The 67,924-nt window shown below is 43.7% G+C and overlaps 1 protein-coding gene and 1 pseudogene across 4 annotated transcripts; both read right to left on the reverse strand.

Moving 5' to 3' along the window:
• Positions 1 to 3,875: 3,875 nt before the first annotated feature.
• LOC116365955 (sodium-dependent neutral amino acid transporter B(0)AT1-like) lies at positions 3,876 to 24,136 on the reverse strand (annotated as a pseudogene).
• A 2,240-nt stretch (positions 24,137 to 26,376) lies between these two features.
• LOC109876377 (sodium-dependent neutral amino acid transporter B(0)AT1) lies at positions 26,377 to 43,846 on the reverse strand. Of its 4 annotated transcripts, none has more exons than XM_031818256.1 (12): positions 43,496 to 43,846; positions 37,449 to 37,589; positions 37,155 to 37,292; positions 35,798 to 35,979; positions 35,488 to 35,598; positions 35,120 to 35,232; positions 32,307 to 32,459; positions 31,804 to 31,960; positions 31,280 to 31,484; positions 30,873 to 31,032; positions 26,879 to 27,041; positions 26,377 to 26,630 (listed from the first exon to the last, which is right to left on the reverse strand). In XM_031818256.1, exons 1-12 carry the CDS (start codon positions 43,698 to 43,700, stop codon positions 26,412 to 26,414), a joined length of 1,947 nt encoding a protein of 648 aa, XP_031674116.1. In that variant the 5' UTR covers positions 43,701 to 43,846; the 3' UTR covers positions 26,377 to 26,411. The 4 variants fall into 4 exon arrangements, with proteins under 4 accessions (XP_031674116.1, XP_031674117.1, XP_031674118.1 ...); XM_031818257.1 differs by having other exon boundaries at positions 32,307 to 32,435; positions 43,496 to 43,843; XM_031818258.1 differs by lacking the exon at positions 35,488 to 35,598.
• Positions 43,847 to 67,924: the final 24,078 nt, after the last annotated feature.

Genomic DNA, 67,924 nt, shown 5'->3' on the forward strand with positions numbered 1-67,924 from the left:
CTTCCTTCTATTTCCTGAGTACTTTATATTTTGCACTTTGGGTTCCTGTGCCTTTTGTTTATGAAGATAGATTTTGAGCACAACAGCGTTTGGGTTTCGTCCCGCTTTGATCTATGGTCCTTAAATAAATTCAGTAGTTCTAAACCTGCGACTGCCTCCTGCCTACTCCTCTCTACACCACTGACTGTAGATCACTGTAGATCCAGTCTGGATATGGCTTCAACTCCAAATTTGCAAGACAAATTTCCTGAAAGGGACACACAATAAAATCATGAATATGTACAGTTTTCCTACAAAGAAGTCTCAGTATGAGCTAGTCTATCAACATGAACTGGAGCAATGCACTGACTTGTGTATCGAACATAACCTGGTATTGTCGATTGTGACATCAATATCTTATTGTGTTTTCAATCAGTTTCTACATCTCAAAACTCTGTAGTTTAGCTGCTTATTATGTTTAGAGGGAATATTACAAATTCAGGATACCTTAGGGACTGTGTCATCGAAGTAGAAGACAAAAATGACGAACGTGAAGGGACTGATCAGCCTCCATGAAGGTGCAGGTAGCCTAGCAGTTAGAGCGTTGCATCAGTAACTGAAAGGTCTCTGGTTCGAATACCCAAGATGAAAACTCTGTCGTTGTGCCCTTGAGCAAGGCACTTAAACTTAATTTTGTCCAGGGATGCCTTACTACTATGGTTTCCCTGTAAAACAGGGAAGAAAAAAGACATTCATTGCACCTATCCGGTGTATGTGACAATAAAACATATTATTTTTGATCTGCCAGTAGAAGTTGCAACTGGGCCAGGCTCTGTGGTATAATAAATACATGACAATGGTTATCATTTTGTCATAGTAATCAATGGCATTTTGTATCTAGAACTCCCCTATCAATAGTCCCACCATCTTGAATAATGCAGTTATCCTAGAGATTGGTGAACTGTGTTTTGTGCAGTAGGAACATGCTGTGGGCACTTATGAGGAGATGTCAGGTTTTTCACAGAGAACAGGGATATGCTGAATCCTTAGAATACACAGGGCGGTCCCATGATGCCTATCATAAGCACGCACTCTGTGAGTATCCCTATAAATTATAGGACTTACTAACAGACGACAAGACCACGTTTTGCGAGGTGCAGCCCATTGGACGAATGATCCCATCTCCTTGGAAACCAAATACCGATCGATGAAAAAGTATCCTACTCAGACGGAAGCAATCATCCCGAGGGCATCCTGCGAAACGCACTGTTTCTCATTCAAGACCAACGGACTGACTTCACAATACATCCCGACCTGGATCAGAGAAAGAATGAAAACAACTCTAACAGACTTTACCTTCCGGGACGGAGGACGGAGGACGGAGGACTGCGCGAGAGAGAGAAGTGGGACTCACTCCTTTGGCTGTGAGCTATTTTTGGCCTGTTGGCCTCATATCACTACTGTCAAGAGAAGAGCTCAATGGACCTTTTATTTCTCCATCACATCCTCGAGGAATCCACTTGGTCAGGCAACATCGGCATTCAAGTACAGGACCTATTGCATTCTTAAATTCCTCTGAAACTGGCGTTGTGTGTGACATATTGGAAGTTATTGAGTAATTGTAAGACGGCTGGTCGAATTTACGAGCCCATGATCAATACTGTCCCGGCATTGTCCACATTCGGATGCTAACTGATTGCCTAGTTCATTGTCTATTCCTGGTTGGGAAGCTCTCTATAAGGTCACAGTTGTGAAAGAATGTGTTGGTGAACCCCTTTCACATTGTCTCTTTCAATTACTAAGATCAAGTCATTCTCAAAAATCCTGTGAATATTCTGTTGTACTGCCTGACTTGAGTATGGAAGTACATTCATATCGACCTGTGGAGATTCTCACCTCAATAACTGTGTTGTATCTCCTTATACCCTGCTTTTATATTGTATCTTTAACTACCTCATTTTACAACTGATTTAGTCTAGTAAATAAAACCTTAAATGAATTATTTGTGCCATTGTGTTACTTTACAAGCTATTGAGTTCTTGAGGTTCCAGACACTCGACGACTGTTCAGAATGAGAACATGGTAAAAATGATTATATTGTTGATAGGATTAACACTGTAACGTTTAATGATAACTAAAAGTCTCTCTATAAGCAACCCTTAATGGTGCCCCTTTCAGATTCGTTTGAACAAGATAACAAGATGAATCAAATAAATCTGATCAATTCGTTATTCCAGTAAATAATCAGTAAATTGTCTGGAATATTTATTAGCCCAAAGTCGCAAGACCAGCATTACACATTAAATGGTAGTCCCCAAGGACTATGCTATAGCAAGACCAGAACTACACACTGAATGGCAATCCCCAAGGACTATGCTATAGCAAGAACTACACACTGAATGGTAATCCCCAAGGACTCTGCTATAGCAAGACCAGAACTACACACTGAATGGTAATCCCCGAGGACTATACTATAGCAGACCAGAACTACACACTGAATGGTAATCCCCAAGGACTATGCTATAGCAAGACCAGAACTACACACTGAATGGTAATCCCCAAGGACTATGCTATAGCAAGACCAGAACTACACACTGAATGGCAATCCCCAAGGACTATGCTATAGCAAGACCAGAACTACACACTGAATGGTAATCCCCAAGGACTCTGCTATAGCAAGACCAGAACTGCACACTGAATGGTAATCCCCAAGGACTCTGCTATAGCAAGAACTACACACTGAATGGTAATCCCCAAGGACTATGCTATAGCAAGAACTACACACTGAATGGTAATCCCCAAGGGACTATGCTATAGCAAGACCAGAACTACACACTGAATGGCAATCCCAAGGACTATGCTATAGCAAGAACTACACACTGAATGGTAATCCCCAAGGACTCTGCTATAGCAAGAACTACACACTGAATGGTAATCCCCAAGGACTATGCTATAGCAAGAACTACACACTGAATGGTAATCCCCAAGGACTATGCTATAGCAAGACCAGAACTACACAATGAATGGTAATCCCCAAGGACTAAACTATAACAAGACCAGAACTACACAATGAATGGTAATCCCCGAGGACTCAGCTATAGCAAGACCAGAACTACACACTGAATGGTAATCCCCAAGGACTATGCTATAGCAAGACCAGAACTACACACTGAATGGTAATCCCCGAGGACTATACTATAGCAAGACCAGAACTACACACTGAATGGTAATCCCAGAGGACTATGCTATAGCAAGACCAGAACTACACACTGAATGGTAATCCCTGAGGACTATGCTATAGCAAGAACTACACACTGAATGGTAATCCCAGAGGACTATACTATAGCAAGACCAGAACTACACACTGAATGGTAATCCCAGAGGACTATGCTATAACAAGACCAGAACTACACACTGAATGGTAATCCCCGAGGACTATACTATAGCAAGACCAGACTACACACTGAATGGTAATCCCGAGGACTATACTATAGCAAGACAAGAACTACACACTGAATGGTAATCCCCAAGGACTATACTATAACAAGACCAGAACTACACACTGAATGGTAATCCCCGAGGACTGTACTAGAACAAGACCAGAACTACACACTGAATGGTAATCCCCAAGGACTATGCTATAGCAAGACCAGAACTACACACTGAATGGTAATCCCCGAGGACTATACTATAACAAGACCAGAACTACACACTGAATGGTAATCCCCAAGGACTATGCTATAGCAAGACCAGAACTAGACCAGAACTACACACTGAATGGACTATACTAGAACAAGAACATAACAAGAACAAAGGATATAATTTAGTTTAATGTTGACTTCTCAGCACAAAAATTACAACAATGTGTCAATCAATGTAAGCTTTAATGGCTTTTTCTGTCATACCTCATCCATACAACCTTGTAAAACTATCAAACGTATCTACTCCTTTCAGCTATCAGTGGCATGAAGGAAAGAAATGGCCTGTCATGAAAACAACAATGGGCTAGTGATTTGATCACTATCTTCCATCTGCTGTCTCTGGGATGTCTGGTTTGTTCTTGGTAGCCTCATCCGTCAGGTGAACTTGCTTGGCAATAGTGTTTAAGTCATCTTGTTTAAACTCATTATCCTTCTTGCAGCAGCGGTTCCTCAAACATTTGTAAATAGCCGTAAGAGGTACAGAAAGACCTGGGATTCCTGCCAGGATGAAGATTATAACAAAGATCCAGGTTGGATATTCCTTCTCCTCCAGTGTAGGGAAGTTTTCCTGTGAAGAAACAGTAATAACCTTGTTAAGTGTGTTTATAGGCTACTGATGCCAATGTCTAGTGAGATCCTTTCAAACACCCAATAGAGAACATGTGCATGCAAGTTGATTTACTATTAGCAGGTGCTAATCTCCTCGTTTGGCCACTGACAACAAGTGAAACTTTACCGATTCAGGATTCCAGGCTTTGTACATGGGTGTTTCTTGGACTTTAGTGATAAAGTAGAACACAAAGATGACAAACATGATGGCCGGGGCTGACAAATCTCCATGTGATCTGCCAGAAGAGGTTGGGCTTGTGGCCGATCATGAACTCAATATCATCGTTGAAACCTGTTCGAATAATTTACATAGTCAACATTCATTAGTGCCCAGACTCTAATGAATCTACGGTGAATGTAAGGACCATGTTAATCAACAGAATTTTGTTTCAATAGTAACCTGTCAATACCATAGAGTAACGTAACCCCCAACATCTCACTGAATGAATGTATTACTCACCTGTCAATACCGTAGAGTAACGTAACCCCCAACATCTCACTGAATTAATGTATTACTCACCTATCAATACCGTAGAGTAACGTAACCAACATCTCACTGAATTAATGTATTACTCACCTGTCAATACCATAGAGTAACGTAACCCCAACATCTCACTGAATGAATGTATTACTCACCTGTCAATGCCGTAGAGTAACGTAACCCCCAACATCTCACTGAATGAATTTGATTCTCACCTGTCAATACCATAGAGTAACGTAACCCCAACATCACTAGCCCACTGAACATCACTAGCCCACTGAAAAACAGCTTCTATCTCAAGGCCATCAGACTGTTAAACAGCCACCACTAACATTGAGTGGCTACTGCCAACACACTGTCAATGCCACTGACTCTACTCCAGCCACTTTAATCATGGGAATTGACGGGAAATGATGTAAATATATCACTAGCCACTTTAAACAATGCTACCTTATATAATGTTACTTACCCTACATTATTCATCTCATATGCATACGTAGATACTGTACTCTATATCATCGACTGCATCCTTATGTAATACATGTATCACTAGCCACTTTAACTATGCCACTTGGTTTACATACTCATCTCATATGTATATACTGTACTCGATATCATCTACTGTATCTTGCCTATGCTGCTCTGTACCATCACTCATTCATATATCCTTATGTACATATTCTTTATCCCCTTACACTCTGTATAAGACAGTAGTTTTTTTTTTTGAATTGTTAGTTAGATTACTTGTTCGTTATTACTGCATTGTCGGAACTAGAAGCACAAGCATTTCGCTACACTCGCATTAACATCTGCTAACCCATGTGTATGTGACAAATAAATTTTGATTTGATTTGATTTTTGAATGAATTTGATTCTCACCTATCAATACCATAGATGAACACAACCCCAACCATCTCACAGAATGAATTTGATTCTCACCTATCAATACCATAGAGGTACACAACCCCGACCATCTCACAGAATGAATTTGATTCTCACCTATCAATATCATAGAGGTACACAACCCCGACCATCTCACAGAATGAATTTGATTCTCACCTATCAATACCATAGAGGTACACAACCCCAACCATCTCACAGAATGAATTTATTACTCACCTATCAATACCATAGAGGTACACAACCCCGACCATCTCACAGAATGCAATGATCAGCAGAGGAATGGACCCGCCATAGCTGTCAAAGAGGGACAGCCAGTAGTTCCCTGAGCCTTGGACAATATTAATCCAACAAGGCAGCAGAGGACACATGTTGTCCCTGTAATAGAAGAAGAAGATAAAGATATTTAACAAAGGGATCTCCATCCTTCAAAATGGTGTAAGGGACATATGTCTTTGTCTCATCTCACCAGCGATGGCTTCTTTGGGCCAACTCTTGGGGAAAACCCCCAGGTCCTGAAGTGGTACCAGAACTCCTTCAATATTGCCAAACATGGAGGACAGGCCGAGACAGAAGAGCATGATGAAGAACAAGACTGACCAAACAGGAGATACAGGCATCTTAGTGATGGCCTCTGTGAACACGATAAAGGCCAGACCAGTTCCTTCAACCCCCTGTACCAAGAGAGAATGAATCAGAAGCCTAGCACCAAATCTTATACAAATGCATTTGAAGTCGGAAGTTTACATACACCTTAGCCAAATACATTTAAAATATTTTTTTCACAATTCCTGACATTTAATCCTAGTAAAAATTCCCTGTTTTAGGTCAGTTAGGATTACCACTTCATTTTAAGAATGTGAAATGTCAGAATAATAGTAGAGAGAATGATTTATTTCAGTTTTTATTTCTTTCATCACATTCACAGTGGGTCAGAAGTTTACATACACTCAATTAGTATTTGGTAGCATTGCCTTTAAATTGTTTAACTTGGGTCAAACGTTTCGGGTAGCCTTCCATAAGCTTCCCACAATAAGTTGGGTGAATTTTGGCCCATTCCTCCTGACAAAGCTGGTGTAACTGAGTCAGGTTTGTCGGCCTCCTTGCTCGCACACGCTTTTTCAGTTCTGCCCACAAATTTTCTATAGGATTGAGGTCAGGGCTTTGTGATGGCCACTCCAATACCTTGACTTTGTTGTCCTTAAGTCATTTTGCCACAATTTGGGAGTATGCTTGGGGTCATTGTCCATTTGGAAGACCCATTTGTGACCAAGCTTTAACTTCCTGACTGATGTCTTGAGATGTTGCTTCAACATATCCATATAATTTCCCCATCCTCATGATGCCATCTATTTTGTGAAATGTACCAGTCCCTCCTGCAGCAAAGCACCTCCACAACATGATGCTGCCACCCTGTCTGCTTCACGGTTGGATGATGTTCTTTGGCTTGCAAGTCTCCCCCTTTTTCTTCCAAAGATAACGATGGTCATTATGGCCAAACAGTTCTATTTTTGTTTCATCAGACCAGAGGACATTTCTCCAAAAAGTACGATTGTTGTCCCCATGTGTAGTTACAAACCGTAGTCCGTTTTTTATGGCGGTTTTGGAGCAGTGGCTTCTTCCTTGCTGAGTGGCCTTTCAGGTTATGTTGATAGTGGTGTGGGGGGCTGTGCTCTGGCAAAGTGGGTGGGGTTATATCCTTCCTGTTTGGCCCTGTCCGGGGGTGTCCTCGGATGGGGCCACAGTGTCTCCTGACCCCTCCTGTCTCAGCCTCCAGTATTTATGCTGCAGTAGTTTATGTGTCGGGGGGCTGGGGTCAGTTTGTTATATCTGGAGTACTTCTCCTGTCCTATTCGGTGTCCTGTGTGAATCTAAGTGTGCGTTCTCTAATTCTCTCCTTCTCTCTTTCTTTCTCTCTCTCGGAGGACCTGAGCCCTAGGACCATGCTTCAGGACTATCTGGCATGATGACTCCTTGCTGTCCCCAGTCCACCTGGCCATGCTGCTGTTCCAGTTTCAACTGACCTGAGCCCTAGGACCATGCCCCAGGACTACCTGACATGATGACTCCTTGCTGTCCCCAGTCCACCTGGCCATGCTGTTGCTCCAGTTTCAACTTCCACCTGACTGTGCTGCTGCTCCAGTTTCAACTGTTCTGCATTATTATTATTCGACCATGCTGGTCATTTATGAACATTTGAACATCTTGGCCATGTTCTGTTATAATCTCCACCCGGCACAGCCAGAAGAGGACTGGCCACCCCACATAGCCTGGTTCCTCTCTAGGTTTCTTCCTAGGTATTGGCCTTTGTAGGGAGTTTTTCCTAGCCACCGTGCTTCTACACCTGCATTGCTTGCTGTTTGGGGTTTTAGGCTGGGTTAGTATTTGGTAGCATTGCCTTTAAATTGTTTAACTTGGGTCAAACGTTTCGGGTAGCCTTCCATAAGCTTCCCACAATAAGTTGGGTGAATTTTGGCCCATTCCTCCTGACAAAGCTGGTGTAACTGAGTCAGGTTTGTCGGCCTCCTTGCTCGCACACGCTTTTTCAGTTCTGCCCACAAATTTTCTATAGGATTGAGGTCAGGGCTTTGTGATGGCCACTCCAATACCTTGACTTTGTTGTCCTTAAGTCATTTTGCCACAATTTTGGGAGTATGCTTGGGGTCATTGTCCATTTGGAAGACCCATTTGTGACCAAGCTTTAACTTCCTGACTGATGTCTTGAGATGTTGCTTCAACATATCCATATAATTTCCCCATCCTCATGATGCCATCTATTTTGTGAAATGTACCAGTCCTCCTGCAGCAAAGCACCTCCACAACATGATGCTGCCACCCTGTCTGCTTCACGGTTGGATGATGTTCTTTGGCTTGCAAGTCTCCCCCTTTTTCTTCCAAAGATAACGATGGTCATTATGGCCAAACAGTTCTATTTTTGTTTCATCAGACCAGAGGACATTTCTCCAAAAGTACGATTGTTGTCCCCATGTGTAGTTACAAACCGTAGTCCGTTTTTATGGCGGTTTTGGAGGCAGTGGCTTCTTCCTTGCTGAGTGGCCTTTCAGGTTATGTTGATAGTGGTGTGGGGGCTGTGCTTTGGCAAAGTGGGTGGGGTTATATCCTTCCTGTTTGGCCCTGTCCGGGGGTGTCCTCGGATGGGGCCACAGTGTCTCCTGACCCCTCCTGTCTCAGCCTCCAGTATTTATGCTGCAGTAGTTTATGTGTCGGGGGGCTGGGGTCAGTTTGTTATATCTGGAGTACTTCTCCTGTCCTATTCGGTGTCCTGTGTGAATCTAAGTGTGCGTTCTCTAATTCTCTCCTTCTCTCTTTCTTTCTCTCTCTCTGAGGACCTGAGCCCTAGGACCATGCTTCAGGACTATCTGGCATGATGACTCCTTGCTGTCCCCAGTCCACCTGGCCATGCTGCTGTTCCAGTTTCAACTGACCTGAGCCCTAGGACCATGCCCCAGGACTACCTGACATGATGACTCCTTGCTGTCCCCAGTCCACCTGGCCATGCTGTTGCTCCAGTTTCAACTTCCACCTGACTGTGCTGCTGCTCCAGTTTCAACTGTTCTGCATTATTATTATTCGACCATGCTGGTCATTTATGAACATTTGAACATCTTGGCCATGTTCTGTTATAATCTCCACCCGGCACAGCCAGAAGAGGACTGGCCACCCCACATAGCCTGGTTCCTCTCTAGGTTTCTTCCTAGGTATTGGCCTTTCTAGGGAGTTTTTCCTAGCCACCGTGCTTCTACACCTGCATTGCTTGCTGTTTGGGGTTTTAGGCTGGGTTTCTGTACAGCACTTTGAGATATCAGCTGATGTACGAAGGGCTATATAAATACATTTGATTTGATTTGATTTGATATAGGACTTGTTTTACTGTGGATATAGATACTTTGTACCGGTTTCCTCCAGTATCTTCACAAGGTTTTTTGCTGTTGTTCTGGGATTGATTTGCTCTTTTCGCACCAAAATACGTTCATCTCTAGGAGACAGAATGTGTCTCCTTCCTGAGCGGTATGACGGCTGCGTGGTCCCATGGTGTTTATACTTACGTTCTATTGTTTGTACAGATGAACGTGGAGCGTTTGGAAATTTCTCCCAAGGATGAGCCAGACTTGTGAAAGTCTAAAAAAAAAATTCTGAGGTCTTGGCTGATTTCTTTTGATTTAATCATGATGTCAAGCGAAGAAGTACTGAGTTTGCAGGTAGGCCTTGAAATACATCCACAGGTAGACCTCCAATTGACTCAAATTATGTCAATTAGCCTATCAGAAGCTTCTAAAGCCATGACATAATTTTCTGGAATTTTCCAAGTTGTTTAAAGGCACAGTCAACTTAGTGTATGTAAACTTCTGACCCACTGGAATTGTGATACAGTGAATTATAAGTGAAATAATCTGTCTGTAAACAATTGTTGTAAAAATTACTTGTGTCATGCATAAAGTAGATGTCCTCACCGACTTGCCAAAACTAGTTTGTTAACATGAAATTTGTGGAGTGGTTGAAAACGAATCTTAATGATTCCAATCTAAGTGTAGATAAACTTCCGACTTCAACTGTATTGGTAACATTTTACATTCAAGTACCATTTCATAAAAATGAATGAATCACCTCACTAAGGAAAGAATTCAAATCACAGGTTTTCAAGTTGAGCCCCTGAATGACCTCTGGATTTGTTCCATTGAGACTATGAAGAACCTGATCATAGTTGTTCTCAGTGACGTTTCCCTCTGGGAGATCAAATGTATTCAGCAGTGTCAGGATATTTCTGCAAAAACATTTATTTAGAGGGTAGTTCATATCTTCATGCAACAACTCTAGTTTAATTCTAGTATAGGTACATACCCAGAAATACAGTCATCAAACTTCTCTGTGGCTCGGAAGCCAATGATGGTGTAAATGACTGTTGCAGCGTAGACAGCAGTGGCTCCGTTCACGATAGAGATGATGACTGCATCCTGTTCACAGTTATTACTGGAAAGATAGAACACATTAAAGGAGCAATCTGGAATGGCTGTTCACAGTTATTACTGGAGAAATAGACCACATTAAAGGAGCAATCTGGAATGGCTGTTCACAGTTATTACTGGAGAAATAGACCACATTAAAGGAGCAATCTGGAATGGCTGTTCACAGTTATTACTGGAGAAATAGACCACATTAAAGGAGCAATCTGGAATGGCTGTTCACAGTTATTACTGGAGAAATAGACCACATTAAAGGAGCAATCTGGAATGGCTGTTCACAGTTATTACTGGAGAAATAGACCACATTAAAGGAGAAATCTGGAATGGCTGTTCACAGTTATTACTGGAGAAATAGACCACATTAAAGGAGCAATCTGGAATGGCTGTTCACAGTTATTACTGGAGAAATAGACCACATTAAAGGAGCAATCTGGAATGGCTGTTCACAGTTATTACTGGAGAAATAGACCACATTAAAGGAGCAATCTGGAATGGCTGTTCACAGTTATTACTGGAGAAATAGACCACATTAAAGGAGCAATCTGGAATGGCTGTTCACAGTTATTACTGGAGAAATAGACCACATTAAAGGAGCAATCTGGAATGGCTGTTCACAGTTATTACTGGACAAATAGACCACATTAAAGGAGCAATCTGGAATGGCTGTTCACAGTTATTACTGGAGAAATAGACCACATTAAAGGAGCAATCTGGAATGGCTGTTCACAGTTATTACTGGAGAAATAGACCACATTAAAGGAGCAATCTGGAATGGCTGTTCACCGTTATTACTGGAAAGATAGAACACATTAAAGGAGCAATCTGGAATGGCTGTTCACAGTTATTACTGGAGAAATAGACCACATTAAAGGAGCAATCTGGAATGGCTGTTCACCGTTATTACTGGAAAGATAGAACACATTAAAGGAGCAATCTGGAATTGGTAAATCCATTTTTTATACTTGAAGAATAAAATGTATAAATACCCATCAGAATCCAGCAATGAGGTTTGAATCTAGTTCAACTGTCATATCCCATCAGAAACCAGCCATAAGGTTTGAATCTAGCTCAACTGTCGTACCCATCAGAAACCAGCCATAAGGGCTGAATCTAGTTAAACTGTCGTACCCCATCAGAAACCAGCCATAAGTTTTGAATCAACTGTCGTACCCCATCAGAATCCAACCATAGTGGTTGAATCTAGTTCAACTGTCGTACCCCATTAGTATCCAGCCATAATGGTTGAATCTAGTTCAACTGTCGTACCCCATCAGAAACCAGCCATAAGGGCTGAATCTAAACTACATATATTGCACCATCACTTTAACTTTTGCATAAATCTTGGCTAAAAATATTTTACGATGAAAGTTAAGCTTGTACACTTTGAGGTAGGTAGGACTGGGTCCTAAGTTTGCAGTGGTTATGTACAAGATATGACACGTTTTGAAGTGATTTAATGTCTCAACTGGGTTGTGAACAACAAGTCATTTAGTAGTTATTAGCAAGCAGTATGGACTTACTGCACTGAGTTGTAGCTGGAGAAAGACAGCAGACCTCCAAAGGCCAAAGAGAATGAATAGAAAACCTGGGCACCCGCATCAAGCCAAGTCGTTGGGTTCATTAGTTCATTCATCTGGAGAAACACACACCCATAGAAAAGTTGTTAGGCGTGTCGTTTTGATTCTATCACACTACCTCATATATTAACGCTAGCTAAAAGGCCTTAGATGCACTCTTTGTGGATCTGGATCTGTGGCTGAACTTGGAATATCATATACTTTGAATAAATACTGTTGTTCGATGATAGTAATGTAAACTACTCACATCTGGGGTGAAGAGGAACTTCACTCCATTCAAAGAGCCTTTCAAGGTCAAGCCTCTGATCAGAAAGATGGTCAGCACCGCATAAGGTAATGTTGAGGTGATATACACAGCCTAATGGGAGGAGACCACAGGGTAATGTTGAGGGGATATACACAGCCTAATGGGAGGAGACCACAGGGTAATGTTGAGGGGATATACACAGCCTAATGGGAGGAGACCACAGGGTCATGTTGAGGTGATATACACAGCCTAATGGGAGGAGACCACAGGGTCATGTTGAGGTGATATACACAGCCTAATGGGAGGAGACCACAGGGTAATGTTGAGGTGATATACACAGCCTAATGGGAGGAGACCACAGGGTAATGTTGAGGTGATATACACAGCCTAATGGGAGGAGACCACAGGGTAATGTTGAGGTGATATACACAACCTAATGGGAGGAGACCACAGGGTAATGTTGAGGTGATATACACAGCCTAATGGGAGGAGACCACAGGGTAATGTTGAGGTGATATACACAGCCTAATGGGAGGAGACCACAGGGTAATGTTGAGGGGATATACACTGCCTAATGGGAGGATACCACAGGGTAATGTTGAGGTGATATACACAGCCTAATGGGAGGAGACCACAGGGTAATGTTGAAGTGATATACACAGCCTAATGGGAGGAGACCACAGGGTAATGTTGAGGTGATATACACAGCCTAATGGGAGGAGACCACAGGGTAATGTTGAAGTGATATACACAGCCTAATGGGAGGAGACCACAGGGTAATGTTGTGGTGATATACACTGCCTAATGGGAGGAGACCACAGGGTCATGTTGAGGTGATATACACAGCCTAATGGGAGGAGACCACAGGGTAATGTTGAGGGTATATACACAACCTAATTGGAGGAGACCACAGGGTAATGTTGAGGTGATATACACAGCCTAATGGGAGGAGACCACAGGGTAATGTTGAGGTGATATATACAACCTAATGGGAGGAGACCACAGGGAAATGTTGAGGTGATATACACAGCCTAATGGGAGGAGACCACAGGGTAATGTTGAGGTGATATACACAGCCTAATGGGAGGAGACCACAGGGTCATGTTGAGGTGATATACACAGCCTAATGGGAGGAGATCACAGGGCAATGTTGAGGTGATATACACAGCCTAATGGGAGGATACCACAGGGTAATGTTGAGGTGATATACACAACCTAATGGGAGGAGCCACAGGGTAATGTTGAGGTGATATACACAGCCTAATGGGAGGAGACCACAGGGTAATGTTGAGGTGATATACACAGCCTAATGGGAGGAGACCACAGGGTAATGTTGAGGTGATATACACAGCCTAATGGGAGGAGACCACAGGGTAATGTTGAGGTGATATACACAGCCTAATGGGAGGAGACCACAGGGTAATGTTGAGGTGATATACACAGCCTAATGGGAGGAGACCACAGGGTAATGTTGAGGTGATATACACAGCCTAATGGGAGGAGACCACAGGGTAATGTTGAGGTGATATACACAGCCTAATGGGAGGAGACCACAGGGTAATGTTGAGGTGATATACACAGCCTAATGGGAGGAGACCACAGGGTAATGTTGAGGTGATATACACAGCCTAATGGGAGGAGACCACAGGGTAATGTTGAGGTGATATACACAGCCTAATGGGAGGAGACCACAGGGTAATGTTGAGGTGATATACACAGCCTAATGGGAGGATACCACAGGGTAATGTTGAGGTGATATACACAGCCTAATGGGAGGAGACCACAGGGTAATGTTGAGGTGATATACACAACCTAATGGGAGGAGACCACAGGGTAATGTTGAGGTGATATACACAGCCTAATGGGAGGAGACCACAGGGTAATGTTGAGGTGATATACACAGCCTAATGGGAGGATACCACAGGGTAATGTTGAGGTGATATACACAGCCTAATGGGAGGAGACCACAGGGAAATGTTGAGGTGATATACACAGCCTAATGGGAGGATACCACAGGGTAATGTTGAGGTGATATACACAGCCTAATGGGAGGATACCACAGGGTAATGTTGAGGTGATATACACAACCTAATGGGAGGATACCACAGGGTAATGTTTGAGGTGATATACACAGCCTAATGGGAGGAGACCACAGGGTAATGTTGAGGGTATATACACAGCCTAATGGGAGGAGACCACAGGGTAATGTTGAGGTGATATACACAGCCTAATGGGAGGAGACCACAGAGTAATGTTGAGGTGATATACACAGCCTAATGGGAGGATACCACAGGGTAATGTTGAGGTGATATACACAGCCTAATGGGAGGAGACCACAGAGTAATGTTGAGGTGATATACACAGCCTAATGGGAGGAGACCACAGGGTAATGTTGAGGTGATATACACAGCCTAATGGGAGGAGACCACAGAGTAATGTTGAGGTGATATACACAGCCTAATGGGAGGAGACCACAGAGTAATGTTGAGGTGATATACACAGCCTAATGGGAGGAGACCACAGGGTAATGTTGAGGTGATATACACAGCCTAATGGGAGGAGACCACAGAGTAATGTTGAGGTGATATACACAGCCTAATGGGAGGATACCACAGGGTAATGTTGAGGTGATATACACAGCCTAATGGGAGGATACCACAGGGTAATGTTGAGGTGATATACACAGCCTAATGGGAGGACACCACAGGGTAATGTTGAGGTGATATACACAGCCTAATGGGAGGATACCACAGGGTAATGTTGAGGTGATATACACAGCCTAATGGGAGGATACCACAGGGTAATGTTGAGGTGATATACACAGCCTAATGGGAGGATACCACAGGGTAATGTTGAGGTGATATACACAGCCTAATGGGAGGAGACCACAGGGTAATGTTGAGGTGATATACACAGCCTAATGGGAGGATACCACAGGGTAATGTTGAGGTGATATACACAGCCTAATGGGAGGAGACCACAGGGTAATGTTGAGGTGATATACACAGCCTAATGGGAGGATACCACAGGGTAATGTTGAGGTGATATACACAGCCTAATGGGAGGAGACCACAGGGTAATGTTGAGGTGATATACACAGCCTAATGGGAGGAGACCACAGGGTAATGTTGAGGTGATATACACAGCCTAATGGGAGGAGACCACAGGGTAATGTTGAGGTGATATACACAGCCTAATGGGAGGAGACCACAGGGTAATGTTGAGGTGATATACACAGCCTAATGGGAGGAGACCACAGGGTAATGTTGAGGTGATATACACTGCCTAATGGGAGGAGACCACAGGGTAATGTTGAGGTGATATACACAGCCTAATGGGAGGATACCACAGGGTAATGTTGAGGTGATATACACAGCCTAATGGGAGGAGACCACAGGGTAATGTTGAGGTGATATACACAGCCTAATGGGAGGATACCACAGGGTAATGTTGAGGTGATATACACAGCCTAATGGGAGGAGACCACAGGGTAATGTTGAGGTGATATACACAGCCTAATGGGAGGAGACCACAGGGTAATGTTGAGGTGATATACACAGCCTAATGGGAGGAGACCACAGGGTAATGTTGAGGTGATATACACAGCCTAATGGGAGGAGACCACAGGGTAATGTTGAGGTGATATACACAGCCTAATGGGAGGAGACCACAGGGGTAATGTTGAGGTGATATACACAGCCTAATGGGAGGAGACCACAGGGTAATGTTGAGGTGATATACACAGCCTAATGGGAGGATACCACAGGGTAATGTTGAGGTGATATACACAGCCTAATGGGAGGAGACCACAGGGTAATGTTGAGGTGATATACACAGCCTAATGGGAGGAGACCACAGGGTCATGTTGAGGTGATATACACAGCCTAATGGGAGGAGACCACAGGGTAATGTTGAGGTGATATACACAACCTAATGGGAGGAGACCACAGGGTAATGTTGAGGTGATATACACAGCCTAATGGGAGGAGACCACAGGGTAATGTTGAGGTGATATACACAGCCTAATGGGAGGAGACCACAGGGTAATGTTGAGGTGATATACACAGCCTAATGGGAGGAGACCACAGGGTAATGTTGAGGTGATATACACAGCCTAATGGGAGGAGACCACAGGGTAATGTTGAGGTGATATACACAGCCTAATGGGAGGAGACCACAGGGTAATGTTGAGGTGATATACACAGCCTAATGGGAGGATACCACAGGGTAATGTTGAGGTGATATACACAGCCTAATGGGAGGAGACCACAGGGTAATGTTGAGGTGATATACACAGCCTAATGGGAGGAGACCACAGGGTCATGTTGAGGTGATATACACAGCCTAATGGGAGGAGACCACAGGGTAATGTTGAGGTGATATACACAGCCTAATGGAGGAGACCACAGGGTAATGTTGAGGTGATATACACAGCCTAATGGGAGGAGATCACAGGGTAATGTTGAGGTGATATACACAACCTAATGGGAGGAGACCACAGGGTAATGTTGAGGTGATATACACAGCCTAATGGGAGGAGACCACAGGGTAATGTTGAGGTGATATACACAGCCTAATGGGAGGAGACCACAGGGTAATGTTGAGGTGATATACACAGCCTAATGGGAGGATACCACAGGGTAATGTTGAGGGGATATACACAGCCTAATGGGAGGAGACCACAGGGTAATGTTGAGGTGATATACACAGCCTAATGGGAGGAGACCACAGGGTAATGTTGAGGTGATATACACAGCCTAATGGGAGGAGACCACAGGGTAATGTTGAGGTGATATACACAGCCTAATGGGAGGAGACCACAGGGTAATGTTGAGGTGATATACACAGCCTAATGGGAGGAGACCACAGGGTCATGTTGAGGTGATATACACAGCCTAATGGGAGGAGACCACAGGGTAATGTTGAGGTGATATACACAGCCTAATGGGAGGAGACCACAGGGTAATGTTGAGGTGATATACACAGCCTAATGGGAGGAGACCACAGGGTAATGTTGAGGTGATATACACAGCCTAATGGGAGGAGACCACAGGGTAATGTTGAGGTGATATACACAGCCTAATGGGAGGAGACCACAGGGTAATGTTGAGGTGATATACACACCTAATGGGAGGAGACCACAGGGTAATGTTGAGGTGATATACACAGCCTAATGGGAGGAGACCACAGGGTAATGTTGAGGTGATATACACAGCCTAATGGGAGGAGACCACAGGGTAATGTTGAGGTGATATACACAGCCTAATGGGAGGAGAACCACAGGGTAATGTTGAGGTGATATACACAGCCTAATGGGAGGAGACCACAGGGTAATGTTGAGGTGATATACACAGCCTAATGGGAGGAGACCACAGGGTAATGTTGAGGTGATATACACAGCCTAATGGGAGGAGACCACAGGGTAATGTTGAGGTGATATACACAACCTAATGGGAGGAGACCACAGGGTAATGTTGAGGTGATATACACAGCCTAATGGGAGGAGACCACAGGGTAATGTTGAGGTGATATACACAGCCTAATGGGAGGAGACCACAGGGTAATGTTGAGGTGATATACACAGCCTAATGGGAGGAGACCACAGGGTAATGTTGAGGTGATATACACAGCCTAATGGGAGGAGACCACAGGGTAATGTTGAGGTGATATACACAGCCTAATGGGAGGAGACCACAGGGTAATGTTGAGGTGATATACACAGCCTAATGGGAGGAGACCACAGGGTAATGTTGAGGTGATATACACAGCCTAATGGGAGGAGACCACAGGGTAATGTTGAGGTGATATACACAGCCTAATGGGAGGAGACCACAGGGTAATGTTGAGGTGATATACACAGCCTAATGGGAGGAGACCACAGGGTAATGTTGAGGTGATATACACAGCCTAATGGGAGGAGACCACAGGGTAATGTTGAGGTGATATACACAGCCTAATGGGAGGATACCACAGGGTAATGTTGAGGTGATATACACAGCCTAATGGGAGGAGACCACAGGGTAATGTTGAGGTGATATACACAGCCTAATGGGAGGAGACCACAGGGTCATGTTGAGGTGATATACACAGCCTAATGGGAGGAGACCACAGGGTAATGTTGAGGTGATATACACAGCCTAATGGGAGGAGACCACAGGGTAATGTTGAGGTGATATACACAGCCTAATGGGAGGGGATCACAGGGTAATGTTGAGGTGATATACACAACCTAATGGGAGGAGACCACAGGGTAATGTTGAGGTGATATACACAGCCTAATGGGAGGATACCACAGGGTAATGTTGAGGGGATATACACAGCCTAATGGGAGGAGACCACAGGGTAATGTTGAGGTGATATACACAGCCTAATGGGAGGAGACCACAGGGTAATGTTGAGGTGATATACACAGCCTAATGGGAGGAGACCACAGGGTAATGTTGAGGTGATATACACAGCCTAATGGGAGGAGACCACAGGGTAATGTTGAGGTGATATACACAGCCTAATGGGAGGAGACCACAGGGTAATGTTGAGGTGATATACACAGCCTAATGGGAGGAGACCACAGGGTAATGTTGAGGTGATATACACAGCCTAATGGGAGGAGACCACAGGGTAATGTTGAGGTGATATACACAGCCTAATGGGAGGAGACCACAGGGTAATGTTGAGGTGATATACACAGCCTAATGGGAGGAGACCACAGGGTAATGTTGAGGTGATATACACAGCCTAATGGGAGGAGACCACAGGGTAATGTTGAGGTGATATACACAGCCTAATGGGAGGAGACCACAGAGTAATGTTGAGGTGATATACACAGCCTAATGGGAGGAGACCACAGGGTAATGTTGAGGTGATATACACAGCCTAATGGGAGGAGACCACAGGGTAATGTTGAGGGGATATACACAGCCTAATGGGAGGAGACCACAGGGTAATGTTGAGGTGATATACACAGCCTAATGGGAGGAGACCACAGGGTAATGTTGAGGTGATATACACAGCCTAATGGGAGGAGACCACAGGGTAATGTTGAGGTGATATACACAGCCTAATGGGAGGAGACCACAGGGTAATGTTGAGGTGATATACACAGCCTAATGGGAGGAGACCACAGGGTAATGTTGAGGTGATATACACAGCCTAATGGGAGGAGACCACAGGGTAATGTTGAGGTGATATACACAGCCTAATGGGAGGAGACCACAGGGTCATGTTGAGGTGATATACACAGCCTAATGGGAGGAGACCACAGGGTAATGTTGAGGTGATATACACAGCCTAATGGGAGGAGACCACAGGGTAATGTTGAGGTGATATACACAGCCTAATGGGAGGAGACCACAGGGTAATGTTGAGGTGATATACACAGCCTAATGGGAGGAGACCACAGGGTAATGTTGAGGTGATATACACAGCCTAATGGGAGGAGACCACAGGGTAATGTTGAGGTGATATACACAGCCTAATGGGAGGAGACCACAGGGTCATGTTGAGGTGATATACACAGCCTAATGGGAGGAGACCACAGGGTAATGTTGAGGTGATATACACAGCCTAATGGGAGGAGACCACAGGGTAATGTTGAGGTGATATACACAGCCTAATGGGAGGAGACCACAGGGTAATGTTGAGGTGATATACACAGCCTAATGGGAGGAGACCACAGGGTAATGTTGAGGTGATATACACAGCCTAATGGGAGGAGACCACAGGGTAATGTTGAGGTGATATACACAGCCTAATGGGAGGAGAGAGGAATGCTTTTAGGAAGTTGGACAGTTACTGTTTTGTGTGCTATTATAGCAAATATACTAAAATGGACTCAAAATAGTGACTTACGTACACTATCGGTCAAAAGTTTAAGAACACCTACTCATTCAAGGGGTTTTCTTTATTTTGACTATTTTCTACATTGTAGAATAATAGTGAAGACATTAACAAAAATTATGAAATAACACATATGGAATCATGTAGTAACCAAAAAATTGTTAAACAAATTCAAATATATTTTATATTTGAGATTCTTCAAATAGCCACACGTTGCCTTGATGACAGCTTTGCACACTCTTGGCAGAAATAGAATGAATAGACAACACACAATGACCCATACTATTCCAATTTATCTGACAGTCATATATTTGATCTACACGATACATTTCTATCTAAACATTTGGTAAATGTACATTCTCCTGTATGTCCATTGCCCCAGGTGCACAAAATCATGTCAAACCAATTAACCAATGATATTTTGTACAGATAAGAATAAATACGTGGTGCCGCTCAACCACTGAATGATTCTTTCAACATGCCACTGAAAAGGTCGAAAGCTGCAATTCATTTAATGATACCTGTAATTCACAGCCATTTGCAAACATTGCTAACAGCAAGTTGAGCGCTTAGCAAAAACAACTTCGAACCTCTTTGTCCATCTGAGGGCAAGTGTTCTTGTTTTCAAACACACACGATACCATCTTTAAAGGGATTGTTTACTCAGAATACAAACTAACATGATTTCCCACCTACCTTGTCTGTAGTTGGGACATTTAGTTTCCTTTCGACACTTAATGGACGTGTTTTGTTACTGTTAGCGTTCTCAGTAACACTTAACATGAAATGAAACTGTTCTTGTACCTGTGTAATAAACTTTCATTACTTTTGGAACAACATTTTATTAGCTTATTGTTACACAATACTTTGTCAATTGCATTTTAATCGCATAGCAATGACCTGAGTGTTTTTGTAACTACTGTACACAAGAGGAATAGTGACTGTTCCTTATTCCACTTATGTCATAACTCCATTATTATTCAATTATAAATCAACTCAAATGTAACAACAACGTTCTTGTTGTAATAATGACAAAGTTACTACACAAGTATAAAAACTTAATGTCATATGTTACTGTATTACCTTATGTCTCACTCATTATGAAAATATATTTGTTAGTTTAAAGCTTCAAATATGGTCTAGTCTAATGTTGAGGTGATTTCTTGTCCCTTGTGTATTTCATTCTAGGTTATAGGCTAAATTAAGACTCATATCTAAGAGTCCTACAAACCACTTGCTTATAATAAAATATGTTGACTAATTCAACTAACTGTTATAATTTGGGGATTTTTCATCAAATATTGGACAGACATATATTCAAATACCTTCAAATATTATTTGGTTTCTGAGAGGTATTCAAAATACTAAATGTGTTTGTCTTTTTGCTGAAACTCTATATAAACTAGATTTGTCTACCTCGAGTGTTTGAAAAGTTGATATTTTCAAATAAACTACAAACTACAACAATTTTATATCCAGGATTGCACTATAGTGACATACACTGTATATACAATATATAATACCATATATAATACAAATATATAAAATACAACTGTTTACACTGTCAAAGTGGTGTCAGAAAGGTCAGAAAGGTCAACAAAGGTCAACAAAGCTGTTATTAAAAACAGCTGGGTCATTTGAGTGCTATGGTAACATGCTTTATTGCATCAATATATAAACTGAACAAAAATATAAACTCAGCATGTAAAGAGTTGGTCCCATGTTTCATGAGCTGAAATAAAAGATCACAGAAATCTTCCATATGCACAAAAAGCTTATTTCTGTCCAATTTTATGCACACATTTTGTTTACATCCCTGTTAGTGAGCATTTCTCCTTTGCCAAGATAATCCATCCACCTGACAGGTGTGGCATATCAAGAAGCTAATTAAACAGCATGAACATTACACAGGTGCACCTTGTGCTGGGGACAATAAAAGGCCACTCTAAAATGTGCAGTTTTGTCACACAACACAATGCCACAGATGTCTCAAGTGTTGAGGGAGCGTGCAATTGGCATGCTGAATGTAGGAATGTCCACCAAAGCAGTTGCCAGAGAGTTTAATGATAATTTCTCTACCATAAGCCTTTGTGTCATTTTAGAGAATATGGCAGTATGCCCAATCGGCTTAACATACGTGTAATTGGCTGGGCCTGTGCCTGGCTCCCAAGTGGGTGGGCCATGGCTGAGCCCCTGCCCAGTCATGTGAAATCCATAGATTAGGGCCTAATGAATTTATTTCAATTAATTAATTTCCTTATATGAACTATAATTCAGTAAAATTGTTGAAAATGTTGCATGCTGCATTTATATTTTTGTTCAGTATAGTAAAACAAATCATTCTGTATTGTTTTGTATATGGCTATAATGTCATAAAAAGGAAACCTTGATTCAGCGCTTCAATAATCAAATGCCTGTAAACATAACCTTGATCATTTTGACATTGACAGCTGCTGCTGCTTTAGTATTAGAAAGTGATTTTCTGTGCAGAGGTTATGCCGTACCTTCCCAGTAGTCTCAATGCCTCGACTTATGCAGATAAACAGCAACGCCCAGGCAGACACATGGCATAGGACCATCCACCACTGTAGCCCACCTGTGTTATCTATGTCTGGGGTGGTGTTCAGGGTCTCTCTGTACCAATAGTAATCCACTGGAGAGCTTCTTTCACACTCTGACACCAGGCCTGGGGAAAGTTCATTTCATTCATTCACGTGGCAAAATACAATAGAATGAAGCAATTGAAGACAGAGTTACAGGTAAAGAAATACGGGGTGTGTATAAAGTTAATCATTTTCCATCATGATAACTTAGCTATCTATGGATGCCTTACCTGTCATGTTGGCATTGACTGGACATTGGCTCCAAGGCAGCGTCTCTTGGAAGGAGTTAAAGAAGTACCACATCACCCAGGCCATGATGGTGTTGTAGTACAGGCTGACCAGAAAGGACACACACATGGATCCAATGCCTATGGAACACAACACAACACCGTGGCCCAATGAGATTTGGTCCATTTTTACCCATGTCTAAATTCCTATGGAGTGTTTTGCTTACCAATGCCAGTTAAGTATGGATGGATGGCAGACCAGACACCTACACTGCCTTTCCTTAGACGTTGACCAATAGCAAACTCCAGATGGAGCAGGGGAACACCTTCTAGAACCAGTAGGATCAGGAAAGGAATCATGAATGCACCTGAGAACAGAACAAGAAGCAGGGTGGAGGAGAGGTAATCTGTTGCTGTTGTATGTACATAAAGAAACGCAGAGTTGCAAAATTACAGTAACTTTCCCAAAATGTCCATATTTCCTGCTTATTCCCCTCTGTATTAAGGGAATCTTCAAACCGGATTTCTGGAAAACCCATGAATTTGAGGAAAGTTACCGGTATTCTGCAACCCTACTCCTCAACAACACATTCAACAACACCTACCTCCCCCATGGCTCTGGCAAAGGTACGGAAAGCGCCAGACGTTCCCCAGTCCCACACAGAAACCTACGATAGTCAACATGTACTGGGCCTTGTTGTCCCATTTGGGTCTGTCCCCAGCCTCCTCATTCTCCAGCTTTTCCAGTTCCTCATAGGAAGGGATCCTTTCTTCCAGGTCTTGGTTGGACACCTGTAAACACCTCATGGTTCCTTCCACACAGATGGACAGGCTCAATGCAAATGGACAATATGACTACTTTCTATGGAGTCCAATGAATGTGTAATCCACTGTTCAAAGGAGGCTATTAATAAGGGCAAACTGTTCCCGATTATAATCAATGTCTTGGATGGATGTGAGGCGCACACGCCTACAACCCCATTCCGTATGCCTCTTGCTAGTACATCATGGTAATCTATAGTCATTAGCTTCTGATAACGATCTCTATGACTCATTTATGAGTGATATAAATTCCAATGAAGGTTCAACATTCAACATTGTTATTTGTATCCAATATACTGTCGGGTTCTTCTCTATAGAGTAAAACTAACTCCAATTAGATGGTGGTTGTGATGGTGAGGATCATTATGTTATTGTTGGTTACTGTACCGAGTACTTTAGCTGTTTTATCTGAGTTATTCATGTGGATTCTCTGTATCCACAAAGTTTTGATTTGATCATCGCATAAGAATTATTATAAACTGGGTGATTCGAGCCCTGAATGCTGATTGGCTCAAAGCCGTGGTATATCTGAACATTGCTTTTTACTGCATTGCATGGTGCCTAAGAACAACCCTTAGCCTGGGAATATTGGCCAAATACCACACCCCTCGGGCCTTATTGTTTAAATATACCATCTACACACTTATCTCAAGAGGGCAGCGTCCCAACTCACCCATGTGGACTCTGTACAGCACATCCATTGTCAGACCAGTCACCTTCATCTATTGACTCTCAGGCCTGACAGCAGTATCCATTCATATTGAAATGGCATCATATTAGAATCAATCATGCAATCAACTCCATCAAATAAGTTGAAATGTATTAGGAAATATTTAGTTGGAGGATGGGCATGCTACCCTTTTAGAAACAACAACCTGATCCTAAACCCTCGTAACAACCTGAACCTAAACCCTCGTAACAACCTGAACCTAAACCCTCGTAACAACCTGATCCTAAACCCTCGTAACAACCTGATCCTAACCCTCGTAACAACCTGATCCTAAACCCTCGTAACAACCTGAATCTAAACCCTCGTAACAACCTGAACCTAAACCCTCGTAACAACCTGATCCTAAACCCTCGTAACAACCTGAACCTAAACCCTCGTAACAACCTGAACCTAAATCCTCGTAACAAACCTGATCCTAAACCCTCGTAACAACCTGATCCTAAACCCTCGTAACAACCTGAACCTAAACCCTCGTAACAACCTGATCCTAAATCCTCGTAACAACCTGATCCTAAATCCTCGTAACAACCTGAACCTAAATCCTCGTAACAACCTGATCCTAAATCCTCGTAACAACCTGAACCTAAACCCTCGTAACAACCTGATCCTAAACCCTCATAACAACCTGATCCTAAACCCTCGTAACAACCTGAACCTAAATCCTCGTAAGAGCAAGCTAATACAGAGTAGCAGAAACAGTGGAGATTCATAAAAAAACACAGCAAGAAATAATGAGAACTACATTTTAAGAGGACTAATTTATGACTTCAGTTGAATAGCTAACTCTGCCCTCTAGTACTGCGGAATGAAAGTATGCCCTCAGAACAGCCTCAATTCGCTGGGGCATGGAATCCTACAAGGTGTTGAAAGCATTCCACAGGGATGCTGGCCCATGTTCATTTAAATGCTTCCCACAGTTGTGTCAAGTTGGCTGGAAGTCCTTTGTGTGGTGAACTATTCTTGATACACAGGGAAAACTGTTGAGTGTGAAAAACCCAGCAGCGTTGCAGTTCTTGATACAAACCGGTGTGCCTGACACCTACTACCATAACCTGTTCAAAGGCATGTAAATATTTTGTCTTGTCCATTCACCCTCTGAATGGCTCACACACAATCCATGTCTCAAGGCTGAAAAATCCTTCTTTAACCTGTCAACTCGCCTTCATCTACACTGAGTTGGAGTGGATTTAACAAGTGACATGAAAAAGAGATCATATCTTTCACTTGGTCAGTCTGTGTCATGGAAAGAGCAGGTGTTCTTAATGTTTTGTACACTCAGTGTATGTTAAGTATTATGTTTACCAATAGATGGCAGTATTGACTCAATATGTAGTTTGCTTCCCACTATCCATAGCCCTTTAATGTCTGCTTTAACCTCAAGAGGCCTCAGGTAGCTTGTGCCAGCTACATTCCTGTAATGTTATTCTAAGTTACAATGAAATACTAAAATGTACTTGGGTGTCCGGAGTCCTCAATCTAAGAAGCATCCTCAGATACGACAGTTTTCATTCATAGACATATCAGTGTTCTGCAGCAATACTATGCTAAAAATATCTCGGTCAGATTCAAATCAAATCACAACACACTTTACAGAATGAAAGAAATGAAAGAAACAGTGATTCATAAATAAAAACAGTACATCTGTTTCTGAAAATGAATATACGTTAAAGGCTGTGTTTTTCTTTTCTTTTTATTGGTGGTGAGCTATTACGGGTAATCAGGTACGGGATTTACCATCCTGAGCCTTGTCGTTCATGTCCATTTGGTCAGAGACTGTTTTGAGCTCTTGCTGTTCAGACTTTCTATCTCTCTTCCTCCATAAACATCTGAAGAGAGCAGTGCCAGGCACAGCTAGACTGGGTATCCCTGCCAGGATAAAGATTATTACATAGATCCAGGCTGGATAGGGCTTCTCCTCCAATGTAGGGAAGTTTTCCTGTAACGGAAGATGAATGGAATAAGGCTTTTAGTATGTCCGTGTTGTCACTGTAATGTACAGCACTGTACCATATGGAGATTATGTGAATAGTGGAGCTATACATGTAAATATAGGCATATGGGAAATCTTTGTTTGTGAGTAGTATGTTAAGAGGCCTAAAAACAAATGACAGATACATTTATGTGTTGCAATTTGGATGTTTTGATTTCAACAGATTTATAGACTTGACAGGTCAAAAACCGTACCGATTCAGGATTCCAGGTTTTATATAGGAGAGTTTCGGTGACTTTAGTGATAAAGTAGAACACAAAGATGACAAGCATGATGGCGGGGCTGACAAATCTCCATGTGATCTGCCAGAAGAGGTTGGGCTTGTGGCCGATCATGAACTCAATATCATCGTTGAACCTGGCACAGAGAGAGAGAGACACAAAACGATTGTTATTATACAGTACCAGTCAAAAGTCTGGACATACCTACCCATTCAAGGGTTTTCTTTATTTTTACTACTTTCTACACTGTAGAATAATAGTGAAGACATCAAAACCATGAAATAATACATATGGAATCATGTAGTAACCAAAAAAGTGTTAAAGAAATCTAAATATATTTTATATTTTACATTCTTCAAAGTAGCCACCCTTTGCCTTGATGACAGCTTTGCACACTCTTGTAATTCTCTTAACCAGCTTCATGAGGAATGTTTTTCTAAAAGGCACAGTCACCTGACTTCAACACACTTGAGATGGTTTGGGATGAGTTGGACCGCAGGGTGAAGGAAAAGCAGCCAACAAGTGCTCAGCATATGTGGGAACTGTTGGACTGTTGGAAAAACATTCCTCATGAAGCTGGTTGAGAGAATGCCAAGAGTGTGCAAAGCTGTCATCAAGGCAAAGGGTGGCTACTTTGAAGAATGTAAAATATAAAATATATTAGGAGTGTTGAAGACTTGTTTGGTTACTACATGATTCCATATGTGTTATTTAATAGTTTTGATGTCTTCACTATTATTCTACAATGTAGAAAATAGTCAAAATAAAGAAAAACCCTTGAATGAGTAGGTGTGTCCAAACCTTTGACTGGTACAGTACATATTTTCAACACCTAGCAAGTCCAACCCAGTTTACTATGGATAGAAATTAAGCTAACCCGAGGCTAGTATTTTTCAGACCGGGCTAGTAGAAAATGTGCCAAACTGGCACACTGGCGAGTGACATTTAGGACCTGGGATAGTAGAATGTTATGTCTACTAGCCCGGCTGGCCAGCACCAAAATACTATAAAATTCCATCCAATCACAGTTTGTTGTGGTAATTGTGTGTCTTACATCACTGGGGCTAAGCTGCCTGCCATCCAGGACCTCTACACCAGGCGGTGTCAGAGGAAGGCCCTAATTGTCAAAGACCCCAGTCATACTGTTCTCTCTACTACAACATGGCAAGTGGTACCGGAGTGCCAAGTCTAGGACAAAAAGGCTTCTCAACAGTTTTTACCCCCAAGCCATAAGACTCCTGAACAGGTAATCACATGGCTACCCGGATAATTTGCATTGTGTGCCCCTCCCCAACCCCATTCACGCTGCTGCTACTCTCTGTTTATCATATATGTATCGTCACTTTAACTATACATTCATGTACATACTACCTCAATTGGCCCGACCAAGCAGTGCTCCCGCACATTGGCTAACCGGGCTATCTGCATTGTGTCCCACCACCCGCCAACCCCTCTTTTAAGCTACTGTTACTCTCTGTTCATCATATATGTATAGTCACTTTAACCATATCTACATGTACACAAAACCTCAATCAGCCTGACTAACCGATGCCTGTATATAGCCTCACTACTGTTATAGCCTAGCTACTGTATATAGCCTCACTACTGTTATAGCCTAGCTACTGTATATAGCCTCACTACTGTTATAGCCTAGCTACTGTATATAGCCTCTACTGTATATAGCCTCACTACTGTTATAGCCTAGCTACTGTATATAGCCTCACTACTGTTATAGCCTAGCTACTGTATATAGCCTCACTACTGTTATAGCCTAGCTACTGTATATAGCCTCACTACTGTTATAGCCTAGCTACTGTATATAGCCTCACTACTGTTATAGCCTAGCTACTGTATATAGCCTCACTACTGTTATAGCCTAGCTACTGTATATAGCCTCACTACTGTTATAGCCTAGCTACTGTATATAGCCTCACTACTGTTATAGCCTAGCTACTGTATATAGCCTCACTACTGTTATAGCCTAGCTACTGTATATAGCCTCACTACTGTTATAGCCTAGCTACTGTATATAGCCTCACTACTGTTATAGCCTAGCTACTGTATATAGCCTCACTACTGTTATAGCCTAGCTACTGTATATAGCCTCACTACTGTTATAGCCTAGCTACTGTATATAGCCTCACTACTGTTTATAGCCTAGCTACTGTATATAGCCTCACTACTGTTATAGCCTAGCTACTGTATATAGCCTCACTACTGTTATAGCCTAGCTACTGTATATAGCCTCACTACTGTTATAGCCTAGCTACTGTATATAGCCTCTACTGTATATAGCCTCACTACTGTTATAGCCTAGCTACTGTATATAGCCTCACTACTGTTATAGCCTAGCTACTGTATATAGCCTCACTACTGTTATAGCCTAGCTACTGTATATAGCCTCACTACTGTTATAGCCTAGCTACTGTATATAGCCTCTACTGTTATAGCCTAGCTACTGTATATAGCCTCACTACTGTTATAGCCTAGCTACTGTATATAGCCTCTACTGTATATAGCCTCTAATGTATATAGCCTCACTACTGTTATAGCCTAGCTACTGTATATAGCCTCACTACTGTTATAGCCTAGCTACTGTATATAGCCTCACTACTGTTATAGCCTAGCTACTGTATATAGCCTCACTACTGTTATAGCCTAGCTACTGTATATAGCCTCACTACTGTTATAGCCTAGCTACTGTATATAGCCTCTACTGTATATAGCCTAGCTACTGTATATAGCCTCTACTGTTATAGCCTAGCTACTGTATATAGCCTTGCTGCTGTATATAGCCTCTACTGTATATAGCCTCACTACTGTTATAGCCTAGCTACTGTATATAGCCTCACGACTGTTATAGCCTAGCTACTGTATATAGCCTCACTACTGTTATAGCCTAGCTACTGTATATAGCCTCTACTGTATATAGCCTAGCTACTGTATATAGCCTCTACTGTTATAGCCTAGCTACTGTATATAGCCTCTACTGTTATAGCCTAGCTACTGTTATAGCCTAGCTACTGTATATAGCCTCTACTGTTATAGCCTAGCTACTGTATATAGCCTCTACTGTTATAGCCTCTACTGTTATAGCCTAGCTACTGTATATAGCCTCTACTGTATATAGCCTAGCTACTGTATATAGCCTAGCTACTGTATATAGCCTCACTACTGTTATAGCCTAGCTACTGTATATAGCCTCTCTACTGTATATAGCCTAGCTACTGTATATAGCCTCACTACTGTTATAGCCAAGCTACTGTATATAGCCTCTACTGTTATAGCCTAGCTACTGTATATAGCCTCTACTGCATATAGCCTAGCTACTGCATATAGCCTCTACTGTTATAGCCTCACTACTGTTATAGCCTAGCTACTGTATATAGCCTCTACTGTTATAGCCTCTACTGTTATAGCCTAGCTACTGTATATAGCCTCTACTGTATATAGCCTAGCTACTGTATATAGCCTAGCTACTGTATATAGCCTCACTACTGTTATAGCCTAGCTACTGTATATAGCCTCTCTACTGTATTTAGCCTAGCTACTGTATATAGCCTCACTACTGTTATAGCCTAGCTACTGTATATAGCCTAGCTACTGTATGTAGCCTAGCTACTGTATATATCCTCTACTGTTATAGCCTAGCTACTGTATATAGCCTAGCTACTGTATGTAGCCTCGCTGCTGTTATTTTTCGCTGTCTTTTTACTGTTGTTTTTATTTCTTTACTTACCTATTGTTCACAAAATACCTTTTTTGCACTATTGATTAGAGCCTGTAAGTAAGCATTTCACTGTAAGGTTCACCTGTTGTATTCGGTGCACGTGACAAATACATTTTGATTTGATTTAATGTTTCGACCTCAACCCCGCCCATCTCACAGAATGAATTTATTACTCACATATCAATACCATAGAGGTACACAACCCCAACCAACTCACAGAATTAATTTATTACTCACCTATCAATACCATAGAGGTACACAACCCCGACCATCTCACAGAATGCAATGATCAGCAGAGGAATGGACCCGCCATAGCTGTCAAAGAGGGACAGCCAGTAGTTCCCTGAGCCTTGAACAAATATCAGTCCAACAATGCAGCAGAGAACACATGTTATCCCTGTAACAGAATAAAAAACATGAGTTAAAGATATTTAATAAAAAGGTTTCAATCTCTCAACATTGGAGAAAATAGGTCTGGATTGCTCATTTCCAGAAACAGACTGGCCATGGGGCAGTTCGGGCAAATGAAAGATAGACTGGTCCATCTTTAGACCAGTGTGGGATTTTGGTCCGAAGGAAATTAATGGGCTGGTGTGTTGTCTGAGCTGATGTACGGTCCCAGTGTTTCCCAGCTCTTGTCTCACCTGTGGTGGACTCCTTGGGCCAACTCTTGGGGAAAACCCCCAGGTCCTGAAGTGGTACCAGAACTCCTTCGATATTGCCAAACATGGAGGACAGGCCGAGACAGAAGAGCATGATGAAGAACAAGACTGACCAAACAGGAGATGCAGGCATCTTAGTGATGGCCTCTGTGAACACGATAAAGGCCAGACCAGTTCCTTCAACCCCCTGCATCAGGACACATAGAGAAGGAGTGGAATTAGAGCCTGTTTTAAATAACATTGTGTTACTACCCTGTATAGGACTAGAATATTCAGTGTATAGTTCCCTTTGGGATTGCCATTGCCATATAGTCAAGCTAAAATAATATTATTGTATTGTCAGTATTTATACGATGAAATGAAAAGCTTGTGGAGCATGTATGTAAGAGACCTTAGCTTAGCTCTAAAACTAAAAATCACTTTCAAAGGAGAATCTCATTGAGCATGCTTTTTAGTCCGGGACTACGGTTAATCTGTGTCTGGGAAACCAGCCCTAAAAGTCATACCTCACTGAGGAAAGTGTTCAAGTCACAGGTCTTCAAGTTGAGTCCCTGAATGACTTCTGGATGTGTTCCATTGAGACTCTGGAGAACCTGATCATAGTTGCTTTCAGTGACGTTTCCCTCGGGGAGATCAAATGTATTCAGCAGCACCAGGATATTTCTACAGAATCATTGTGGAAAATGAGGTGACGTCATGGCCTCTTTCGTGGTAACATTACATCTAACTATGTCACATCAGCTATCATACTGTCATATCGGAGGTAGGGGGCACTGTAAGGTACATGTAGGGTTGCAAAATTCCCAGATTTGACAGAAATCGTGGTTGGAGGATTCCCAGATGTCCTGCTTATCCCATCCTGATTCCACGACTCTTCCAACTGGGATTTCTGAAAAACCTGGGAATTTTGGGAAAGGTGACGAATTTTGGCAACTGTACTCATATCATATCGGATGCAGTGAGTACTGTAGTAGGAACATGTCATCTACAGAGATGGGTAGATTCCTACCCGCCAAGACAGTTGTCAAATCTCTCTGTGGCTCTGAAGCCAATGATGGTGTAGATGACTGTTGCAGCGTAGACGGAGGTGAAGCCATTGACGGCAGAGATGATCACTGCATCCTGTTCACAGTTGTTACTGGGGATCAATAACAACAACGTCCTGCTCAAATCAAATCAAATTTATTGGTCACATGCACATGGTTAGCAGATGTTAATGCGAGTGTAGCGAAATGCTTGTGCTTCTAGTTCCGACCGTGCAGTAATAGCTAACAAGTAATCTAACAATTTCACAACAACTACCTTATATACTGTACACAAGTGTAAAGGAATGAATAAGAATGTGTACTGTCATGACGTTGCCCTGTTGGTGAGGTTTATGACCCCCATAAATACCTTCCCCCCTTTCCTCTCTCTACTCTACAGATGTGACTGTTGGAAAGCCCTTTGTTAACATAGAGAGAGTCTAGTAACATCAAAACAGAACCATATTTCGGTTATCCAACCAGCTGAAAATATGCATTGGTACTTAAAGAATATGATGTCAGATCAGTTGTCATCTGAGACATTGTTACTGATGACAGGATGACATAAACTGTATCTTGGAAAGTCTACACATCCTAGTTATCATGAGAAAATGAGAGAATGGTTGTTATAAAGTAACAATTCTGCTCACTCAGTGCCCAAGAGAACAGACGTTGGTTGTAAACTATGAAACACAACCTTCTCTCCCACCACTACATAAGGCCCTTTACGAAAATGTAACGTTGTTGTTCCCAAGGATGTGAGGACTGCTGTCCATACGTTAAAAGGGCTAATATCAACTACAGAACTAAGCCAACCTCAGTGTGAGCTCTGGTTGCAAACGGTTGAACGACAATAAACTAATGAAATTAGCATCGTGTTCCCGGTGACGTGAGGACTGCTGTCCATACCTTAAAAAGTGTGAATTTCAACGTGGAGGTGACGATCGACACGCCAGAAGGATGAATTTCAACTATACCAGCCAGAATATAGCATGAGCGTATAGTATGGCAACCTGGTATGAACTTTGAACTCTTATTTATTAAAGAAGTGATAGTGACCCAAACCTTTTGTTCCTCAGTCTTCCCCCGCTTTCGTTCAAACCCAACCCCCTTTCTTTGTGTAACCAGCCGTCATATCGGTTCCGTCCACCAGGGACATTTTCTTGCATGACATAATTAGTAATCAATGTATGATCCATCCTGTGTATATGTAATTCTGTGTGATTATTTAGGTATTTAGTAAATAATTAATTAAATCAAATGTTGTATTGCTGATTCAACTTGTTAGCCAGGGTTCGTGAAGATAACCAAGAATTTACGATGTTCAGATGAGACTGAATAAGATGACGATTAATGATGGACTGCTATTGAGGTAAAAGATTACCAGGTCTTTAAGAGTTTATTCAGAAGATAACAGCTCTCTTAACATTATTTCGTGGTGCCCCGACTTTCTAGTTAATTACATTTACACGATTAGTTTAATCAGGTAATATTAGTTAAATAGAAATGATTTGATAAAATAGCATGTCATATCACTTAATCCGGCATAGCAAAGACACGACAGTACATATAAATATATGGATGAGCGATGGCTGTGCGGCATTGCCAAGATGCAGTAGATGGTATAGAGTACAGTATATACATATGAGATGAGTAATGTAGGCTCTGTAAACATTATATAAAGTGGCATTGTTTAAAGTGGCTTGTGATACATTTATTACATCAATTTCCCACTATTAAAGTGGCTAGAGATTTGAGTCAGCATGTTGGCAGCAGCCACTCAATGTTAGTGGTGGCTGTTTAACAGTCTGATGGCCTTGAGATAGAAGCGGTTTTTCAGTCTCTCGGTCCCTGCTTTGATGCACCTGTGAACAGGCAGTGGCTCGGGTGGTTGTTGTCCTTGATGATCTTTTTGGCCTTCCTGTGACATCGGGTGGTGTAGATGTCTGGAGGGCAGGTAGTTTGCCCCCGGTGATGTGTTGTGCAGACCTCACTACCCTCTGGAGAGCCTTACGGTTATGGGCGGAGCGGTTGACGTACCATGCGGTGATACAGTCCGACCCCATGCTCTCGATTGTGCATCTGTAAAAGTTTGTGAGTGTTTTCGATGACAAGCCAAATTTCTGTGTGAAACGCTGTCTGTGAAACGCTGTCTGTGTGGGTGGACCATTTCAGTTTGTCCGTGATGTGTACGCCGAGGAACTTAAAACTTTCCACCTTCTCCACTATTGTCCCGTTGATGTGGATAGGGGGTGCTCCCTCTGCTGTTTCCTGAAGTCCACGATCATCTCCTTTGTTTTGTTGACTTTGAGTGTGAGGTTATTTTCCTGACACCACACTCCGAGGGCTCTCACCTTCTCCCTGTAGGTCTTCTCGTCGTTGTTGGTAATCAAGCCTACCACTGTAGTGTCGTCTGCAAACTTGATGATTGAGTTGGAGGCGTGCATGGCCACGCAGTCGTGGGTGAACAGGGAGTACATGAGAGGGCTGAGAACGCACCCTTGTGGGGCCTGTGTTGAGGATCAGTGGGATGGAGATGTTGTTTCGTACCCTCACCACCTGGGGGCGTCACGTCAGAAAGTCCAGGACCCAGTTGCACAGGGCGGGATCGAGACCCAGTTGCTGAGACTGAGCATGTCCTAATATGGACACCATAACGCTCTATTTTAGCACAGTTGTCGGGCTTTATAACACATTTCAAAAGTGTCCCAATACAACATAGTAAACCACTTTTTTTTCTAAAATATATAATACATTGATTAAACAATAGTAGTTTAGATGGTTGATTGTGACTTACTGCACAGAGTTGTAGCTGGAAAAAGAGATGAGTCCACCAAATGCTATGGAGAAGGAATAGAACACCTGGGCCCCTGCATCCAGCCAGGTAGTTGGGTTGGTCAGCTCTGTCAACTGGGACAACAACACAATGTTTTGTTACATGAATCAGATTTACCTGATTTATATATGACCTATTTATCTGATGTCAGTTCAGGGATTTTACATTTCTTTTAGCGTGAGTTGTTTTGTGAAGTGTAACAGTGTCCCAAATGGCATCCTATTCCCTATATAGTGCACTACTTTTAACCAGGGCCCATATGTCTGTAGTCAAAAGTAGTAGACTATATAGGGAATAGGTTGCCATTTGGACCACAACACTTGACTTACGTTCGGGGTGAAGAGAAACACAACTCCACTCAAAGAGCCTTTCAAAGTCAGACCTCTGATCAGGAAAATGCTCAACACTACGTAGGGTAGTGTTGAGGTGACATACACAGCCTATGAGGAGAGGGGAGACAGGGATTTTACTATACCTTTATTTGTATTCGCAATCACTGAGACATCATAACATAAAACTACCTTTATGCTATTTTATTTGTCCATTTTCCAATGTTCATCCATTGTTATTGGTCATAAGTGGATATAAATGTGAACGTTAACATGTAGTCCTCATCTCAGATAGATTGAGCTGCTCTACCTTCCCAGTGGTCTCGATGCCTCGGATGATGCAGATATAGAGCACGGCCCAGGCACTGACCAGACACAGCACCATCCACCACTGCAGACCACCGTTCTCACCAATGTCTGGGGTGGAGTTCAGGGTCTCTCTGTACCAGAAGTAGTCCACTGGGGAGCTCTGCTCACACTCTGACACCAGGCCTGAGACATTTAGGTAAAGAATTTACGAATAATACATTATTATAATTAGACATACATGACTTGATGATTCATACATAGTGCAATACTTTTGACCCGGGCCAATAGAGCTTTGGTCAAAAGTATTGCACTGTAGGGAATAGGGTCGCATTTAGGATGCAGACCATGTTCAGCCATAGTACATGTACAGTATCTCCAGATTCCATAATAAATGTACTTCTTCCTTGTAATATAGCTGTCATCCTGAGTGTGAAGCATGTTTATCAGGGTTGAGGTCAAATCCATTTCAATTCAGTTAATTCATTCAGAAAGTAAACTAACATTTTTATCCTTTCTCCTCTATGAAATATCTGTTGGCTTTCTGAATTTGCTGAATTTGAAATGGAATTGACCCCTGACACCCATAATGTCTCAAATACTATACAGTACATCTGCGACTCTCTGTTGTCATCTATGCATAGACACTTTAATAAGTCTACCTACATGTACATACTACCTCGACTAACTGGTGCCCACGCACATTGACTCTGTATCGGTACCCCCCTTGTATATAGTCTCACTATTGTTATTTTACTGCTGTTCTTTAATTACTTGTCACTTTTATCTCTTATTCTTATACATATATTTTTTGAACTGCATGGTTGGTTAGGGCCTGTAAGTCAGCCTTTCACTGTAAGGTCTACACCTGTTCTATTCGGAACATGTGAATAATAACATTTGTTGGTTAGGGCCTGTAAGTCAGCCTTTCACTGTAAGGTCTACACCTGTTCTATTCGGAACATGTGAATAATAACATTTGTTGGTTAGGGCCTGTAAGTCAGCCTTTCACTGTAAGGTCTACACCTGTTCTATTCGGAACATGTGAATAATAACATTTGTTGGTTAGGGCCTGTAAGTCAGCCTTTCACTGTAAGGTCTACACCTGTTCTATTCGGAACATGTGAATAATAACATTTGTTGGTTAGGGCCTGTAAGTCAGCCTTTCACTGTAAGGTCTACACCTGTTCTATTCGGAACATGTGAATAATAACATTTGTTGGTTAGGGCCTGTAAGTCAGCCTTTCACTGTAAGGTCTACACCTGTTCTATTCGGAACATGTGAATAATAACATTTGATTTAATTTGATATCTCATTTTACCAATCTTGCATGGAGACGGTGTCTGTACTGAACTCTTACCTGTTAGATTGTAATTGAGGGGACATTGGCTCCAAGGCAGCGTCTCTTGGAAGGAGTTAAATAAGTACCACATCACCCAGGCCATGATGGTGTTGTAGTACAGGCTGATCATCAAAGAAACAAACATGGACGCTATGCCTGGTAAGAACACAGAGCAGTGAGTACATGATGACTCAAGGTTTATTGAAGCATCACGTGTAGCTCTGGTCCCAGGGCGTTTACCTGCTGCTTACATGCAGCAAACTGCACATTATGTGTTTGCCCTGGACCAGAGATAGGGAAAGTGTTGCTTACCAACTCCAGCTAAGTAGGGATGAATTGTTGACCACACGCCTAAACTGCCTTTCCTTAGACGTTGACCAATAGCAAACTCCAGATGGAGCAGGGGAACACCTTCTAGAACCAGTAGGATCAGGAAAGGAATCATGAATGCACCTGAGAACAAAGAGGGCACAATCAAAGCTCTTAAATCATTGGTAAATATCCATGACTCTTACTGACATCTCATGACATACAGACACCTGCAGATGTAATGGAGCGTATATTACAAGTCTTCTGTATCATATATAGGGGTGGCAGGTAGCCTGGTGGTTCGAGCGTTGGGCCATTAACCGAAAGGTTGCTGGATCGAATCCCCAAGCTGATAAGGTAAGAATCTGTCGTTCTGCCCCTGAACAAGGCAGTTAACCCACTGTTCCCTTGATAGGCTAAGAATTAGTTCTTAACTGACTTGCCTAGTTAAATAAAGGTTCAAATTTAAATATGAAACACCTGTACTTGGGTTTGGATAAAAACACAGGGCTCATCGATACACATACCTGTCTATCTAAACATACTGCCAAAAAAGGATAGAGAGAAACAGATGGAGAGAAACAATAAAACCACTTGTGAATCCCATAACACTGATGTCCTTTTACAGAGACAAGTCAATGCACCTGTTGCAGGCAGGAATGGCTGAAGTAAAGGATTTACTGTGGCACAGGATAGTGATGGTGTTGGTGGTTCAATGTGCAGGTGATTATCCCTCAGTTCACAACAAACACTTCTCAAGGCTTTCCTGTCCATCAGCAATCTTCAGTAGATAACAGTCTTTATCTGCCTTAACAGTCCTTATCTGTCATTCGCTAGTAGTCATACGGTTTCCATAGAACGTGATGGGATGTTACCGTAAGTCGATTTAGGCACTCTCTCTGTATTTAGATAAGATAAGAGCGGAGGTGTTTCATTCCAATTATCACACTGGGTGGATGTTACTGGGCTAAAGCACCCTATCTACCCTGGGTCGGCACAAGAGAGCCCATGTTGTAGTTACATCCCTCATTAGTGTATAACCGTTAGAAATAGTCTTCTCGATGTTTGCCAACAATACAGTAGATGGATATACAGTGTCTTCAGAAAGTATTCACACCCCTTGACTTTCTCCACATTTTGTTGTGTTACAGCCTGAATTTAAGAGGGATTCAATTGAGATGTTGTGTCCCTGGCCTACACACAATACCTCATAATGTCAAAGTGGATTTATGTTTTGTGAAATTCTTACAAATGAATTCAAGCCCTTTGTTATGGCAAGCCTAATAAGTTCAGCAGTAAAAATGTGCTTAACAAGTCACAATAAGTTGTATGGACTCTACAATAATAGTGTTTAACAGGATTTTTTAATGACTACCTCATCTCTGTACCCCACACATATGTAAGGTTCCTCAGTCGAGCAGTGAATTTCAAAAACAGATTCAACTACATAGACCAGCGACTTTTTACAATATCTTGCAAAGAAGGGCAACTATTTGTAGAAGGATACAAAAAAAAGCAGACATTGAATATCCCTTTGAGCATGGTGAAGTTATTAATTGTACTTTGGATGGTGTATCAGTACACCCAGTCACTACAAAGATGTAGGTGTCCTCCCTAACTCAGTTGCCGGAGAGGAAGGAAACCGTTCAGGGATTTTACCATGAGGGCAATGGACTTTAACCCTCCTGCTGTGTTCCGGACGAATTTGACCAATTTACAAGGTTTCTCTCTGAAAATGTAGTTCATTTAATCTGATTGTCATGAGGTTCCATGACTTTGTCCACGCAGGGCATCTGAACACACAAAATACATTTTGATGATTTTCTTTACATTTTGGGTGTTTTATTGAACTTTTGTACACCTGTGGTGTTCCCAGTAAAATAAAATGACCGGTCATTAGAAATGAATGGGTGAGACTACAATTAGTGTATAAAATTAAGTTCAGGCACATGCCCATTCATCAGATGGACACACTTCCTCTCTCAGACCCCCACATGCACGTGAGCACACACACACACACACACCTCACTCCCTTCTTGGCTTCCATGGCAACCCCCACAGGAACCTTTCCCCAATATAATCTTTCCCCCGAGGGAACCACACCTGTTGGCATTCTCACAAACAATTGCAACATTGTTTTAATAATATATATAACTTTTCTTGCAGCTCTGGTATATAAAGCTTTTTTGAGGCCTTGCTCACAATTCATTCTGTGGCAGCACAATGACCAAACGATATACTGTATGTGAGTCTCTAGATCATATCTTTGATCATATCACTGGTGAGGAGGATAGAGTCCTTGTTAAACTTTGACACAAAGTAGTCTGTGATAAATAGCTCAATATGTTTTATCTGAGTATTTGTTATAGTCAAAATAATCCATACATTATGCTTATTCTACCCATAAACGAGTTGTATGAGCCCAGGGCAATGAGGCCTACAGACCACAAAAAGCAAATGGAAGTTCAAAACTTGTAATGTTCACAAGAACTTAAGTTTATAAAAGATCTAACACAACATTAGGTGATAATATATGCATTATTATGGATTTATAATCATCTATAATGGGGTGGTCATTTTGGACAGGGAACACAGAATGAATTAACATGAAACGAACTCAACAGGAGGGTCATTAAAACAGTTACAGAGTTTAATGGCTGTGATGGGAGAACATTGAGGATGGATCAACAACATTATAGTCATTACACAATGCTAAACTAATTTACAGAGAGAAAATAACTCAAATATTGTATAGAACAAAAATATTCCAAAACATGCATCCTGTATGAAATAAGGCACTAAAGTAATAATGCAAACAATTTGAATTAACTTTATGTCCTGAATACAAAGTGTTATGTTTGGGGCAAATCCAACATCCCTGAACTCCACTCTTCATTTTTTTCAAGCACGGTGGTGGCTGCATCATGGTATGGGTATGCTTGTCATCGACTGGGGAGATTTATAGGATAAAACGAAACCTAAAAGAACTAAGCACAGGAAAAATCCTAGAGGAAAACCTGGTTCAGTTTGCTTTCCAACAGACACTGGGAGACGTTCACCTTTCAGCAGGACAATAACCTTAAACACAAGGCCAAATATACACTGGAGTTGCTTACCAAGACGACATTCAATGTTCCTGAGTGGCTAGTTACAGATTTTACTTTAATATTGTTCAATCCAGGTGTGCAAAGCTTTAAAAAGATTTACCCAGAAAGACTCACAGCTGTAATTGCTGCCATGTGTGATTCTAACATGTATTGACTCAGGGGTTGTGAATACTTATGTAATTGTATATTTCAACACATTTGCAAACATTTGAATTCAGGCTGTAACACAACAAAATGTGGAATAAGTCAAGGGTATGAATACTTCTGAAGGCACTGTAGCATCATGTGTTTGGCGACATGGGCAAAGTGCAAATGAATAAACTCTGTTGTATTAACTGACAATCAGTTAGATATTTTTCCTGGGATCTATCTATAGACTCCAGGCATGTCCTCTCCATCAGTCATTGACAAGTCATTATGACTGGAGGTGTGATGTAAATCAAGCTTTAACACCTATACAAGGCCTGTCAGCATAAGTAGTAGTAATAGATTACTACATCAGCTAATAAAATGCAGTGTTTTGGTGCTGCTGGAGCCTCCATAGAGACAGATCACCATGGAGCCTCCATAGAGACAGATCACCATGGAGCCTCCATAGAGACAGATCACCATGGAGCCTCCATAGAGACAGATCACCATGGAGCCTCCATAGAGACAGATCACCATGAAGCTTACCATAGAGAGACAGATCACCACGGAGCTCCCATAGAGACAGATCAATCACCATGGAGCCTCCATAGAGACAGATCAACCATGGAGACTCCATATAGACCAGATCACCACTGAGCCTCCAATAGACAGATCACCATGGAGCCTCCCAGCGAAGACAGATCAGACCATGAAGCTTCCATAGAGACAGATCACCACGGAGCCTCCATAGAGACAGATCACCATGGAGCTTCCATAGAGACAGAACCCCATGAGCAGCCTCCATAGAGACAGAACACCATGATCCTCCATAGAGGACAGAACACCATGGAGCCTCCATAGAGACAGATCACCATGGTCGCCTCCATAGAGACAGATCACCATGAGCCTCCATAGAGACAGATCACCANCCATGGAGCCTCCATGGAGACAGATCACCATGGAGCTCCATAGAGACAGATCACCATGGAGGCTCCATGGAGACAGATCACCATGGAGCTCCATAGAGTCAGATCACCATGAGCCTCCATAGAGACAGATCACCATGGAGACTCCATAGAGACAGATCACTATGGAGGCTCCATGGAGATATCACCTATGGAAGCCTCCATAGAGACAGATCACCATGGAGCCTCCATAGAGACAGATCACCATGGAGCCTCCATAGAGACAGCCACCATGGAAGCTCCATAGAGACAGATCACCATGGAGCTCCATAGAGACAGAACACCATGGAGCCTCCATAGAGACAGAACACCATGGAGCCTCCATAGAGACAGATCACCATGGAGCCTCCATAGAGACAGATCACCATGGAGCCTCCATAGAGACAGACCACCATGAAGCTTCATAGAGGCAGATCCCCACGGAGCCTCCTATAGAGACAGATCACCATGGAGCCTCCATAGAGACAGATCACCATGGAGCCTCCATAGAGGACAGATCACCATGGAAGCCTCCATAGAGACAGATCACCCATGAAGCTTCCATAGAGGCAGATCACCACGGAGCCTCCATAGAGACAGATCACCATGGAGCCTCCATAGAGACAGATCACCATGAAGCTTCCATAGAGGCAGATCACCACGGAGCCTCCATAGAGGCACGATCACCACGGAGCCTCCAAGAGACAGATCACCATGGAGCCTCCATAGAGACAGATCACCATGGAGCCTCCATAGAGACAGATCACCATGGAGCCTCCATAGAGACAGATCACCATGAAAGCTTCCATAGCAGACAGAACACCATGGAGCCTCATAGAGACAGATCACCATGGAGCCTCCATAGAGACAGATCACCATGGAGCCTCCATAGAGACAGATCACCACGGAGCCTCCATAGAGGCAGATCACCATGAAGCCTCCATAGAGACAGATCACCATGGAGCCTCCATAGAGACAGATCACCATGGAGCCTCCATAGAGACAGAACACCATGGTTAGACTACACATAAACTAGTGACATAAACAGCAAACATGTTTTTCACTGTTCTCATTAGTTCTGTGTTTTTATTGTATTGTAAGTACACTTTATGTACCTGATAACAGTGGAACAATGTGTGCAATGTGTAATTAGAATATGTGTTAAACTGCACCTACAATAATAAGAACACTGTAAAGTAAAGCAAAATCAGTATTTTCCCACGGACACCAAATACAGATTGTACATCAAGCAAATCAGAGAAGAACATGAGCTTTTCCCTATACAAGTGATCCCATCCAACCACACCACAGCACAACCCATTCAACACATAAAACCCATCCACCCCTTCCAACACCATCCAACCAAACCAAACCACACCACACCCCATCCAATCCCACCCCATCCAACCACACCACAGCCCATCCAAAGCTTTTAAAAGACTTACCCAGAAAGACTCACAGCTGTAATTGCAGCCAAAGGTGATTCTAACATGTATTGACTCAGGGGTGTGAATACTTACATAAATTGTATATTTCAACACATTTGCAAACATTTCTAAAAACATGTTTTCACACCCCATCCTACCCCATCCAACCACACTACACCCCATCCAACCACACCACACTACACCAAACCCCATCCAACCACACTACACCCCATCCAACCACACTACACCCCATCCAACCACACCAAACCCCATCCAACCACACCAGACCACACCCCAACTAACCACACTACACTACACCACATCTAACCCCATCCAACCACACCACAAACCATCCAACCACACTACACCACAGCACACCCCATAAAACCTCATTCAACCACACCACAGCCCGTCCAACCCCACCACAGCACAACAACACCTACCTCCCCCATGACTCTGGCACAGGTAAGGGAATCTCCATACGTTCCCCAGCCCCACACAGAACCCCACGCAGGTGAGCATGTATTGGGTCTTGTTATCCCATTTGGGCCTGTCTCCACTCCCAGCCTCTTCTGTCTCCAGCTTGTCCAGCTCCTCATGGGACAGGATCCTGTCTTCCAGGCCTGGATTGGGCAGCTGTAGTCTCATGGTTCCTCGGGTGAAGATGGCCAGGTTCAGCAGTGTGACAGGGGAGAGCTAGTCTCTAGGTAACCGGTAGCTGGTACACTAGCTGAGGTGTGGAAAAACTGGTTGCCAATTTTGCAAAACAGCCTTTCAGCTGAACTTGTTTAGTAGATGATTGCTTTACCAAGCTGAAGAGTGACACGTGAAGTTATCTTGTCAAGTGTGACTCCACCAAAACAACACATTCATCAATAAGTGCTATATTATCTGAGAGGGAGGTGTCAGGGATGAGTCATCCTGTATCTCATATCCTACTGTATATCCACTCTTTCTGATAATGAGGAGTATGACACCCGAGGGTCAAATAGTGATGTTTAACCTCTAGGCTATATGGTTCAACATGCAATGTCAGAGAGGTTATAAAACAAGCTCAGTAAAACGTATGGCCAGGTAAATGGTTTATGATTAAAGATCAGTAATCGTGTTGAGGCCCAGTGTTTCTTTGATCATGTCTGATGGTCAGGATAAAACCCTGGCCTTAATCATGTTCCTTGTGTCTCTCATCTATAGAAAGTCAGTATTTTGATGGCTCAGCAGAAAGGGAAAGGGGGATACCTAGTCAGTTGTTCAACTGAATGCATTCAACTGAAATGTGTCTTCTGCATTTAACCCAACCTCTCTGAATCAGAGAGGTGCAGGGGGCTGCCTTAATCCACATCCACGTCATCAGCACCTGGGGAACAGTGGGTTAACTCCCTTGCTCAGGGGCATTAATCCACATCCACATCATCAGCACTTGGGGAACAGTGGGTTAACTGCCTTGCTCAGGGGCAGAAGGGCATTTTTTTTAAACCTTTTTACCTTTTTACCTTGTCAGCTCGGGGATTCGAACACAAACTGTTGTATTCGGGCATGTGACAAATATAATTTGATTTGATTTTGATTTGAACATGGCAACACAAAACCAGAACAAATCATATCATCGTTATTAATATAATTATAGCTATAGGTAACATATAATCATTTCCTTTATCCAATCAATTCATACAACAACAATCTTCCAAAGTTTCAGTATCTGTCGTCAGTAAGCTACTGTACTGTCCCCACAGGCTACAGGCAACAAAGAATTGTATTTCAAGCCTCTCTTCACACGGCCACAGGAGGTCACCAACACGCATATAATGGGAAGGTCCCGTCCTGCATCGCCCTGACAGCGCTGTCTGCTGCTACTGGCCGAGTTTGCGCTGGAGGAGGGAGTCCCTATCCCACTAACGTTACCGTCAGACGCCAAGTCTAGCAGTACCGTCTTCAGCGCAGTCTGCTGCTACTGGCCGAGTTTGCACTGGAGGAGGGAGTCCCTATCCCACTAACGTTACCGTCAGACGCCAAGTCTAGCAGTACCGTCTTCAGCGCAGTCTGCTGCTACTGGCCGAGTTTGCACTGGAGGAGGGAGTCCCTATCCCACTAACGTTACCGTCAGACGCCTAGCAGTACCGTCTTCAGCGCAGTCTGCTTCAGCACCTTGCCTGCCTGGCTGCCTGCAATGCCCTTGGATACTGCCGTCCCTCTCATCGCTACACAATTTACATTATTCTGAACGAGAGAATAATATCTGGAAAAGTCTTCAGGACAGGGCGAAGGATACTGGATTTATATTACCGTGTGACGGCGTTCAGTGTCTTTATTTATGTGAGCCTGTATGGGGCGAATGGAGAGGAGGGTGCATCGATAATTGAGAGAGCAGAGCAGGACTTGCTGCCTGCTGCAGAAAACCTGACGGCTCGGTGGATTTGGATTTGTTGTTGGGACCAGCAGTCGGGCGCGGGTTTGCGCGTCATATCAAAGGATTTCTCCAGACGGAGCGCTTCTACTTTTTTAAACCTGAGTTCTAAAAAAACATATTGCATGGAGACAACATCATGGCTACGTTTGTATGCAGGGTACAGTTCTTAGATGATACTGATCCATTCAACAGCACCAATTTTCCTGAGCCGACCAGACCGCCTCAGTACACTTTCAGGGAAGATATCCCCCTTATCAATCAGATTGCTGGAGTCCACAGGCTTCTCAAAGCCCCACACAAGGTATGTCAAGTGTTGTATGTCTTTATTAGTTCTGGCAACTGAATTTTGTTGTATGCTTTGCAATTTTTCTATCCATAGCAATTGGAGAATGTAGCCAATTTGGGTTGTTTTGTCATATCAATATTGACGTCCTAGAACAGTGATGTCAATGGTAATGACATAATAATGCAATTGTAACTGTTGCAAACTCATATCCCTAACTCAAAATGGTTAGTCAACATAGTTATTTTACTGTGTTCACTTTCACGTTTTAGGCTGCGGCACCACTGAGTCGCCAGTATGACAAAAGTTAATGACTAGAATATTTTTTTCTGAAATGGAGGACATATTGATCTATTTCAGGACCAAATGTAACCAATCATAACCAATCAAGAGTCCAGTCAACTGTTAACAGGTTTCAGGATGGGTACTGTACTGTACATCAGTGATTTGGGTCAGCCTACACAGGATATCCATGGCTATGACTCCCCACGATAGCAATGACTGCATGTAATCCACAGCTCAGTGGCATTAATACTTTCCTCTAATCAGTATGGAGAAACCATTAATGGGTGTAAAGTAAACATCCTCTTGATTGATGCTACCGGCCTGGGAGAATGAGACATCATTGGTTTGACAGTCAATTCAAACCATTTCCAAAATGTAAACAACCTATGAATACTGTGCCAGAGGACTAGTTTAAGGGGCGGTGTTCGTGTGGTATTCACTGGAGTCTAGTGGAACGCTGCATGCATGGACAGCTGATGAGGACCATGCTGGAATGTATGGACAGACCTAGGCCTTGTCCCAAAGAGCATCCTTTTCCCTATATAGAGCACTTCTTTTGACAACGGCCCATAGGGTATTCAGCATTCCATAACTCAGAGGAACTAGGTCAAAAGAAGTGTACTACATACCTAGGGGATTGGCTTCCATTTGGGACACAGTCTATAGATTGGACGGGTGTGAACTAGACTGCCATGCCATGGCCTTGGTCAGAGGGACAAGCAGCTGTGACCGTTCAATGGTTTTCTCCCTAGGCAGATGGGTTGCCTTGCCTAGCCCACATGAACCATGTTCCTGCTGCCCTAGTCTGGCATGTCTGAGACTAGTTAATTGGTGACCACAACAGTAAACCTCTGTTTAGCTGACCTGATCTCTTCACCACAACTAGGGTTGCAAAGCTACCAGTAATTAACCAGCGTTATCGGAGCCTTCTGTGAATGTAATTAACAGAGCATCTATGGCAATCTAATGTAAACTTTGTCATTTATACTAGAATAACTTAACAAAATATATATGAATATATATATATAGTATTCATGTTTATATCTGTGTCCATATTGTCCATGAGTTTCTAGTAAATAGACCATATGGTTTAAATAAAAATGGTCTAATTCATTTTTAAAAAGCATCTAATCAAGAATGGCATTATTTTCAAATAACTCTGCAACTCTTCCAACCAATGACTTTTTTCACACCTGCCACCAGTTTAACGCCAAAACATTTACAACAAATACATGTTGACGACATAGTAAAATAAATACAAGTGTGTAAAAACAAAAGAGGATATTTCATGCTGAAACCCTCATATTAAACACCAATGATATTCACTAAGTTGATGGTTTATTTTTAGGAGAATGTTTTACAGCTTTGTCATTCTGATGTAGAGGACCAGAGATTATTAGACACCTGAGATAACCTGAAGTACCCACAAGGGCCACTAGATGTAGAGGACCAGAGATTATTAGACACCTGAGATAACCTGAAGTACCCACAAGGGTCACTAGATGTAGAGGACCAGAGATTATTAGACACCTGAGATAACCTGAAGTACCCACAAGGGCCACTAGATGTAGAGGACCAGAGATTATTAGACACCTGAGATAACCTGAAGTACCCACAAGGGCCACTAGATGTAGAGGACCAGAGATTATTAGACACCTGAGATAACCTGAAGTACCCACAAGGGCCACTAGATGTAGAGGACCAGAGATTATTAGACACCTGAGATAACCTGAAGTACCCACAAGGGCCACTAGATGTAGAGGACCAGAGATTATTAGACACCTGAGATAACCTGAAGTACCCACAAGGGTCACTAGATGTAGAGGACCAGAGATTATTAGACACCTGAGATAACCTGAAGTACCCACAAGGGCCACTAGATGTAGAGGACCAGAGATTATTAGACACCTGAGATAACCTGAAGTACCCACAAGGGTCACTAGATGTAGAGGACCAGAGATTATTAGACACCTGAGATAACCTGAAGTACCCACAAGGGCCACTAGATGTAGAGGACCAGAGATTATTAGACACCTGAGATAACCTGAAGTACCCACAAGGGTCACTAGATGTAGAGGACCAGAGATTATTAGACACCTGAGATAACCTGAAGTACCCACAAGGGCCACTAGATGTAGAGGACCAGAGATTATTAGACACCTGAGATAACCTGAAGTACCCACAAGGGTCACTAGATGTAGAGGACCAGAGATTATTAGACACCTGAGATAACCTGAAGTACCCACAAGGGCCACTAGATGTAGAGGACCAGAGATTATTAGACACCTGAGATAACCTGAAGTACCCACAAGGGCCACTAGATGTAGAGGACCAGAGATTATTAGACACCTGAGATAACCTGAAGTACCCACATGGGCCACTAGATGTCTTGTGACAGATTACATCAAATCTTTGAAAGATAGCAAAATTCTTGTAGTTTACTGGTAAACCTAGTACATTTACAGCAATATACACTCCCTTTGCAACCTAACAATGACTCTATTAGCGTAGAACAGTGATTCCCAACCAGGGGTACAAGGACCATAGGCCTACTGGTAAAATACACATGAACGGGTACTTCTGTCCGGGCAGAGCTAAATTCAGTTGGTGGTACAGTAACCAAAAAAAGGTTGGGAACCACTGTCATAGAGGACTGATGCAACAACCACACAATGGCTAATGTGCCCTTTGGTGTCTAACGGGGTCGCTGAGAAAGACAATATTATTGTGCGGTTTTAGTGAAAAGACAAACAAACAAAGAAAGAAAGAAATGTAACAGTTAAACGCTAAACTATGTATGACATCTTGTCATCTTGTGGTTCTTTGCACAACTTTGACTTCCAACTCTGATTTCCGCGCTTCTATTTGGTCCTTTCAGGCCACATCCAGGGATCTATTGTTCATACAGAATGCTATTCAGACACTGCTTGTCCTTTTGATTAACCAGTCTTTGAAAGTCTATACTCAGAATGCTTTCCGGTACCAATTCTCTCTTGTGACTCTGACATCATAGGTATAGCATCCTTACCTTGTTTAATCATCTCCGTGTCAACTATGCTGAATCATTGGCTGGCTCTTTTGATTAGTAGACATTTTGACCTATCGTTCTCAACATAGCCCTCAAAGCGAACCTACTTTTCCATTTCAATGTCATTTCTCATCTTCACTGGATTTGCCATTGTTTTTTGGCCAATCATGCCTCATGCCTGTCTTCCTTTATCCACACATATTTCAGGAGGTGATATGTTCCTAGATATTCACTGATATGTCTGCTTCGGCCAATAGTTGGCCTAAACCCGTACCATTCTATTGCCAGTTTCGACCAGATGAAAGAAAATGGGCTCTCCTTCTCAGTACCTTTTGGTTCAGCATTCTTTTAGAAAATCCCTAACAGTGACAAATGATGTCAACCAGATGCTTAGGTTTTCTTTGTCTCTGATGATCATTCAGAGGATCCCTCCCTCTCCAGTTGCGCTACAAACCTACTTCCCAGTCCTGGTGGATTTATCTGCATCTAAACACATTGTCAGAGGGCCTCTTCCTCTAACCATGACATTTAAACAGAGTGAAGAGGAGGAGAGGCCCATTGGGTTTGGAGACAGAGGAGCTGACTCTTATGTTGAGCATTCATCTCAGCCCCAGTTGAAAAGTCACGCAGGTCCCTAATACAAAGTTCCTTTGGGATCTTTCTTCATTCTGTCAGATCAATTGTCTTTTTCACTGGGTTTGAAAAGAGCTCTGTAGATAATACGTCACGGAACCCACAGGATGCTGTGGAACACCACAAGAGCCTGGTTTTCATTCTAGAACCCATTCCACTCCACTCTGCTCTGACCAACAGGATGGGAAGGGAACTCTCTCCTCTGAGGAAAAGGGCAGAGAGGGAGACTGACAAAAGGCTGGCTCTACTTGTTTGGTTTCCACACTCGATTGGTCTCTATCTCCTGCTGCACCAGCCTTAGTTTAAGCTGAAGGCAGTTTAGCAGAAGGCCTATGGGACCGCAGGGTGCCAACGAAAAGGCTCTGTGATGCCCTGCCTGTGAACTAGCTGATGCACGAGCGGTTAGCTTCAACTGGCTAACCAGACAGCAGCAGCTGTAGTTGTCCATTAGAGCCCAGGCAGATACCAGAGGACTGTCTAAAGGGGGAGAATGTATCCTTTATGTCTATGTTGAAATTTGAAAGTTTTCTCGGCTTTGTGTTTAACATTTTCACATCCACCTGTCTTCAGTGAGTTATTGGTTGGTATTTACTTCCATAGACACCAGTAAACACACGTACAAACACATTAAGACAGAAATGCAAGTTCCCAATTGCAGTCATACCATTGACCACCTGTGTCTCACAGGGTTGCCTCCCCACCCGCTACATCTGGGGATGACTGAGAGTGGGTGTACAGACTGATATTAATAGCCCAGTGCTAACACATGGTACCAGGGGAGCCAGACAGGACAGCACACTAGCAGATGCTGCTGTTGTCCCAGACTTGCTCCCTCCCTCTCCTGCTCCTGTCAGTTCCAACCTGGCTGACTGGTGTCTCTCTGGGGAGGAGCAGTGCAGATGTCTGCCTAGAGATGATGATGCCATGGGGACCTGCCTGCTCTTTCTCATTGCTGACATTGACAATCAGCTCAAACAGGCAATACCCTGTGAGCATTCACACACAATCAGTATCATATTCAGTTTGTGTTGGATTTACAATCTCTTTGTGCACGAGCATTGATTGCGTTATTTTACTTATACACAAAGTCTAACTGAGCCATCCTCTTTGTGTAGATACCACTGAACATACTTGATCAGAGTTAGAAAGACCAGAACGTACGAGGCATGGCCTGACTCAGGATCTCATCGCATAATGTATTTAGCTTTTGGACGACTAGGCAGACTGTGAATAGACAGAGTGCATTCAGTATGCTAGGGCTGTGTCCCACAATCAGCCCAACACATCACCGGGGGCACACTGCCTGCCCTCCAGGACACCTACAGCACCTGGTGTCACGGTCAGGCCAAGAGGATCATGAAGCACCTCAGCCACCCAAGCTACAGCCTGTTCACCCCGCTACCATCTAGAGGATCATGAAGGACCTCAGCCACCCAAGCTACGGCCTGTTCACCCCGCTACCATCTAGAGGATCATGAAGGACCTCAGCCACCCAAGCTACGGCCTGTTCACCCCGCTACCATCTAGAGAATCATGAAAGACCTCAGCCACCCAAGCTACGGCCTGTTCACCCCGCTACCATCTAGAGGATCATGAAGCACCTCAGCCACCCAAGCTACGGCCTGTTCACCCCGCTACCATCTAGAGGATCATGAAGGACCTCAGCCACCCAAGCTACGGCCTGTTCACCCCGCTACCATCTAGAAGGCCGGAGACAGTACAGGTGCATCAAAGCTGGGACCGAGAGACTGAAAAACAGCTTCTTTCTCCAGGCCATCAAACTGTTAAATAGTCACCACCAGCAGGCCTCCGCCCAGTACCCTGCCCTGAACTTAGTCACTGTTACTAGCTGGCTACCACCCGATACTCTACCCTGCACCTTAGAGACTGCTGCCCTGTGTACATAGTCATTGAACACTGGTCACTTTAATAATGTTTACATACTGTTTTACCCACTTCATATGTATATACTGTATTCTAGTCCAGGCTCATCCTATATAACTACTACTGTTCACACCTTTTCTATTCATATACTGTCCATACTGTCTATACACACCATTATATACATCTTTATTTATATTCTGGATTCTGACATTGCTCTTTTTAATATTTCTGTATTTCTTAATTTCTTAATTTTGGGGATTTGTGTGTATTGTTGTGTATCCTTAGATATTACTGCACTGTTTGAGCTAGGAACACAAACATTTCACTACACCTGCAATAGCATCTGCTAAATATTTGTATGGAACCAATCAAATGTGATTTGATTTGATATGGCACCATGTTCCCTATAGTGCACTACTTTGTGCCAGAGCTCTCTTCAAAGGAAGTGCACTATAAAGGGAATAGGGTGGCATTTGGGATGCACACTATGCCACAGTTCATCACAGATGCCCAATGAAAATGTTCACAGCAGTGAACATACTGTGCAAAAGCAATAGTTCAAAGGAACATAGTCAAGTCGCTTCTGATATTTTCCTGCCTCTCTAAAATACTCTGAGGGGTCAGGGTCAATTGATTTGGAATGCCAGAAAGCATCCGCTCTGACACACTTCAACGTTATGCGAGGACAGAGAGGAACGCAGGACCGTCAGTCTTTGAAAGATGTACACACTCTTTAACAAATTCACTTTTTTGGTGAAGATTGTCTTCCTGCTAATTATTCCAGAGAGATTCCAGAGGCTCATAATAACAAGTTCTGCTAAATGCTGTAAAATCTAGGTTTGTTCTGTGGGTGGACTGTATTACTCATTGTTATGTACAGTTGAGGTTTGGCCTGTCAGTCTCCAAGTTTCTCTGTGTTTCGGAGCATAGAGTTCTGCATTCACACAGAGCTACTGTAGCTCCTTGTTCAGGCTCATCCCTTGCATGCTCGACAGAAGATTACTGTTGTGGTCTCTCTCATGTGTATAGTGTATTTTAAAGAGCGTGCTAATTCCACTGTCTTGGGAAAGAGACCACAGACAACATATCCACCGTAGACAGAAATAAGGTTGGAACTCTGCCCAGACTTGATGTAGAGGCAGTGCCATCAAAACATTCACTGGTTCCAACTGAAACCTTCAAGTAAAGGACACACAAAGTTTCCAATTGTTCATTCCCCCCACAAATAAATAGTGTTAAACATTTTTCACGTGCAGCGCTGATAAGTGAGTTATTTATCAATCCCAAAACGTGGGGTATTTTTTCCCCTTGTCAGCCTCTACGCCCACAACAACGCAGCTGCAGGAAGACATTGAGGGTGAGATGCATTTTGAATTGGAGAATTGTATCTTCTTTATTTTTAACTGACACTGCCTAACTGCCTGCCTCTCTGGCCGATGGACCACAGTGTGGTGGTAGGGAGAGGACAGGCCTCAGTGTGGTGGTAGGGAGAGGACAGGCCTCAGTGTGGTGGTAGGGAGAGGACAGGCCTCAGTGTGGTGGTAGGGAGAGGACAGGCCTCAGTGTGGTGGTAGGGAGAGGACAGGCCTCAGTGTGGTGGTAGGGAGAGGACAGGCCTCAGTGTGGTGGTAGGGAGAGGACAGGCCTCAGTGTGGTGGTAGGGAGAGGACAGGCCTCAGTGTGGTGGTAGGGAGAGGACAGGCCTCAGTGTGGTGGTAGGGAGAGGACAGGCCTCAGTGTGGTGGTAGGGAGAGGACAGGCCTCAGTGTGGTGGTAGGGAGAGGACAGGCCTCAGTGTGGTGGTAGGGACAGGACAGGCCTCAGTGTGGTGGTAGGGAGAGGACAGGCCTCAGTGTGGTGGTAGGGAGAGGACAGGCCTCAGTGTGGTGGTAGGGAGAGGACAGGCCTCAGTGTGGTGGTAGGGGAGAGGACAGGCCTCAGTGTGGTGGTAGGGGAGAGGACATGCCTCAGTGTGGTGGTAGGGAGAGGAGCAGGCCCTCAGTGTGGATTGGTAAGGCGAGAGGACAGGCCTCAGTGTGGTGGTAGGGAGAGGACAGGCCTCAGTGTGGTGGTAGGGAGAGGAGGCCTCGGTAGTGGTAGGGAGAGACAGGCCTCAGTGTGGTGGTAGGGAGAGGACAGGCCTCAGTGTTGGTGGGAGGGAAGAGGAACAGGCCTCAGTGTGGTGGGTTAGGGAGAGGACAGGCCTCAGTGTTGGTGGTAGGGAGCGAGGACGAGGCCTCAGTGTGGTGGTAGGAGAGGAACAGGCCTCAGTGTGGTGGTAGGACGAGGACAGGCCTCCAGTGTGGTTGAGGGATACAGGCCAGTTGGTAGGGAGGACAGGCCTCAGTGTGGTGGTAGGGAGAGGAACAGGCCTCAGTGTGGTGGTAGGAGAGCGACAGGCCTCAGTGTGGTGGTAGGAGAGGGACAGGCCTCAGGTGTGGTGGTCGGGAGAGGAACAGCCGCAGTGTGGTGGTAGGGAGAGGAACAGGCCTCAGTGGGTGGTAGGGAGAGGTACAGGGCGCTCAGTGTAGGTGGGAGGGAGAGGAACAGGTCCTCAGTGTGGTGGGAGGGAGAGGACAGGCCTCAGTGTGGTGGTAGGGAGAGGACAGGCCTCAGTGTGGTGGTAGGGAGAGGACAGGCCTCAGTGTGGTGGTAGGGAGAGGACAGGCCTCAGTGTGGTGGGAGGGAGAGGACAGGCCTCAGGTGGTGGTAGGGAGAGGACAGGCCTCAGTGTGGTGGTAGGGAGAGGACAGGCCTCAAGTGTGGTGGTAGGGAGAGGACAGGCTCGTGGGGGGAGGAAGGACAGGCCTCAGTGGTGGTGTAGGGAGAGGACAGGCCTCAGTGTGGTGGTAGGGAGAGGACAGGCCTCAGTGTGGGTGGTAGGGAGAGGACAGGCCTCAGTGTGGTGGTAGGGAGAGGGACAGGCCTCAGTGTGGTGGTAGGGAGAGGACAGGCCTCAGTGTGGTGGTAGGGAGAGGACAGGCCTCAGTGTGGTGGTAGGGAGAGGACAGGCCTCAGTGTGGTGGTAGAGAGGCCAGGCCTTCAGTGTGGGGTAGGGAGGGACAGTCCTCAGTGTGGTGGTAGGGAGAGGACAGGCCTCAGTGTGGTGGTAGGGAGAGGACAGGCCTCAGTGTGGTGGTAGGGAGAGGACAGGCCTCAGTGTGGTGGTAGGGAGAGGAGGACAAGGCCTCAGTTGTGGTGGTAGGGAGAGGACAGGCGCTCAGTGTGGTGGTAGGGAGAGGACAGGCCTCAGTGTGGTGGTAGGGAGAGGACAGGCCTCAGTGTGGGGTAGGGGAGAGGACAGGCTCAGTGTGGTGGTAGGGAGAGGACAGGCCTCAGTGTGGTGGTAGGGAGAGGACAGGCCTCAGTGTGGTGGTAGGGAGAGGACAGGCCTCAGTTGGTGGTAGGGAGAGGACAGGCCTCAGTGTGGTGGTAGGGACAGGACAGGCCTCAGTGTGGTGGTAGGGAGAGGACAGGCCTCAGTGTGGTGGTAGGGAGAGGACAGGCCTCAGTGTGGTGGTAGGGAGAGGACAGGCCTCAGTGTGGTGGTAGGGAGAGGACAGGCCTCAGTGTGGTGGTAGGGAGAGGACAGGCCTCAGTGTGGTGGTAGGGAGAGGACAGGCCTCAGTGTGGTGGTAGGGAGAGGACAGGCCTCAGTGTGGTGGTAGGGAGAGGACAGGCCTCAGTGTGGTGGTAGGGAGAGGACAGGCCTCAGTGTGGGGGTAGGGAGAGGACAGGCCTCAGTGTGGTGGGAGGGAGAGGACAGGCCTCAGTGTGGTGGTAGGGAGAGGACAGGCCTCAGTGTGGTGGTAGGGAGAGGACAGGCCTCAGTGGTGGTGGTAGGGAGAGGACAGGCCTCAGTGTGGTGGTAGGGAGAGGACAGGCTCAGTGTGGTGGTAGGGAGAGGACAGGCCTCAGTGTGGTGGTAGGAGAGGACAGGCTCAGTGTGGTGTGGTAGGGAGAGGACAGGCCTCAGTGTGGTGGATAGGGAGAGGAAGGCCTCAGTGTGGTGGTTAGGGAGAGGACAGGCCTCAGTGTGGTGGTAGGGAGAGGAAGGCCTCAGTGTGGTGGGAGGGAGAGGACAGGCCTCAGTGTGGTGGGAGGGAGAGGACAGGCTCCGTGTGGTGGTAGGGAGAGGACAGGCCTCAGTGTGGTGGTAGGGAGAGGACAGGCCTCAGTGTGGTGGTAGGGAGAGGACAGGCCTCAGTGTGGTGGTAGGGAGAGGACAGGCCTCAGTGTGGTGGTAGGGAGAGGACAGGCCTCAGTGTGGGTGGTAGGGATGAGGACAGGCCTCAGTGTGGTGGTAGGAGAGGACAGCCCTCAGTGTGGTGGGAGGGAGAGGACAGGCCTCAGTGTGGTGGGAGGGAGAGGACAGGCCTCAGTGTGGTGGTAGGGAGAGGACAGGCCTCAGTGTGGTGGTAGGGAGAGGACAGGCCTCAGTGTGGTGGTAGGGAGAGGACAGGCCTCAGTGTGGTGGTAGGGAGAGGACAGGCCTCAGTGTGGTGGTAGGGAGAGGACAGGCCTCAGTGTGGTGGTAGGGAGAGGACAGGCCTCAGTGTGGTGGTAGGGAGAGGACAGGCCTCAGTGTGGTGGTAGGGAGAGGACAGGCCTCAGTGTGGTGGTAGGGAGAGGACAGGCTCAGTGTGGTGGTAGGGAGAGGACAGGCCTCAGTGTGGTGGTAGGGAGAGGACAGGCCTCAGTGTGGTGGTAGGGAGAGGACAGGCCTCAGTGTGGTGGTAGGGAGAGGACAGGCCTCAGTGTGGTGGTAGGAGGGACAGGCTCAGGGGGGAGAGGACAGGCCTCAGTGTGGTGGTAGGGAGAGGACAGGCTCAGTGTGGTGGTAGGGAGAGGACAGGCCTCAGTGTGGTGGTAGGGAGAGGACAGGCCTCAGTGTGAGACTGTGAGCAGGATTGGTGGTTACTTCTCTGGACTCTGGGACCACAGGGCCTTGTTGCTCGGGTTCAAATCCTGGGCTGGGCAGGGGACAACACATCTCCTGCCACTGCCGTTAATCTATGAGCACTGTTCACAGGATTAAGGGCCGTTTCTGTGGATCACTAAGGCATTTCTGCCTGGATACTATGGCTGTGATCTGTGTGTGTGTGTGTGTGTGTGTGTGTGTGTGTGTGTGTGTGTGTGTGTGTGTGTGTGTGTGTGTGTGTGTGTGGTGTGTGTGTGTGTGTGTGTGTGTGTGTGGTGTGTGTGTGTGTGTGTGTGTGTGTGTGTGTGTGTGTGCTTCACTAGTATGGCCTGTCTGCTCTGGCCTGACTTGCCGAGGTTTTGTGTCATAACCTCTATGTAGAGAAATGCATTTTTTGGATTCACACTAATTGCTGGTTACTGCTTTGACTTCTGCCCCGTGTTTTTGTCCATTTCAGCTCCTGATACTGAGTTTACTGTGTTAGAGTCTTAAGAGGAGAGGAACTCAATGTCTTTTCTGTAGTTCTATATTTCTGTATCAGTGTATGAACAGAGGTGGACTCACAACGTGCTTACATTGGACTGAAACAAATCCCCTGTACTGTTATGTTGTTCTGTAATGTCATCCTGTCAGTCCAAGATGATATGTCTAGTGTATCTTTATTAGATGATAGCCCCTGGATAGATGATATTTAGAATTTTTTGTCCTTTCCATGTCCTGCTTAGTTTTATGTCACACCCATTCCATTCCATCCTATAGGTCTTTCAAGGCATGCCTGCTCCTCATGGACCTAAATATAGTAGGCCTAACTTTGGCCTGTACCAAACACTGTATATCCTATCAGTGCTGAATCTGTCCTGTAATCTGCTGAAACTCTCTCTCTCTCAGACTTACAGTAAGAGCATCTAAAGAAAACTTATCCCAGGCCTGAAGTAGTCTGTTTTTCCCCAAAGGTAGCTTCTTCACTGTGTCTGTCCTCTCCTGAACAGATCAGCCTTGTGTTTCAGGTAGAACTTTGAGAAGAATGTTTCCAATAATACCATTTTTTGTTGTTGCTTTATATTGCGTTAAAGGAAAGAGACAAGACAGTTTCAGTCAGTCAGTGTGTTATCTTAGCTGACCACATGTTTTGTTCCACTTCTCCATCTTGACACAGTCCTTGGGCGCTGCAGTACAGCCAAAAACAAACACGAGTGGCTGAACAGATCAAAGCTGCTCCCCTCCATAATGTATTTTCCAGTTAGCAGCCTCCCTTTGCCCTTTCTCCATGTTTAATTAAGTTACAGTAATTCAAGGGGAGGAAGTGGAACCACATCAGAGCTGGGACAAATCACAATTGTAATTTCCAAAACAGTTAGTATTGGGATTTTCACATTGGTTGTTTTCTTCAGCGGGTAGTGGGTACCGCTCTCGATGCAGCTAGTTTGCGGCGCATATTTGACAACTAGAACAATGATAGTTTTCTCTCTGCCTTGTGTTGTCTGTCTCTGTATAGGCCTACTACACCTGAAAACCAAACGCTGCAGGGTCAACAACAGGAGGAAAATGGATTCCTTCTCAAACGGTTTATTTACCCTCTGTAGCACACTCAGACAGCCTAGACAGTCTAGAGCAGCTCAGACTCAGACAGCCTAGACAGTCTAGAGCAGCTCAGACAGCCTAGACAGTCTAGAGCAGCTCAGACTCAGACAGCCTAGACAGTCTAGAGCAGCTCAGACTCAGACAGCCTAGACAGTCTAGAGCAGCTCAGACTCAGACAGCCTAGACAGTCTAGAGCAGCTCAGACTCAGACAGCCTAGACAGCCTAGAGCAGCTCAGACTCAGACAGCCTAGACAGCCTAGAGCAGCTCAGACTCAGACTCCCTAGGCAGCCTAGAGCAGCACAAACTCAGACAGCCTAGAGCAGCACAGACTCAGACAGCCTAGACAGCCTAGAGCAGCTCAGACTCAGACAGCCTAGACAGCCTAGAGCATCACAGACTCAGACTCCCTAGACAGTCTAGAGCAGAATAGACTCAGACTCCCTAGACAGTCTAGAGCAGAATAGACTCAGACTCCCTAGACAGCCTAGAGCAGCACAGACTCAGACTCCCTAGACAGCCTAAAGCAGCACAGACTCAGACTCCCTAGACAGTCTAGAGCAGCACAGACTCAGACTCCCTAGACAGTCTAGAGCAGCACAGACTCCGACTCCCTAGACAGTCTAGAGCAGAATAGACTCAGACTCCTAGACAGCCTAGAGCAGCACAGACTCAGACTCCCTAAACAGCCTAGAGCAGCACAGACTCAGACTCCCTAGACAGTCTAGAGCAGCACAGACTCAGACTCCCTAGACAGTCTAGAGCAGAATAGACTCAGACTCCCTAAACAGCCTAGAGCAGCACAGACTCAGACTCCCTAGACAGTCTAGAGCAGAATAGACTCAGACTCACTCCCTAGACAGTCTAGAGCTGCACAGACTCAGACTCCCTAGACAGCCTAGAGCAGCACAGACTCAGACTCCCTAGACAGCCTAGAGCAGCACAGACTCAGACTTTCTAGACAGTCTAGAGCAGAATAGACTCAGACTCCCTAGACAGCCTAGAGCAGCACAGACTCAGACTCCCTAGACAGTCTAGAGCAGCACAGACTCAGACTCCCTAGACAGCCTAGAGCAGCACAGACTCAGACTCCCTAGACAGTCTAGAGCAGCACAGACTCAGACTCCCTAGACAGTCTAGAGCAGCACAGACTCAGACTCCCTCGACAGTCTAGAGCAGCCACAGACTCCGACTCCCTAGACAGTCTAGAGCAGAATAGACTCAGACTCCCTAGACAGCCTAGAGCAGCACAGACTCAGACTCCCTAAACAGCCTAGAGCAGCACAGACTCAGACTCCCTAGACAGTCTAGAGCAGCACAGACTCAGACTCACTCCCTCGACAGTCTAGAGCAGCACAGACTCCGACTCCCTAGACAGTCTAGAGCAGAATAGACTCAGACTCCTAGACAGCCTAGAGCAGCACAGACTCAGACTCCCTAAACAGCCTAGAGCAGCACAGACTCAGACTCCCTAGGACAGTCTAGAGCAGAATAGACATCAGACTCACTCCCTGGACAGTCTAGAGCAGCACAGACTCAGACTCCCTAGACAGCCTAGAGCAGAATCGACTCAGACTCCCTAGACAGCCTAGAGCAGCACAGACTCAGACTCCCTAGACAGTCTAGAGCAGAATAGACTCAGACTCCCTAGACAGCCTAGAGCAGCACAGACTCAGACTCCTAGACAGCCTAGAGCAGCACAGACTCAGACTCCCTAGACAGTCTAGAGCAGCTCCAGACTCAGACATGTTAGCTATGGACGGCTACATCCATCCAGCCTACGTACAGACCATGTTTTTGAATGAGTTCAATTTTCCTCTGGGCAGTTGGAGGGAAACGAGCCCCATGGTTTGTCCATGGATAGCTAAGTGTGTGCTATTGGCTGGCATTAACATTGGCCAAATCAAGGGGTTTGTCATTTGATTGTTTTCCCATGTTGCCTCATAGTGGACGTACATGAAACCAGTTTGATAATAGCCTTGCATTATTTAGTTGATATGCTGTAGCTAGGTAATCTATAATAGCTATGCTGTATAATAAACTTTAGTTGTATGAAGCTGGGTGGGGGCGAATTATTATGATGCAATCTTTGTCTTTATCTCCTATCTAGCTTGATGACTGTGCCCTCCAGCTCTCCCAAATGGGAGCTACCTGGACTTGGAGTCTACCCTGGAGAACAGAGAGATGAACTCGAGGGGCTTTCAGGAGGGAGGGGTAAGGCTTTTTCATAACACTCTGTCTCAACAACCTATTTCAATAGCTGATCGTTGCCCTTATATCTCCATTTCATGAGGTCTTTTCCAAAATAAGAAAACAAACGTAGAATCTTATAATCATGTTTACTGAGGGAATATGTACAGGATTGTAAACTTGTACCGCCAGCACATTTATATTGTATTGTACAGGTAAAAAAAGGTAGGTCATATTCTCTACACTTTCAAAAAGACCTGTCTGGGATTGAGTCCAGAGTGGTGCTGTTTGAAGATCAGGCTCGGATTGAGTTCAGAGTGGTGCTGTTTGAAGATCAGGCCTCGGATTGAGTCCAGAGTGGTGCTGTTTGAAGATAAGGCTCGGATTGAGTCCAGAGTGGTGCTGTTTGAAGATCAGGCTTGGCTTGAGTCCAGAGTGGTGCTGTTTGAAGATCAGGGCTTGGATTGAGTCCAGAGTGGTGCTGTTTGAAGATCAGGCTCGGATTGAGTTCAGAGTGGTGCTGTTTGAAGTTCAGGCTTGGATTGAGTCCAGAGTGGTGCTGTTTGAAGATCAGGCTCGGGATTGAGTCCAGAGTGGTGCTGTTTGAAGATCAGGCTTGGATTGAGTCCAGAGTGGTGCTGTTTGAAGATCAGGCTTGGATTGAGTCCAGAGTGGTGCTGTTTGAAGATCAGGCTCGGATTGAGTTCAGAGTGGTGCTGTTTGAAGATCAGGCTCGGATTGAGTCCAGAGTGGTGCTGATTGAAGTTCAGGCTGGAATTGAGTCCCGAGTGGTGCTGATTGAAGATCAGGCTGGAATGAGTCCAGAGTGGTTGCTGATTGAAGATCAGGCTGGAATTGAGTCCAGAGTGGTGCTGTTTGAAGATCAGGCTCGGATTGAGTCCAGAGTGGTGCTGATTGAAGTTCAGGCTGGAATTGAGTCCCAGAGTGGTGCTGATTGAAGATCAGGCTCGGATTGAGTCCAGAGTGGTGCTGATTGAAGTTCAGGTTCGGATTGGAGTCCAGAGTGGTGCTGATTGAGATCAGGCTCGGATTGAGTCCAGAGTGGTGCTGATTGAAGTTCAGGCTGGAATTGAGTCCAGAGTGGTGCTGATTGAAGTTCAGGCTGGAATTGAGTCCAGAGTGGTGCTGATTGAAGTTCAGGCTGGAATTGAGTCCAGGTGGTGCTGATTTGAAGATCAGGCTCGGATTGAGTCCAGAGTGGTGCTGATTGAAGTTCAGGGCTGGAATTGAGTCCAGAGTGGTGCTGATTGAAGATCAGGCTCGGATTGAGTCCCAGAGTGGTGCTGATTGAAGTTCAGGCTGGAATTGAGTCCAGAGTGGGTGCTGATTGAAGAACAGGCTCGGATTGAGTCCAGAGTGGTGCTGATTGAAGTTCAGGCTCGGATTGAGTCCAGAGTGGGTGCTGATTGAAGATCAGGCTCGGATTGAGTCCAGAGTGGTGCTGATTGAAGTTCAGGCTGGAATTGAGTCCAGAGTGGTGCTGATTGAAGTTCAGGCTGGAATTGAGTCCAGAGTGGTGCTGATTGAGATCAGGCTCGGATTGAGTCCAGAGTGGTGCTGATTGAAGTTCAAGGCTGGAATTGAGTCCAGAGTGGTGCTGATTGAAGATCAGGCTCGGATTGAGTCCAGAGTGGTGCTGATTGAAGTTCAGCGGCTGGGGTTGAGTCCAGAGTGGTGCTGATTGAAGTTCAGGCTGGGTTGAGTCCAAAGTGGTTCTGTTTGAAGGCACAACTAGCACTACCTTGCAGGTGCATTCATAACAAGCCAAGCTACAGTGGTCTAAGTACGAATACCTTTTCATGTTCCTTTCTGTGGTTTCAATGAGCTGTTATGAACCATAAATATGTATTACTCAAGACTGGCTTGAAGTATGTTGTACAGCAGTGCTGTACTGTAGTTAATACAAAGAAGATTCTGAAAATCCCCCACAGAGGGGGAGGGGGAGGGGGAGAAGGGGGAGGGGGTGGGGGGGGGGGGGGGGGGGGGGGGGAACTGTTCTGTTCAGAGGTATTCCTCCATCTCTAACTAGCAGGTCAATACAATATCATCATTGTTTTGAGGAAGAGAAGAGAGAGAAAAAAAGGTATTTCAATCCCTTGCTTGGGGGATACCTTCCTGAAATAACCTTCCTGCTCCCTATATTCCCCCAGTCTAATTTGGATTTCATTACAGTGATGAGGATCACAATGACACCCATTCTCGTTCAGGTTGAATGACTGAAATAATCCCTTTCCTGGCATCCCCCCCGTTTTAGCATTGAGCTGTCCCGACCTTAAGCTGCTCTCTGTAGGCGTGGTGGGTGGAGTGTGGGGAGCGGGGGGAGGTTGACGAGCTAGAATGAACAGGCTTTAGCTCACCTGGAGCCCAGCGCTCTCCTAGTCTACGGGAATAAGGCCAATCCTGGGATTCAACTACAAGGGATTTCAACAGTAATACCAAAAGCCTTATGATTCATTTGTCAGTCAATGGAGCCTGTTGGTCGACCAACGTTAGACTCAGACGAAACACTTCCTGAATTTTGTCACACATTTCTGACATCTAAGGTGGTGTTGATACGTATCAGCCGAGTGTCAACAGAACATTGGTGCAGACATTCCATTTGTCATTCCTTCAGAGGGTTCTCAGTGATGTCTGGGCGGACATCTTGTCATTCCTTCAGAGGGTTCTCAGTGATGTCTGGGTGGACATCTTGTCATTCCTTCAGAGGGTTCTCAGTGATGTCTGGGTGGGTATCTTGTCATTCCTTCAGAGGGTTCTCAGTGATGTCTGGGTGGACATCTTGTCATTCCTTCAGAGGGTTCTCAGTGATGTCTGGGTGGGTATATTGTCATTCCTTCAGAGGGTTCTCAGTGATGTCTGGGTGGGTATATTGTCATTCCTTCAGGTGGTTCTCAGTGATGTCTGGGTGGGTATCTTGTCATTCCTTCAGATGGTTCTCAGTGATGTCTGGGTGGGTATCTTGTCATTCCTTCAGATGGTTCTCAGTGATGTCTGGGTGGGTATCTTGTCATTCCTTCAGAGGGTTCTCAGTGATGTCTGGGTGGGTATATTGTCATTCCTTCAGAGGATTCTCACAACACTACATCATCACTAACACAATACATTATTATATCATTACTCTATTACTGCATCACAACAAAACACAACTACAGCCTACATCATCACTAACACAATACATCACACAATACATTATTACAACAAAACACAACTACAGCCTTCATCATCACTAACACAATATATCACACAATACATTATTACATCATTACTCTATTATTACATCACAACAAAACACAACTACAGCCTACATCATCACTAACACAATACATTATTACATCATTACTCTATTATTACATCACAACCAAACACAACTACAGCCTTCATCACTAACACAATACATCACACAATACATTATTACATCATTACTCTATTATTACATCACAACCAAACACAACTACAGCCTTCATCATCACTAACACAATACATCCCACAATACATTATTACATCATTACTCTATTATTACATCACAACAAAACACAACTACAGCCTACATCATCACTAACACAATACATCACACAATACATTATTACATCATTACTCTATTATTACATCACAACAAAACACAACTACAGCCTTCATCATCACTAACACAATACATCACACAATACAGTATTACATCATTACTCTATTATTACATCACAACAAAACACAACTACAGCCTACATCATCACTAACACAATACATCACACAATACATTATTACATCATTACTCTATTATTACATCACAACAAAACACAACTACAGCCTACATCATCACTAACACAATACATCCCACAATACATTATTACATCATTACTCTACTATTACATCACAATAAAACACAACTACAGCCTACATCATCACTAACACAATACATCACACAATACATTATTACATCATTACTCTATTATTACATCACAACAAAACACAACTACAGCCTTCATCATCACTAACACAATACATCACACAATACATTATTACATCATTACTCTATTATTACATCACAACAAAACACAACTACAGCCTACATCATCACTAACACAATACATCCCACAATACATTATTACATCATTACTCTATTATTACATCATAACAAAACACAACTACAGCCTTCATCATCACTAACACAATACATCACACAATACATTATTACATCATTACTCTATTATTACATCACAACCAAACACAACTACAGCCTACATCATCACTAACACAATACATCACACAATACATTATTACAAAAAACACAACTACAGCCTACATCATCACTAACACAATACATCACTCAATACATTATTACATCATTACTCTATTATTACATCACAACAAAACACAACTACAGCCTTCATCACTAACACAATACATTATTACATCATTACTCTATTATTACAACACAACCAAACACAACTACAGCCTACATCATCACTAACACAATACATCACACAATACATTATTACATCATTACTCTATTATTACATCACAACAAAACACAACTACAGCCTACATCATCACTAACACAATACATCCCACAATACATTATTACAACAAAACACAACTACAGCCTTCATCATCACTAACACAATATATCACACAATACATTATTACATCATTACTCTATTATTACATCACAACAAAACACAACTACAGCCTTCATCATCACTAACACAATACATCCCACAATACATTATTACATCATTACTCTATTATTACATCATAACAAAACACAACTACAGCCTACATCATCACTAACACAATACATCACACAATACATTATTACATCTTTACTCTATTATTACATCACAACAAAACACAACTACAGCCTACATCATCACTAACACAATACATCACACAATACATTATTACAACAAAACACAACTACAGCCTTCATCATCACTAACACAATACATCACACAATACATTATTACATCATTACTCTATTATTACATCACAACAAAACACAACTACAGCCTTCATCATCACTAACACAATACATCCCACAATACATTATTACATCATTACTCTATTATTACATCATAACAAAAACACAACTACAGCCTACATCATCACTAACACAATACATCACACAATACATTATTACATCATTACTCTATTATTACATCACAACCAAAACAACTACATCCTACATCATCACTAACACAATACATCACACAATACATTATTACAACAAAAAACAACTACAGCCTACATCATCACTAACACAATACATCACACAATACATTATTACATCATTACTCTATTATTACATCACAACCAAACACAACTACAGCCTACATCATCACTAACACAATACATCACACAATACATTATTACAACAAAACACAACTACGCCTACATCATCACTAACACAATACATCACACAATACATTATTACATCATTACTCTATTATTACATCACAACAAAACACAACTACAGCCTACATCATCACTAACACAATACATTATTACATCATTACTCTATTATTACATCACAACCAAACACAACTACAGCCTTCATCACTAACACAATACATCACACAATACATTATTACATCATTACTCTATTATTACATCACAACCAAACACAACTACAGCCTTCATCACTAACACAATACATTATTACATCATTACTCTATTATTACATCACAACAAAACACAACTACAGTCTACATCATCACTAACACAATACATCACACAATACATTATTACATCATTACTCTATTATTACATCACAACCAAACACAACTACAGCCTTCATCACTAACACAATACATTATTACATCATTACTCTATTATTACATCACAACAAAACACAACTACAGTCTACATCATCACTAACACAATACATCACACAATACATTATTACATCATTACTCTATTATTACATCATAACAAAACACAACTACAGCCTACATCATCACTAACACAATACATCACACAATACATTATTACAACAAAACACAACTACAGCCTACATCATCACTAACACAATACATCACACAATACATTATTACATCATTACTCTATTATTACATCACAGCAAAACACAACTACAGCCTTCATCATCAATAACACAATACATCACACAGTACATTATTACAACAAAACACAAACAGCCTACACCATCACTAACACAATACATCACACAATACATTATTACATCATTACTCTATTTTACATCACAACAAAACACAACTACAGCCTACATCATCACTAACACAATACATTATTACATCATTACTCTATTATTACATCACAACAAAACACAACTACAGCCTACATCATCACTAACACAATACATCACACAATACATTATTACATCATTACTCTATTACACGTTTACTATATACTATCCAATGTACAGTATCAAATCCAATCTGTATTTGTAAATAGCCCAGTATTTTATCTCAAAGTTATTTATCTTCAAAAACATATACTGTATTTTGACAGCACAAGGGCTGAATGACAGGGCTTTGCATTTGATCATCTTGCTCAAGTTCAGCCGAATAATGATTCCTATCCTATATACACATAAATGTGTGGCTTGAATCTGTCTTTATAATATGAAAGCACAGTATTTATTTGAGTACAGTGTCCCACCTCCATGTTCTTTTATTCAGTCCATATGGTTTTACCTGCTCAGCTCTACCCTGCACTGTGTTGATATGACATCCATGTTCCGCACAGCTCTCAGTCGATGTGAGACCAACCCACAGTTGGCATGAGACTTCCTGGTCGGCCAGACCACAAGCATCTATGGATTTATTTGTGTTCATAGGCTGTTCACTGGGCTCTGTGTTTCCATTGGACCCGAGACACTACTCTCATTTCCCAGTTTCATCAAAAGTCATTGGGAGGCTTATTGAAGTCAAGAGAGAGCCTTTGAGGTTAAAGTGGTCTGCTTCTTCTCTCGTCAAAGAGGGAGGCTGCCAGGGGCATCGCCGTGCCAACTGTCTCTGTCTGGTATGGATGTGTGTCATTAAACCTACACAGTGCGTCTGAGAAGGCGGGGGGGTGTAGAGGGGGATTGAGGGGGTTTAGGGGAAGGCGGCCTGGTATTATGTAATAGCAGGGTAATTCTGCCTGCTGGCTTTTTATGGAGTGGATGTGTGACCAAGTTCAGAACCCCCGCTGTGCACTGTTGTTGATTCTTTATGATTATTAGGCTTGTAAAAAAGGCCTGATGAGGTATTTCACCTTTACTTGTTCCATTTTGGTTTATTTCTTTCTCAGTGTTTTTGCAGTATGGGATATTTCAGCAACTCTACTTCAACTTTGTAATATATTATTAATTCACTACGTAGAAAGACATCTTTATTTTACCCGGAGTTTGTTGTGTTGACACATTCCAGCTGCTGTTATAGTAATATGTCTGCATCCAAAATGGTTCCCTATTACGTAAATAGTGCAACACTTTGACCAGGGCCTATAGGGCTCTGGACTGAATTGTGCACTAAACAAGGAATATAGTGCCATTTGGGATGCAGACATGCTTTCAAAACCCCAGTCAAAGTACTGCTGTGGTTGAGCTTACTGCCTTGGTCTAAATGTCTGGCCACTGTGCTATCTGGAGGTTAGAACAGCAACAGACCTGAGACTGGCCACTG

This window comes from Oncorhynchus kisutch, unplaced genomic scaffold (assembly GCF_002021735.2).
Source record: "Oncorhynchus kisutch isolate 150728-3 unplaced genomic scaffold, Okis_V2 scaffold1315, whole genome shotgun sequence".
Classification (NCBI taxonomy): Eukaryota; Metazoa; Chordata; class Actinopteri; order Salmoniformes; family Salmonidae; genus Oncorhynchus; species Oncorhynchus kisutch.

Coding starts and splice junctions, on each gene's coding strand:
- LOC109876377 (XM_031818256.1), bottom strand. CDS start 43,700: ATGAGACTACAGCTGCCCAATCCAGGCCTGGAAGACAGGATCCTGTCC. Junction 31,485..31,803: donor TGAACACTTTCCTCAGTGAG/GTATGACTTTTA, acceptor GTCCTGATGCAG/GGGGTTGAAGGAACTGGTCT. Junction 27,042..30,872: donor TACCTCTATGGTATTGATAG/GTGAGTAATAAA, acceptor TCTCTGTGCCAG/GTTCAACGATGATATTGAGT.